General features: G+C 42.9%; 1 pseudogene; it reads left to right on the top strand.

Moving 5' to 3' along the window:
* The first annotated feature begins 46,865 nt into the window (after positions 1-46,865).
* LOC142832843 (cofilin-1 pseudogene) lies at positions 46,866-47,408 on the top strand (annotated as a pseudogene).
* The last annotated feature ends 24,681 nt before the right edge of the window (positions 47,409-72,089 follow it).

Genomic DNA, 72,089 nt, shown 5'->3' with positions numbered 1-72,089 from the left:
TGGGAGTCTGGGCAGCCGGGACAGAAACAAGTGACCTTCCTACAACAGTTAACCATAGAGGCCAGGCAGTGGCACACACATTTAATCCCATCACTTGGGAGGAGGAACAGGAAGAACAGGAGTTCAAGGCTACACTGGGCTACCTGAGATTGAATCAATATAAAAGAGAAACAGAGCCAGGTGGTGGTAGCCCAAACCTTTAGTCCCAGGACTAGGAAGATGGAGACAGGAATATAATGCAGGTGGAAACAGGATCTTGGCTGCCCATTCAATCTGACGACAGGATCTGCTCTATTCAGTCTGAGATTTCATAGAGGTAAGAAGTCTCTGATAACTGGCTGCTCTGCTTCTCTGCTCTTTCAGCTTTCACCCTGAATATACGACTCTGGATTTCATTAAGACTAATAAGGATTCATACTTCATACTGTTGAAGGGAAATTTGTGGAGCAATTGTCTACCGTTTTTGAGGTACTGAGTTCAGTTCCCAGCAGTGGGAAAAAAGTTCTCTTTTACTAGTAAAGCTTTTACTTTGATGAAATAATATTTTCTTTGTTTATTGTGTAGTTATTGCATTTTCTAACACTGATACTATAACTGGTTTTACTCCCTTATGAGTGATTTTAAGAAAATAATAGTCCTTATGTAAAATGTTGATTTTATAAAGTGTTACTGTGATCTGCTGGCATCTCTTTTGAAAGAATTATGAGGGAATGAAAATATTCAACTTTATTAATGAAAAGCTCTTTCACAGGCAGTCTGGGCCCTTGGCAGCATTGCTGGAGATAATACCATGTGCAGAGATTATGTCTTAGACTACAATATCTTCTCCCCTCTTCTGCTGTAGGTTTCTTTTCTTTTTTGAGTAATGTATACATAAGAAGTATTACACCTTGGGAAGCCATGTTGTGTTTTCCTTGTGTTCTTTTGATTCCATGTATTTTCTTGTTACTTTGTTAGGGTGATGTCTCTTATTGAAATTATGAAATATTGCATTAGAATTAATGTTTCTCTTCAAGAATGAATAATTTAAGAAAAGAATGAATATTTATTTTGGAGAATAAAGACATCTCTTATCAAGAGTATTATTTTCTTTATAGAGTATTAGGATCTTTTATAATTTACTGTGGGTTCATTATACTGGTAGGTTATTTTGTTTTATTTTTTTAAATATTTATTTATTTATTATGTATACAATGTTCTGTCTGTATGCCTACAGGCCAGAAGAGGGCGCCAGACCTCATTACAGGTGGTTGTAAGCCACCATGTGGTTGCTGGGAATTGAACTCAGGACCTTTGGAAGAGCAGGCAATGCTCTTAACCACTGAGCCATCTCTCCAGCCCTGATAGGTTATTTTAAAGGCAAACTGCTTGAACATGACTCAGAATGCAGTATGACCTTTATCTAATCTCTGTAAATGGAAGAGTCTCCCTCCAAAATTTGCTAAGGTAAACAATTGTTTGCTTATTGGAAATCATTAGGAAACAAAATGCTCTTAAAGTAATATAGTAACCAATATTAATGTTTATAGAAAGACAATTTTTGTTTAAAATTTTTAGAGTGTTAGAAAATGTGTTTGGGGGCTGAAGAGATGGCTTAGTATTTAAGAGCACTGCCTGCTCTTGCAGAGGTCCTGAGTTCAATTACCGACAACCACATGGTAGTTTATACCATCTGTAATGAGATGTGGCACCCTCTTCTGGTCTGCAGGCATACATGCAGACAGAACACTGTATATATAACAAATAAATAAATAAAATCTTTTTAAAAAAAGAAATTGTATTTTTCTGTAGAGACAATGCTTTTGGTAGTTTTTGTTTTAATATAGGGTAATTTCTAACTGCCGGTATGAAGCTCTAGATCACTCTTAGAACCATAGCAGTTTTTGTTGATAACAGAGTTCTGTAACAGAATTTCTCGCTGTAGTATCTTTGAAAGTTCCTTTACTTCCTTTACTTTCTGTGTGTACTGTAACAAAGAATTCTAATTTAAGGATTAATACATAGCATTTTTCTTCCTGAAATCATTTTCATTGGGTTCTGACTACCTCAGCTCAGAAAACTGATTAAGTACTGGCCACATTGCCAGAGATCAAAATGTCCTTCAAACGCTTGAAGTGTAAACCACTCTGTAACTCACCGAGTGTCTGCCTGATAGGCTTCTTTAGAGTCTTAATCTTATTTCAGTTTGTTTCTGTTTAGTTTCTAATCATCTCTTCTTTTCTAGGTTTCCTCCCTGTCTGAATGTCCTTCCGCGCCTGCTGTTTGTCAGTGACACTGACGTGTTGGCCAATGCCTGCTGGGCCCTCTCATACTTGTCAGACAGTCAACGATGCAGGAGTATGTGGAGACTTGTGGAGCTTCTGATATAAGATGATCTTCAAGAAAGTATGTCTGTGATAAACCACGCCAAAAACAGCTTAGAGGAGAAAGAGGTTTATTTGACTCTCACTTCCAGGTCAAAGTCTATCACTGAGGGAATCGAGGGAAGGAGCAGAAGTAGAAACATCATCTACTAATGGACAACTAGGTTTATTCAAGTTTTTTGATATAATGAATAAAACAATGATAGACTTGGGACTACAAAAATCTCTATGATAGGGTATGGAGTTCTTTGGGTATATGTGCAGGAGCACAATAGAGGTATCATATGGTTGTGTACCTGGCTATTTTCATTACTACAAATAGCGTAATTTGAGGTCTGATGCTGTAATACTGCCAGGAAGGTTCTTGCTCCTTAGGATTGCTTTGGTTACTTGTGGTCTTTTTTTCTTTTTGGTTTCATATGAATTCTTGTGTGTGTGTTTTTCTGAAGCTGTGAAACATAAAATGGAAAATTTGTTAGGTATTACATTAATTCTATAAGTTAATTTTAGTAGTATAGCCATTTCCACCACATTCTGTAAATCTAGTAGCATGGCATATGTTTCTATTGTCTAGTATCTTCTGGATTTTCCTTTTTTATTACCTTAAAGTTTTCCTTGTAGAGGTCTTTCACTTCTTTGCCTAAATCAATTCTCAGACACTTAATTTTGAGAGGTTATTTTGAATGGAATATTTTTCATGATTCCTCTAAGAATAGAATGTTGGTATAAATGAATGCCTGTTAGAGTTACACAGTAAGACCCTGTCTCAAAACAACAAAATTAAGACAAAAGAACAAAACCAAATCATAATCATATCTACAAATGGGATAATTTGATTTTTTTTCCTTTCTCATAATTACCCCTTTTAAGTCTTTCTCTTGTTTTAACTAAAACTAAATGCCTACATAAAGAAGCTGGAAATATCCCACACTAGTGAATTAACCGAACATTTGAAAACTTTTCAACAAAAAGAAGCAAATTCACCCAAGAGAACTATATGGCAGGAAATAATCTAATTGAGAGCTGAAATCAACCAAATAGAAACAAAGAAAACAATATGAAGACTCAATGAGACAAAGAGTTGGTTCTTTGAGAAAATCAACAAAATAGACAAACTTTTATCCAAAATAACCAAAAGGCAGAGAGCGAATATCCAAATTAACAAAATCAGAAATGAAAGGGGGGACATAACAACAGACATGGAGAAAATACAGAGAATCATCAGGTCATATTTTGAAAACCTGTACTCCAATAAATTGGAAAAATTAAAGGAAATGGACAACTTTCTGGATAAATATTACTTACCAAAATTAAATCAAGACCAGATAAGCAAATTAAACTGACATATAACTGCTGAAGAAATAGAAATAGTCATCAAAAGTCTCTCAACCAAAAAAAAAAAAGCACAGGACCAGATGGTTTTAGCTCAGAATTCAACAAGATTTTCCAAGAAGAACTAATACCAATACTCCTCAAATTATTCCACAAAATAGAAACAGAACGAACATTGCCAAATACTTTTTATGAGGCTACAATTATCCTGATATCCACCACAGAAAGAAATTACTAAGAAAGAGAATTACAGACAAATCTCACTCATGAACATTGATGCAAAAATACTCAATAAAATACTGGCAAATCAAAACCAAGAATACATCAGAACCATCATCCATCACGATCAAGACAGCTTCTTCCCAGAGATCTGTCAATATAATCCACCATATAAACAAGCTGACAAATAAAAACCATATTATCATCTCATTAGATACCAAAAAAGCTTTCAACAAAAAACAACATCCCTTCATAATAAATGTCTTGGAGAGAACAGAGATACAAGGAGCATACCTAACCATAATATAAGCAATATACAGCAAGCCAACAGGCAAACTCAAACTAAATGAAGTGAAACTCACAGCTAACCCACTGAAACTAAGAACAAGACAAGGTTGTCCATAACCTTCTCCATATCTATGATATATAGTTCTTGAGGTCTTAGCTAGAGCAATAAGACACCAAAAGGAGATCAAGGGGATACAAATCAGAAAAGAAGTCAAACTCTCATTATTGGCTGATGATATGACAGTTTACATAAGCAACCCAAAAAATTCTACCATGGAACTTCTACAAATCATAAACATTTTCAGTAATGTAGCAGGATACAAGATAAACTCAAAAACATTAGTAGCCCTCTGATGGAGAAAGGTCATTGGTTAAATAAACTGCCTTGGCCCTGATAGGTTAAAATTTAGATAGGCAGAGTAAACAGAACAGAATGCTGGGAGGAAGAGGAAGTGAGCTCAGACACCATGCTCCCCTCTCCAGGGCAGATGTGATGAAACTCCAACCTAGGATGGACATAGGCTAGAATCTTCCCGGTAAGCGCATCTTGGGGTGCTACACACATTATTAGAAATGGACTGGTCCAGGTGTGAGAATTGGCCGGTGGGGGCTAGAGATAATGGGCCAGGCAGTGTTTAAAAGAATATGATTTGTGTGTTGTTGTTTCGGGGCATAAGCTAGCCAGGCAGCCAGGAGTCAGGCTATGAAAAGAGGCCCGCAGCTCTTACTACAGCCTTCCTGTACAGAGATGATAAATGGGGTTAAAAAAAAAAGGAGAGAAAAATTACCCTTCACAAGAGCCACAAATAGCATAAAATAGCTCAGAATAACTCTAACCAAACAAGTGGAAGACTTGTATGGCAAGAACTTTAAATCTTTGAAGAAAGAAATTGAATAAGACATCAGAAGATACAACAATCTCCCTTGCTCTTTGGTCAGTAGAATTAACATAGTAAAATGGCAATCTTACCAAAAGCAATCTACAGATTCAATGCAATGCCTATCAAAATTTCAGCAAATTCTTCACAGACCTTGAAAGAATAGTACTTATCTTCACTAGGAAAAGCAAAAAACCCGGGATAGCCAAAACAGTCTTGTATGATAAAAGAGCTTCTGGAGGCATCATAATCCCTGACTTCAAACTCTACTACAGAGCTACAGTACTGAAAACAGTCTGGTACTGATACAAAAATAGACAGGAGGACCAATGGAACCAAATCAAAGACCCGGATATTAATCCACACACCTTTGAACACCTGATTTTTGACAAAGAAGCAAAAGATATCAAATGGGGAAATAGAAAGCATATTTAACAAAGGATGCTGGCATAACTGGATATCAACATGTAGAAGAATGAAAATAGACCTTTATCTATCACCGTGCACAACACTCTGGTCCAAATGGATGAAAGATCTCAACATAAATCCAGCCACACTGAACCTTATAGAAAAGAAAGTGGGAAGTGAACTTGAACGCATTGGCACAAGAGGCCACTTTCTAAATAGAACCCCTGCAGCACAGACACTGAGAGAAACAATTAATAAATGGGACCTCCTAAAACTGAAAAGTTTCTATAAAGCAAAGGACATGGTCAACAAGACAAAACAACAGGTTACAGAATGGGAAAAGATCTTCACTAACCCCACATCAGACAGAGGTCTTATCTCCAAAATATACAAAGCACTCAAGAAATTGCTCATCAAATAATCCAATAAAAAATGGAGTAGATACCTAAATAGAGAACTCTCAACAGAGGAATCTAAAATGGCTGAAAGACACTTAAGGAAATGTTCAACACCCTTAGTCATCAGAGAAATGCAAATCAAAACAACTCTGAGATTCCATTTTCACCTGTAAGAATGGCCAAGGTCAAAAACATGGATGACAACTAATGCTGGAGAGGTTTTGGGGTAAAGAGAGCACTCCTGCATTGACTGTGGGAATGCAAGCTGGCACAGCCCCTTTGGATGTCAGTGTGGTGATTTCTCAGAAAATTAGGAAACACCATTCCTCAAGACCCAGTAATACCACTTTGGGGTATATATCCAAAGGATGCTCAATCATGCCACAAAGACTTGTGCTCAACTGTGTTCAGAGCAGCATTGTTTGTCATAGCCAGAACCTGGAAACAACCTAAATGCCCCTCGACCGAAGAATGGATAAGGAAGATGTGGTACATTTACACAATGGAGTACTACACAGAAGAAAAAGATAATGACATCTTGATCTTGCAGGCAAATGGTTGGAGCTAGAAAACATTATTTTGAGTGAGGTAACTCAGATACAGAAAGACAATTATCACATGTACTCACTCATAAGTAGTTTTTAGACATAAAGCAAAGAAAGCCAGCACACAAATCACAGTGCCATAGAAGCCAGACAATAATGAGGACCCTAAGAGAGACATACATAGATCTAATTTACATGGGAAGTAGAAAAAGACAAGACCTCCTGAGTAAATTGGGAGCATGGGGACAATGTGGGATGGTTGAAGGGGAGCAGAGAGACAGGGTGGGGAGCAGAGAAAAATGTAGGACTCAATAAAAATTAAAAAAGGAAAACATTAATGATCCAGCAGAAGCTGTGATCTCTGTAGGCTTCATTGGTGACGAAAACCTTGTTCTGTGGCATGTGCTATATTGGCTTTTATAAGACAGGATCTCACCTTTTAGTGCTGGTTCTTCTAGAACTCAGAGAAATCTGCCTAGCTCTGTCTCCCAAGTGCCACCACATCCAACAGTGACTTTTGACTGGATTAAAGCCAACCTCTGGGAGGACGCCCACAGCACAGTTCTCTACAGCTGCCATATTGACCTGATGTAATGTCTAACTGCAGCTGCCAGTGCTCAGGGAAAGGAGAGAAAGGAGCTGTTTCTTGGATCTAGAGCAGTGATTCTCAATCTTCCTAATGCAGAGACTCTTCAATACAGTTTCTCATGTTGTGGTGATTCCTCCCACCATAAAATTATTTTCATTGCTGTTTCATAACTGTAATTTTGCTATGTTATGAATTGTACTGTAAATATCTGACTGCATGTTATCTTATAATCTACCCCCGTGGGGGTAGCAAACCCCAGGTTGAAACCTGTTGGTCTAGTGTCTCCAAATAGGTAAATGTCGAAAGTGACCTTGGTGATGTTTGAAGACCAGATGAATGTGTGTTGCCCTGTACTGGGCTGGACACTTATGATCAAAGTTATATATTTTCTGTTATGTATTTTGTGTGTGTGTGGTCACGAGGGTCTGTTAATTCAGGTGTGTGTATATGTGTCTCTCTGTGTATATGTATGTGTGCAAATGCTGACATTTCTTCATATGCATGCAGAGGCTAGAGTGCAAATTGAGGAGCCATTCCCTTATTTTTTGAGACAGGTTTGCTAAGTAAACTGGGCTGGCTAACCACTCTGAGCCGCAGGGACATAACTGTCTCAGCCTCCTTTTACTGGGACACAATTCACTCAGCTCTGTTTGATCTGGCTGCATCTGCCTCTAAGGCTAATATTAAAGGCCATGCCCAGTTCACCAGGCTCTCCATATGGATACTAGGGATCAAGCTCAGAATACAAGTACCCAATAGCAAACACAATATGGACTGAGACATGCTTGTTCCATACACTTATGACTAAAACAACTCTATTTCAATGGTTTAATTATCTGTGAACAATGTAAATCTAAGGACACTCAGCCAGGACAGGTGGAAAGCATACATTGAGCTTTCTCTCCTAGGGTCTCAGCCTTCAGCATTTGTTCCCTTCTCTGTGTAAACTTCGTTCCCCATTCCTCCTCCTCCAGAGAGGATATGCTCACTCCTCATCTCTTTCCAGCAGTCAGCCACCATGCATAGCCCCTCCATTGTCACCTCCGCAGTCACCACAGCTGGACTAGAGGACCAGAGGAATCCTTCACATGTGAACCCGAGAACCACAGTGGCCGCAGCTGTGTTCATAACACCAGTCTCTGTGCTGATAATCTTCCTCTGGTGGAAACAAAGGTAAATGGCCCAGGAGAGGGCCTCACCTAAGCTATCCCTCTGAGTTTTCAGTTGTGGGACATGGAGATGGGTAAATGTATTAGTCAGGGTTCTCTAGAGTCACATACATATACATGCTGCATGAAAATAAATTTTTGAAAAGTAGAAAAATACTGAAATATGTAAGGATATTTGTATAATGGTAAATGTTATACAATGACTCCTTACAATGCAAAACAGTCTCAAAGTTCAATGCAATCCTATACAAATCCCGAATGCTTTTTTTGTAAAGATAAATAGTTTGACTTCTAAAATCAAAAGGATTATAAGAAACAAATATGGGGACACAGTAGGTGACACCCTAATACCAACATTGGGAAGTGCTCAGGGGGAACTAAGAGTACAAGGTCAACTGAAGTTACATGGAAAATTGAAGATCACCCTGGCTTCCACAAGACCTTGGACACACATAAAACAAAAGCAAAGTGTGGACTGGATTAGGAACAGACTTAAATCCATGGTAAGCAGAAGAGTACAGCATAGGAGCAGAGATGAGCAGATAGTGGAGTGCAGTGGAAAGCACAGAAACACAGACTTGATCCTGCAGGCCCTGGTTTTCAGAAGGGCTCAGCCCTTCAATAGGTAAGAACAGCTGAGGCCTGGAGAGCAACAGACTGGGAGGCAGCAGAAGTCTGACTGGAATTCTAAACCTTAGATTGAATCTGCAGGGTTCAACAGCTTGTACTCACAGGGAAAGTCAGAGAGGCCGTTTCCAGGGGGACAATAGAGGCATTGTGAGTGCAAAGCAGGGAGAGCAGGGGAGGGACATGAGTTCAATGCAGCAGAAGGAAGTAAAGGAAGAAGGGCATGGATGAGGGACCATGGAGCTGGGGAGTGTTCCTCTGATGGGTTGTGTTTTGGAGAAGGACAGCTGAGAACTAGCCTCAGATCCTGGTGACTGTCAGACCTGTGCCTGAATGTCTGCTGCAGAGCTGCCCTGGGCCCCTAATGTTTCTGAACACAGAGAACAGCTGAGAGGCAGATAGAGGATCAGCATGACTGCTGCACTGACAATGTTTCTTCTCCTACAGGCCAACAGAATGAAGCCCAAACCCCAGCTAGGTCAGCGACTGTCATCCCATGGAGCAGGCAAGGAGAAGTTTGTTATAAGAGGCATGCAAAGGAGCTAAAGAGACAGTTGAGTTAGAAAGCCCTTGTACATGGGCAGGAGGACTTGAGTTTAATTGGGAGCATACACATTATAAATTTGTAGTCCCAGTTCTGGACAAACAAATGACATTCAGAGTCGTGGTGATGTCTGTCCAGCTAGAATAGCATTATTGCTGAGTTCCAGGCCAATAAGAGACCATGTCTTAAAAAATAATGTAGATTCTTCAAGGGCATAAATCATGGATATGGTATTTTCCAAGTTCATTTTGAATAAAGCATTTGAAAATAACACATTAAGGGATAAAAGAAGAGTGGGGAGCAGAGGGATAGCTCCGTGGGAAAAGGTGTCTGCAGCCAAGCCCAATGATGTGAGTTCATTTTGGGGACCCAAATTGTGGAAGTAGAAAACAGACTATGGAAAACAGTCCTCTCCTTCTTAAGCACAGCACTGTCTGTGAGTCCCCAGCTAACAGAACTCCAGGAGCCAGGATCTCTCACCAGGGTAGTGAGTTTCCATCAAAATGGGGCTTGCTTACACATCCTGCATCTCACCAGCTTCCTTGTTTCCTGCCTCAGGATCAGAGAGCTGGGCTGCAGGCCTGTGCTGTGAGACACACATCCCTGGACAGGTACAAGGAGAGAACCCCCACATCTGCCGTGTGGACTCTGATTTCCTCTCCTCAGAACCCAGGTCAGTCTGTCTGTGTCTGGTCCCGAGATCCCAACTCTGCTATTTCCTATCTGTCCATGGAGTTAATAACACTTTTTAACAAATGTCTTCCTCCCAACAATGCATCTCATGTCTCTCTTAGTACCCCACATGAAATCTTAGAGAATATCAGACTGTGTCCAGAAGCAGGGACACTGAGAGTGGCAGGGACCATGGACCACAGTGAGAACCACTGCCTGAAAATTCTGGTTCCCCCTTACTCCACAGACAGCGTCATCTCAGCTACAGGCCCCAAGTCCTCCATGCTCCTCATCAGGTGACAGACCATGGCTTGCTTGAGTTCATATTCAGCTTTCTTTCCTCACAGGCCCATCTACAAACACTTTCTTTCCTTATTTCCTGCCATGATGATATTCTGACATCTGGGGTCTCCTCTAGGACAAGACTTCCTTCCCAAGTCCAGTCTGTCTTAACATTTAATAGTCAGTTTCTACCAAAGGGCCCACTGGGACATAAGGACAGCATCCATACTGACCAATAAGGACAGCCAGAGGTGGTGCATGGGCATGTGGCAGTGTGGCTGTAGTTGGCCCCCATGTGCCCGTAGGGAGTGGCACTCTTAGGAGGCATAGCTTTGTTGGAATAGGTGAGGCCTTGTTGGAGGAAGTGAGTCATCATGGGGGTTGTTTTTAGGTCTCTTATGCTCAGGCTACACTTATGGTAGATGAAGTTCACTTCCTGATGCCTGTGGATCCAGATGGATGACACTCAGCTCCTGCTCTGGCTCCATGTCTGCCTCAATGCAACCATGTCCCACCATGGACTAAATCTATGAAACTGTAAGCAACCCCAAATTAATTATTTCCTTTTTAAGAGTTGCCATGCTCATGGTCTCTCTTGGCAGCAATAGAAACCCTAAGACAGACATGCAGGATTCAGATTCAACAATCACAGCCCTGCATAGTTGGAGCTTTTATTCCCTCAATGACAAGCCTCTAATTTATATCAATTTGGGTTCTTTACTGAGTCAGTGGAAAATTGTCCCCTCCTGATCAGACTAGCTGAAGATAGGAGAGATGGAGAAGTCACCAACGCTTCTCCTGACTAAAGTAGAGTCTTCTGGGGCAGCTGCAAGATGTCTGCCTTGGTGTAACTAGATCCAACCCTCTGAGGCTGAACTTAGCATCAGCTGTGGTCACAGTAACCTTAGTAGCTGGGGTAGTGACTCCTCTGAGCACCCATGAAGTGTTCATACAAGCAGACTGCCATGATGACTGTCTGTCCAGTCATCTGAAGAAAGGTCCATTCACCATCTCCTCCATCTAGGTAGCTGGGAACAGAGAAGAGGCCTCATGGATGGTACTCCAACAGTCATGTGACTTGTCATACAAGTTTCCATTATTCAAAAGGGAGGAACAACAAAGGGGCCTATAACAAAGCATTGAACAAAACCAACATTCTCAACAACATTTAGGTCAAATTCCCTCAGGATGAAGGGAACATGGCTGTTTGAATGGGAGCAGACATGGGGTCTAGCCGGGCTGCCACTCTCTAGGATTTGTGTTCCCCAGCCAGGATTCTGGACATGGTGCCACAAGCCTGTAATCCCAAGGACTGACAGGTAGAGATAGCAAGATTATGAATTGGAAGCTATCATTGGTACCTGTAGAGGACGAAGCCAACCTGGGCTCCATGAGACTCTGTCTTGAGACCAACAAACCAAAGCTAACCAAAACTCCAAACAGTAGAGAGGTCATGGAGGCAGGTCATCCACTAGTTCACTTAGAGAACTTGAAGATGTAACCAGTTTTTCTTTAGATCACTGAAACAAATTTTGTGACTACTAATAGTTTCATTTAAGCAGTATATAAAGTTGAAGAGGAGATTGAGAGTTTCTCAGTTTCTGTGACCTCAAACTCAATGACATATGATTTCCTTCCTCTGCCTTGGCTACCTGCAGAATCTGGGGGATTTCATATCACAGGAGTAGGTGACAGCCCTCGTTACCCTGCCACTCACTGGACTTTAGGACATAGTAGAGAGTCTCTTCTGGTGGCTTTCCTCTACAGGGATGGAGAAAGGTGCTCCTGCTGAGATTGAGCAGCAGATGACAGAGATGAAGATGATTGTGTCATCCTAAGGGAGAGAGAAGGGTTCAGATGGGTCCAGGGCAACTATACTATTGTGAAGTTCTAATTGCAGCCTAAGTATCCAGTCTACACCACCAGCCTCCATCCTTTCTCCCACCCTAGCATCTCCTCACCTCTCTTCAGGACCCACTCTGGACAGCTACTCTGGATTCCTTCTGGGCTGTCTTAGTTGTCACTGGGGAAAAGAATTGAAGGAGTGGGAGAGTAGGTGGTGGGACAGATTAGTGGAGAGATGGGCAGTTTGCATCTATGAGTTATCTGCTGGGTTAGGGCCCATCTGCCCTTCACTGTGTGTTATTTGAGGGAAGTTTTTGGAGTTGGATGGGTTAGAGAGAAATAGGAAGGGTTGTGCCTGTTCTCTGCCACCACTGTCATGGGAAAACACAGCTGGGTATAAAATCAGAGTCTGGATGTTGGGGATACCATCAGGAACTTAAGTCTGAAGAGTCACAGAGACTGGCCTCGGGAGGCCATGCTTACTCAGGATGAGGACTGGGTAAACATGTGGTGGCACATCAGCTATGGATGTCTCCTTGCATATGTCTGTGTCTGTATTCAGGAGCATATGTGTGCAAGCGTGTGCGCACCAATGTGGAGGTCAGTGGACAACCTTAGGTGTTACTACTCAGGACACATTCCACTTGGATTTGTTTGTTTGGTTGGTTTATTTTTTTGAGACAAGATCTGTATAGCCATTGCTGGCCTGGAGCTGGATATATAGACTAGGCTAGCCTTTAACTCACTAAGATCTACTCATGTTTGCCTCTGACTCTGCCTCTGCCTCTGCCTCCCCAAAGGAATGAAAGGCATGCACAACCATGCCTAGCTCACTTTGTTTTAACTTTTAAAATTATGCTTATTTATTCTGTGGGTTCAGGGCACACTTGTGGTATAGCCTGAGCAACAGCCAGGTTCTAACACTGCAGTCTGATACTTCCCATTTTTACATGTATGTAAAAGCCCCATCTGTGCACACTACAGCCCCAGGATGCTCTTCCAAAAAAAGTACCCCTCCCCTGTGAAAGCATCATGGCTGCATGGCCTGTTCATTGCTACTAGAGGAAACTGGGTTCTAACTGCAAGAGTCTGATTATAGCATCCTGGACAGAAATCACATCCCATAGCAGTGTCCCTATGGGGATCCAGTTGAGTCCAGGTCTTGAAACTGAACAGAGCCCATGACTTGGGACTGAGGGGCCAGCAGGTGGCAGCAGTGAGGCTGAATACAAGGCAAAGCTGGGTTCCTGAAGAACCAACCAGAGCCTGTTGTATAAAAATGCTGGAGACCAACAACTGACATAATACAGGGTCATGGAGCGGGGGGGGGGGGGGCAGCCCCTTCTTGAGAAACTTAGCCAACAAGTAACCTTTCCTAAAGATCCTAGACTGTAAAGCAAGGCCAGGTGAAACCCAGAGGTGAATACTCATGACCAAGAGGGCCCCCTCTCAGTCCTACTAAGACTAAAGACAAGGCTCATCTGGTGGCATGCTTACCAGCCTGAAACGCAAAGAACCCTAGGTTCTATTTCCAGCAGGGGACAAAGGGGCATGATGCGGTGCACCTGTCACCTAGCACATGGGAGGGCAAGAGGAGGATCTGTAGGAATTCAAAGTCATCCTTTGCTACATAACAAGTTCAAGGCCCAGCCTGGGCTACATGAGACCACATCCAATAAAGTGGGACTTTCTGAAAGGTACAATAGGCCCCGTCCCCTCTCCTGACTGATGGACTATTTGGGCCTAAATCATCCCAAAGTTTCTATGCTCTGCATCCAGGACAGGGTGGATGGATATAGAAGTGTGTCCATGTGCAGTTGGCAGTGAGGCCATGAGAATGAGTCCATGACCAAGAGAGCTCAGGTCATGGGATACGAGGACCATGGAAATTGTGAGAAAGCAGATATGACAGAGGGCAGTCTGAATAGCCACTTGCAGAGAAGCATGGAGAAGACAATCAATGCCAGGAAATCTAAGGGAATGGGAAGCCACCTCTGCCCTTGTCACTCAGAGAGAATGATGCCACTTCCTCCGGTACAATCACATTTTCCTGCCTTTCAGGGAACTGATGGCACCTTGTCAAGGAAAAGGGTAGGGATGACCCTCCTACAGAACTAGCCCTTAGGCCACCACAGCCACCGCTCCATCTCTCATGAACCTACTCAGTTGTGTCCACTCTCAGAGATGTCCCAGGCAATATGTCATGAGAGACACATTGCTGTTGTGAGCCTTTTTTGCCCACTTCATCCCAAGAAGGCTCTAAAACAGGCACAGCTAGAAGAAACCACTCAAGTGTTTTGTGGGAACAGCTTCCCAGGGGGCCAGCAGCAGATCCATAGCCTTTGAGGAGAGTTCAGAGGCTGCACCAAGCAGGCAGCCAGAAGTCAGTGTGGAGTGGAGGAATAAAAAAACTCGATATTACTGAAATGCAGTTACCTGCCATGTGCCAGTAATGTGACATGTGCCAGGGCATCTCTGATACTTGGTTTCCTCTTCAGAGTGTCTGTTAAGGTTGGTGGGAGGCAGAAAGGTTCCTTCAGAAACTGGAGTAGCTATGAAGTCACTGTTGAGGTGAGGGAAACGATCACCCAAGAAGCCCAGAGAGGTTACAGACTCAGCAGCAGCAAGCATTCAGGGCTAAAGTGTCCACAGGGCAGTGGTTTTCTGAGGGGTGTAGGGCCCGGGTCTACCCTTGTTCTTGGGGTTCATCTTGAGGACAGTCTCTGGTCACCCAGCTAAAACATTCTATTTGTTTCTGTGCTCCCTCTGCCCTGCCTGGTGATTAGCTGTAGGGCATTGCTGACTCCATCTTTGGTGTGGTAATTTCCCACCTGCCTGGGTGGAAATCCTTGTGCAGCAGTGAGGTATATAAGGATTTCCCCAAGGTTAAATGAATGGCATTTGGCTAATCTCCTTTCAAATGACCCAGGTCTCCATGTGTGTTCTTTCAATCTCCAGGCCCTTGCCCAACTCACATACGGTACAGTGGTGCGAGAACTGTACAGAGGGGGTAACACAGAATTGGGTGTTACAATTGGAGGTCCCTCTGGGATCATCAGCAACTGCAGTCGGACACCCATCTGTGAGATCGGGAAGTAGGGATCCCTGAGAGGTCGCCCTCAGAAGGCTGGCCAGCAGGTAAGAAATTGAGTGGTGAGGGTGTATTAGTAATGGGTGCAAGTAATTCTGTTTTGGTATTGATGGCTGACTAAAGGGCCAATTGATACTGCTCTTAGAGAAGGAAGGCAAGGAAGGCACCGGTATTAAAATAAGATAGCACAAGAGTTCCTTAAGACAATTTTCTTTTGTGTAAGGTAGTTTGTTGCCAATTTTTTGAGAGAGTTTAGTCCCTGGTTTCTACACGCAGGGGGCTTTAATATTACTAACTGGGAGCAGGTAACGGTAAAAGTATTAAAAGTGTGAGTGCCAGAAGGATTTTCCATAGTGATATTTTCACTGTGGCATTTAGTCAGAGATGCTCTTCTCAGTGATGACATAAAGTAAAAGAGCAATTAGAGAATTTGAACAAAACCTTTCAGGAGATTCAGGATGCAGAATCTGTGAGTTCTATTAAGGGTTTTGAGGAGCAGGAAGTTTAAGAGTACTGAAAAATATAAAAGAGAAAGAAAAACCTTTTTAAAAAAAAGATTGCGCTGTTAAAAAAGTTAGTAAAAGAAGAAAGGCAGCTTTACAGAGCCTGTCTTTTGGGAGGAGATTGTTGTGGAAGGTAAAATGCAGGAGGATTGTAATGCCTTGACATGTTAACTGGTGCAGGACAGTATGCTGGTTTAGCAGCACAGATCACTTATGATCCTGCTGTTTACACTCAGCTGCAGTAAACCCTGGAAAGCTTTATGTAACCAAGGGGCAGGAGAACAGCTTTCTAAGATCCTTCAAGGTCCTTCAAGAACCTTATTCTGAGTTTGTTGACCCGATGGGAAGTCACGTTTTTGGGGATGTGGACTCAGCTATACCAATCATAAAGCAATTGGCCTATTAAAAATACTAACAGATTTTGGCAAGAGGTTTTACGCCCCCAGAGAAGTGGAAATTTAAATGACTTTATCCAGTTACAGATGTGATGTGTCAGGTAATTGTTTCTGCCCTTGGGGGGGTCAAGGTGGAGCTAGATCAAGAAATTGTTTTCAATGCAAAAGGTCGGGACGCATAAAAAAACTGCCCTGCAGGTTAATCAGCCCAGATAAAAAGCCAGATGTGATGGTGCACACCTTTATCCCAGCTCTGGAGACAGAGACTGGCAAAACTGAGTTCAAGGCCAGCCTGGTCTACAGAGTGAGCTCCTAGAACAGCTAAAAACAGGATGCATAGTGGCATCCACTTCTCCTTGGAATACTCCTATCTTTGTTATTTAAAAAAAAGTCTCGTAAATGGAAGCTGCTGTGAGATCTTAGAGCAGTAAATGGTTGTGTGGACATTCTGCAGGGGAATCCAGACCCAACCTCCTTCTAAGAGTTGATGCCTCAGGCAATCCAATGCATTACTTTAATTGAAGAAAAGCTTGCCTCTGCTCATATTCATTATATTGACTTTAGTCAGCCGCTGCTGTTGATAATTTTTCCCTCTCAGCATAGTCCTACTGGAGTTTTTTGGTAGAAAGGACACATCCTGTGGGTGCATGAACATGTGTCACCTGTAAAAATTGTTATCTCATATCCACGAGCTGTGCTACGTGTTATTCAGAAAGGGTATAAACTTAGTTTACCAACTTTAAAATGTTACCTGATAAGGTTATTATACCATATACCCAGGCAGAAATAACTTGGCTACAGAATTTTGCTAAAGATTGGACCTTGTGTTTATAAGTTGGTCACCTTTTTCAAAAATCATCCCCTCCTGATTTTGATATTCAGCCTGTTAATGCTAAATCGGCTCAGGTGGCTGAATTGTTTGCTGTCCAGATGGCCCTAGAGAAATATCCTGATATTCCATTTAACCTTTTTACTAACAGTCAGTATATAAGCAAAATTCTTACACCTTTGGAAACTGCAGCTTACGTTGCCTCTGTATCTTGAGTCCAAATGCAGTTATTGACTATTCAAACTTTGCTTTGGGCCCAATCTGTTCCCATTTACATAGGACATTTGCAGGCTCATACTGACCTCCCTGGTCCCTTGAGCAAGGGGAATGCATTGTCTAATCAGTTTACTCACCAAATTTGTGCAGTTAGTCAAGAATCTTATGAAGCTGCAGAAAAAACTCATTATCATTTTCATCTCAATGCTGGGTGTTTAAGACTTCATTTTGAGATATCTTGAGAGAAGGCCATTGATATTGTTTAAAAAATGCTCTCTGTGTACAGAACTTTTAACTGTTCCCCATTTGGGAGTTAATCCGCATGGTCTTGCTCCTAATCATTTATGACAAATGGATGTTACCCATGTTCCTTCTTTTGGGCACATACAATATGTTCACGTAACTGTGGATACATATTCTCATCTTATTTTTGCCTCGGCTCATACAGAAAACAATTACGGGATGTTAGAAGTCACTGTCTCCAGGCTTTTGCATACACGGGAGTTCCAAAAACTGTAAAAACTAATAATGGGCCAGCCTACACCAAAACAGGCTTTGCTAAATTTTGCTCTGAGTTCTCCATTTCTCATAAGGCAAAAATACCCTATAATCTTCAAGGACAAGCTATAGTGGAGCGAGTACATTGTACGCTCAAGCCTATTTGCATAAAACAAAAAGGAGGAATATGGTTCCAACCCCAGAGACCATTTGTCTTTTATTTTATACATTTTAAATTTTTGGACTGTTGATGCTCAATCTCATACAGCTGCTGACTGGCATTGGTGGCCAGACTCTTCCAGGATGCCTCATGTCAAATGGAAGAATCTAGCAGACAGCACCTGGTATGGTCCAGATCCTGTACTGGTGTGGGGAAGAGGGGCTGTTTGTGTTTTCCCACAGGATGCTGACAATCCAATATAGGTACCTGAGCGTCTGGTGCATGCTGTCTTACAAGTGAGGTGTATGATATCTGAGGAAGGAACAACTAAGGTTAATCTGTGACACACACAGATACACATGCACGTACCACTATGTGTTTGCAAAAATTTAATAAAAATAAACATTTAGAAAATAAAATATAAAATTAAGAACCAAATAATAATCAATTATCATTAATTGCATTGTCAATTCTCAGGGTGCCAGCGATAAACGGGTTTATGCCCTCCAAGTTGGACCCACCTGCCTCTCCCTGGCCAACCACTCCTCATCTTAACCCCTGTGCTGGTTCAGGATAAAGTCCACAGCCAGAACTGGCCAGGCCACCTTACATCTGTGTTTCCTGTACCCCAACACATTTCCCTAAGTGAACTTTTCTGAGATTTCTGTTCTTCTCAGCCTCCTCCCTCTTCCTTCTTTCCTAATTTCTCCTGGACCTTGAGATAACCTGTTAGGTGCTTGACAGAACGACCAATTTAAAGCAGCTGTGCCTGTCTGTGCTTCAGTCAGACACACCATGTTGTTCTTCTTTAGAAGGACTTCAGATGGTCCCCAAGGCCACATGCATGTGAGACCAGGGCTCTGTCATTGAGTTATACCTCATGGTCACCATGGGTTCTTCCATCAGTATTTTTTAAATTAATTCATTAACTGAATATTCCTGCCCATTGTTTTTAAAGTGTTAAAATAAATGATAAAAAGACATTTTCTTTCCATTATATTTTTAAAATCAATTCATTAACTGAATATTCCCACCCATTGTTTTAAAAATGTTAAAATCAATGATAAAAAGACATTTTTTTCCATTTTTAAAGATGAGTCTCATATAGCCCAGGCTGGCCTCAAACTTGCTCTGTAGCTGAGGATGATCTTGAACTCCTAATTCTCCAGCCTCCACTTTGCAAGTGCTGAGACCACAAGGGTGTGTCTCCACTCCTGTGTGCAGTGCTTAAGATGGGACTCAGAGCCTCATGCATGATAGGCAAGCACTCTGCCAACTGAGCTACATCCAAAGACCCCCAAAAGAAATGTGTTTATCTGATCAAAATTCCCACATTTAGTGTAAAGAAATCACAACCAGAGAAATATTTGCAACAAGTATTGAGAAAGAATCCTGCAGTTGGTTTATTATTTTTCACATAATTTTATTTTTGTAGTCAAATTCAATAATACGTTCCTTTGCAAATTTTTCTCTTTTATGTCTAAGCAAAAAGACCCCTGGTGACACGCCCCTCTCTCTTTCTCTCAATGAAAATAGATTCTTCTCCCCCCCCCCGACATTGTCCATCTTTCCTTTCCACCAGATCCACCCCACTCCACTCCTGTTTGGTCTTCTGAAAAGAGCAGACCTCCAAGAACAAAGTGAGACGCAATAAGACAAGGCAAAAGCCCTTCTATTGTGATAGGCTAGACAAGACAACCCAATAGGAGGAAGAGTCCCATAAGCAAGTTAAAGAGCCAGAGACACACCACTCCCACTGTAGGAGTCCCCCATAAACACCAAACTAGCAGCCATAACGTATACTTAGGTGCAAATCCAGATCTGGTTTTTAGATACTCTTGTAGAACAGCATGCATTTCTGGCCTGTCTATCCCATCCTGCTCCACTGCCTTCATTTTTATTTGTACTTACTGTTTGTGTGTGCACAGGCATGTGGGCATGGGTGTCTCAATGGGATGTGTTGCGGGACGTCCTCCCACTCCTCCAGCCTATCGCCGCTGAGATACCAGCCCCTTGGGCCGTGGTCTCTCTCCCTTTAAAAAAGCAGCCACTTCCCTCTCCTCTCTCTTCACTTCCTGCTCCGCCGGTGACTTGACTTCCTTCCTGGTTACGCAGAGGGCTGAAAGTGATCTGTAAGTTTTTTCCCCTTTAAATAAATATCACCCTATTAATCATAATCCCAAATTGGCATTGTTTGTGACTTACGCCTTCATTTGGCGCCCAACGTTTGGTTTTAGAACCTCTCCCGGCTCGCAGCCGCGAGTTCGGCTTGGCGGCCGCAAGTTTGGCTTGGCGGGCGCTTGTTCAGCTTGGCGGGAGCAGTTGCTTCCTCAGCCACTGCCTGTGGATTTAAACTCCACAGGCCCGCGAAGTCTCTGCCCGCGTGATTTGCTCTTTTCTGAGTCGTTTTCAAATCTCCCTTGCAAGCACAGCTCTTAAGTGGCACGAACCAGAGCACGTGGTTGCTGAAAGCTGCAACCCCTCAGGGTGACTCTGTCACGTGGAGGCATAAGCGGCTTCCAGGTTGCTCTTCCCTACCCCTGGATTCTGGTTTCTGGTTCCATCTCTGGAATTGATTTAATTACATTTACTTTGTTGAGCAACTTACATTTTCCAGTTTTTAACAAATACTAGGAGGACTCTGAAACAGGACCGTGTTTTTGTCGAGACTTGGCAACAGCGCCACCTGCTGGATAATAGGTAATATGGCAGTTCTCGTTTCCAACGCGAATTTTACTGTTCTGGTTACCAATACAATGGGTTATATCATGCAAGGTTTATATGACTATGGGGATAACTTAATTTACTGGTTACTGGGTTTCAGTATTTTTTTGCATATTCTATCATTTAGGAAGATCATGGCACTCCTAAGAACCATACAATCTTTACTAGAAACACATGCAGGTCAGGAGATTAAGGATTCAAAAGAGACAATAATAAAAAGACTTGAAATGATTGAAGAAATGATTGGAGCTGGTGAACAGAGTAATAAGGCACAAGGACAGAATACAATGCCAACACCAGCTATTAGAACTGGCTTACCAAAGGTTTTAGCAGCATACCCTATACTTAATTCTGACAAAGCGTCAACTTCTAAAGGCTCAAAGGGAGTCAGAGAAGCTAGATGGACGCCAATAGCAATGAATGATCTAAAAGAAATTAAGCAAGCTATTGTTAATTTTGGCTTGCACTCTGCATACGTAAAGGAAATGATAAGGACTTGGGCTTCTAATGCTAGAGCTACCCCCCATGATTTCCATCAGTTAGTGTCTGCAGTTTTAGATAATGGACCTTCCTTGATGTTTGGAATTTATTTCAGAGAAGAATCCAAACATATGGAACAGCAAGGAAGAGCAAAAGGTATTGAGGTTTCCCAAGATCAAATTCTTGGTGCAGGAGAATATGCTGATCCACAGGTCCAAGCTCTTTATGATGATGAAGTACTGTGTCTATGTCACCAAGCAGCTTTAAATGCTTGGAATAGGATACAAGATCCAGCAAAAAGGGTTGAATCATATACCAGAATTAGGCAGGGACAGAGAGAACCCTTTATTGACTTTTTGCAAAGATTAATTAAGGCTCTGGACATAGGGGTAACAGACCCAGAATCTAGACGAATACTTCTTGAATCTCTAGCTTTTGAGAATGCAAACATAGAATGCAAAAAGATAATTGGGCCTTTAAAGTCTAGATCAGCACCTATGGATGAATGGATTCAGCATACGATGAATGTTGAGACGTTTAGCTATAACGATGAATCTTGGGTAGGAGAAGCGATTTCCACAGCAATGAGGAGACATCAAACTGCCAGGTGTTTTAATTGTGGTAAATTAGGACATCTGAAAAGGGATTGCAGGCACAGAATTTCTAGGAATATTATCTCCTCTGGGAATGACAAAGATAGGAGACCTAGGCCTTCAGGTATATGTAGGAGATGCGGTAAAGGCCGACATTGGTCCAATGAATGCAGGTCAACAAGAGACAAACAAGGCAACCCGATACCGTCGGGAAACTCCTTGAGGGGCCTCTCGCAGGCCCCCAAGCCAACAGTGGCCCAGTCATTCCCAGTCACAGTGGAGAACGTGCCTCACCAAGAAAATTAAAAGCTCCAATTTCTGCTGTAAAAAGTAATACTGGTCTAAATGATGAAATCCATGTGGAGGATGAGTCAAAAAACCCAGTAGGACAGAGTAAACGTATATTTTGGCAGACTTCTATTAATGATCAAAGACCAAAGCTAAGAGTCTGTATAAATGGCACTTTTATTGAAGGCTTATTAGACACAGGTGCGGATGTAAGTATCATTACCCCAGAATCTTGGCATCCGAATTGGCCTCTTCAAGAGGTAGATGTTCAGTTCCTAGGAATTGGAACCCTATCTCGTGTAAAACAAAGCACAAGATGGGTTGAATGCATAGGGCCCGAAGGGCAAATAGGAAGACTAAGGCCATATATAGCCAATATTGCCATAAATTTATGGGGCCGTGACCTGCTACAGCAATGGAATACCCAGATTAACATTCCTGTAGTTCCAGGAACTCATAATTCTGGGAAGTATATGATGAGGTATTATGGAAAAAGGTCACTAGCCATTCAGGCTGTACAAGAACATACAGCAAATACCAAACCTTTAGAGGTACCAACAGCCCTACCTTTAAAATGGCTAACTGAGAAGCCAATATGGATCAAACAGTGGCCTCTAGCTGAAGATAAACTACAGGCATTGGAACAGCTGGTGCAGGAGCAACTAGATGCTCACCACATTGAAGAATCAACCAGCCCTTGGAATTCTCCTGTGTTTGTTGTAAAAAAGAAATCTGGTAAATGGAGAATGGTGACAGATCTAAGAGCTGTCAACAAAGTAATTCAACCTATGGGCTCACTACAATCTGGAATTCCTTTGCCTTCTCTGTTACCAAAACGATGGCCTCTTATAGTTATTGATTTGAAAGATTGTTTTTTCACTATACCGTTACAAGAAAAGGATAGAGAAAAATTTGCCTTTACAGTGCCTACTTATAATAATTCTCAGCCCAATAGGAGATATCAATGGACTGTCCTCCCACAGGGTATGCTCAATAGTCCTACACTGTGCCAATATTTTGTAAGTAAGCCATTGGAAATAATTCGTAAACAATTCCCCAAGTCCATTATTTATCATTACATGGATGACATCTTGTTATCTGATTCAAATAAAGATACTTTAGAAAGGATGTTTGAAGAAGTAAAAAAAGTCTTGCCTAGGTGGGGATTACAAATTGCCCCTGAAAAGATTCAAAGAGGAAACTCTATTAATTACCTAGGTTACAGAATAGGGTTAGAGAAAATTAAAACGCAAAAGGCACAAATTAGGAGAGACCGCTTAAAGACTCTTAATGACTTCCAAAGATTGTTAGGAGACATTTCCAGTCTACGACCAGCTGTTGGGATAACACCTGATCTAATAGTTCATTTAAACAAAACCTTAGATGGTGATAAAGATTTGAATAGTCCAAGAGAACTGACAGCTGAAGCAGAAAAGGAACTGACAATGATTGAGGAAAAATTACAGGAGGCACATGTGGATAGGGTGAACCCAAATCTTAGCTGCATCCTAGTCATATTGCCTTCCAGAATTTCTCCTACAGGGATTCTAATGCAGAGGGAAGATATTATTTTAGAGTGGATATTTATACCTAATAAACCAAGTAAAAAATTAAAAACTTATGTGGAAAAAGTCTCTGAATTAATTATAAAAGGTAAGCTGAGACTTCGTCAACTAGCAGGTATAGACCCAGCAGAAATTATAGTGCCTTTTACTACTGAAGAAATAAAAAAGTTATGGGAAGACAATGAACCATGGCAAAGAGCTTGTGCTAATTTTTTGGGAGAAATTAATAGCAACTATCCCAAAAGTGGTAGACTTAACCTCATAAAAAGAACTTCTTGGATTCTTCCTAGAATTGTACGTGATGCTCCAATAACTGGAGCCCGTACGTTCTATACTGATGCAAATAAATCAGGGAAAGCAGGTTACAAGTCAGATGAATTGAGTAAGGTGGAACAAAGCCCTTATAATTCTGTCCAGAAGGCAGAATTATATGCTATTCTTATGGTGCTAAGGGATTTTAAAGAACCTCTTAATATAGTTACAGATTCACAATATGCAGAAAGAGTTATCTTGCATATTGAAACCGCTGAATTTATACCAGATGACACAGAGTTGACTTCATTGTTTATCCAGGTACAAGACATAATCAGGAACAGGCTTTGTTCGATGTACATAACACACATCCGGTCCCATACAGGTCTGCCTGGTCCTCTAGCCCAAGGCAATGCTGAGATTGATCAATTATTGATTGGAAGTGTGTTGCAGGCCTCAGAATTTCATAAGAAGCATCATGTCAATAGTAAAGGCCTAAAGAAAGAATTTTCCATTACTTGGCAACAAGCTAAGGACATTATAAAGAGATGTCCTACTTGTTCTTTCTATAATCAAACACCGTTGCCTGCAGGGAGTAACCCAAAGGGCACTAAGAGAAATGAAATCTGGCAGATGGATGTGTTCCACTTTATGGAATTTGGTAAATTAAAATATGTACACCACACCATAGACACGTATTCAGGTTTTCAATGGGCTACTGCCCTGAGCTCAGAAAAGGCTGATTCAGTAATCACACATTTATTGGAAGTTATGGCCATCATGGGTATACCTGCACAAATAAAGACAGACAATGGTCCAGCATATGTATCTAAGAAAATGAAACGCTTTTTTGATTATTATAATATAAAACACATTACAGGTATACCAAATAATCCTACAGGTCAGGCAGTTATAGAAAGATCAAATCGTACTATAAAGGATATGCTGAACAAACAAAAAGGGACCGAAAATACCCCCAGAAATAGATTACATAATGCTTTATTAACCTTGAATTTTCTTAACGCTAATGAGAAAGGAACGACAGCAGCAGAAAGACATTGGATAATGGAAAAGTCTGCTGAACTAAATCAACCGATTTATTTCAAAGATGTGCTGACCTCTCAGTGGAAGCCAGGAGATGTGCTACGTTGGGGAAGGGGTTTTGCTCTTGTTTCCACAGGAGAAGAAAAATTGCGGATACCATCAAAATTAATAAAGTTTCGATTTGAAGAGGAGAAACCTCTTGGAAAGGAGAAATGACAACTTATCCACAATGATGATATTCATACAGGTGGTAAGAAAAACATATAGAATGGGGGCAGGGTTCTGTTCTTATCTCCACAGGAAAACACTCATCTTTGAGAAATTCAAGGGACCCTGGATGTTTGGATACTGACAGATGGAAAAATACCTGCCCGATAGGAAATATCAAGAAAACTGAATGGGTTGTGTAAGTAATATTAAACCATATTTCTAAATTTATAAAGCTGGTTTTGAAGTTGGACTCTGGCTCAGTCCCTCTCCAATTCCAAGCCTGTTAGTAAGAGAAAAACCCAGAGTTTCTGGAGTTTCTGTCTCATGTCAAGAGCCATGATGTGGGACAGAAAGAAATATGAGTTTAGAAAACATCTTTGCTTTTCTTCATATCTATCATACTTTTCATTGAATATATCTATCATGTCTTTCATTGAATATATATATATATATATATATATATATATATATATATATATATATATGATTAATGCTTAAGTTTTTCATAATGAACAATGAGTTTTTCCTGAAGTGACATTTGAAGTTTCCAGGAAGAAGATGGGGCCCCATAACAACAACTCCACCTGGTTGATATGACGTCATGATACTGATAGCGCTACAATAAGACCTGCTTTGGGTACCAGCTGCACAAGACAGTTCCAACTTGGTTAGCTGAAATGGTGCACATCTTGTACAACATTCTGGCCAGACCTCCACAAAATACTCAGAAACTATTTGCAATTTTAAAAGACATTGATCTTGAAATTTAACCATCATTTTACTTTCACAGGATCCCCCAGAAAGAACGTCGCCCCTATGACAGCTGGAAGTAATTTTAGAGGACGACGTCCCCTCTCCCAGTAAAGTTTGCCCTTGGGTTTAGGGACATCATTTAGGGGTTGATTATAATTAGTATACGATTGAGGGTTGGGGGAGGAATTTTATAAGCTCAGGGATCATTTTGAAAAAAAAAAAAAAGAGGGATGATGGGATAATAGATTTGTAATTGTGAGTTACTGTTGTTAGACAAATATATTGATATAGATTCTTGTATATTGATACAAAGTTAAATTGTATTGACTATTGTATGCATTCATGTTTCTACCTCTGTTTAAAACATTTTTTATGTATTGACATATATATATTGTATATATTTACCATATTGCAGTGTACATTTCTACCTCTGATTAAGATACTTATATAATGTTCGTGTATTGGTATATATTTACCCACTGCAATGTATATTTGTACATTGTTTATATTTGGAGGTCATTGTCCTCATTTGTTTCACAGTCGTTTATTGTCTTAGTCTTTAAGTTAGATAGATATTGAGAATTATATAGACTAATAGTCATCTAAGTTTGTCATTTATAATTAGACTAATCAGGTTCTTTAGATATATAGAGATTATACTCAGTATAGATAGATAATCTTCAACTTCTTCAAAGAGCTGTAGAAAATGGCCTTTAATCTAACTCAGAGTTTTGTGGTAGTGAGACACAATTGCTCCTGGCAACACCACTCTATTCCCGAGAGAATGTTGAGCACCAAAGACACTCCACCTGGAGCATTTCTTTTTGGCAGAACTGGCCTTGGGGCAAAGAAATGCCCATACCTCAACCACTGACAAAGATACAGAGCATGCATCAATGGATAAAACAGGGCTGTCTTATCCTGCCAAGACAGGGTAAGATAGTTTTGAAAGTTGCTTGCCTTTGAAAATGGTGTGTCAGTTATGTTAGGCCTTAGCCAAAGTTGGTTGCTTCAACGCTGCTAATGTGACTTTGGGTGATTGCCTAGGTAGCTAGTTGTCTCTGTGATTTGTTGCATGTTTTGGAAGTTGTTTTACTGAACTTCCTAATTACCCAGGTAACATTATTTCCCTTCTCAGATCTTTGATGGGGTTGAAGACTATATAAATGTAGTTACTTTCTCTCATGACTTGGCCAAGTTATTTATTATACAAGACCTAAGCTAGTTAGAATAGCATATTTGTACTTATTGTATATAATTTCATAGTAGGTTTAGAACTCTCTTATTTAAACAGAAGGGGGAGGTGTTGCGGGAGGTCCTCCCACTCCTCCAGCCTATCGCCGCTGAGATACCAGCCCCTTGGGGCGTGGTCTCTCTCCCTTTAAAAAAGCGGCCACTTCCCTCTCCTCTCTCTTCACTTCCTGCTCCGCCGGTGACTTGACTTCCTTCCTGGTTACGCAGAGGGCTGAAAGTGATCTGTAAGTTTTTTCCCCTTTAAATAAATATCACCCTATTAATCATAATCCCAAATTGGCATTGTTTGTGACTTACGCCTTCAGGATGCTCAGAGGACTTTTGGAGTTGAATTCTTTCCTTCCAACTTGCTTTGAAGCAGGGTCTCCCCCTGTTGTGTCTCCTCACCACAGAGTGCAAGATGGCTGCTGAGACAGCCTCCCTGTGATTCTCCCACCTCTGCCTCCTGTCTCCCCAAAGCAGTGCTGCAGTTGCAGATGCTCATGACATCTGGCTTTTTATGTTGGTTCTGAGGGATCAAACCTCACAGAAGATGTTTTATCTAGTAACTCTGGTTGATTTTTTATTAATTTTTAATTTATGTGTATGTTATTGTCAGTGTGGTTACATATTTAGAAGCAAGTGTCTGTGTGGACATACATGCGGAGGCCAGGTAACAACCTTGGAAACCTTTCCCTGGACCCTTTATGCCTTTTCTTTCTTTCTTTCTTTCTTTCTTTCTTTCTTTCTTTCTTTCTTTCTTTTTTTCTGTGGTCTTTCTCTGTCCTGGAACTCACCAAGTAGGCCAAACCAGCTGGCAGTGAGCCCAGGGATTTGCCCGTGTTCCCTCTGCAGTGCTGGGATTACAAGTGCATGGCGACAGGCACCAGTCCCTCCAGATGTGACTCAGACCTTTGTGCTTAAAAGGTGTCCTAGATGGAGTTCCTATTGCTATGATAAACACTATAACCAAAGCACTCAGGGAGGAAAAGGCTTATTTCATTACACATCCCAATCACAATCCATCATCAATGGAACTCAGGGCAGCAATTCTAGGCAGGAACCTGGAAGAGGAACTGCAGCAGAAGCCATAGAGAAGGGCTACTTACTGGCTTGCTTTTTGTGGCTTTCTCAGCCTGCTTTGATCATAGCATCCAGGACCACCAGCCCAGACATGGTACCACCCACAGTGAGCTGGGTTCTCCCACATCAATCAAATTAAGAAAATGTTCTACAGACTTGCCTATGAGCAATCTGATGGATGTATTTTCTCAGTTGAGGTTCCCCTTCTCAGATACCTACAGCTTTGTCAAATTGACAAAATAACTAACAAGGCAAGTGCTTTCTGGACTGAGCCATCCCCTCAGTAGCTGACCTGCCTTTTCTCCTCTCAGGACTACACTTTCTTAGTGACTCTAACCTTATCCATGACAGTGGCTGAAGTGACTCTTTCCTTCTCAGTAATTACTCAACCACTATGCTTCCAACAACTTTATTTTTTGTTTTGTTCTTTTGAGACATTCTGGGAAAGAAGGTGAAATATACGTATAGATATATGCACCTACATTCGCACACACACATACATATATATGTTTGGCTACACTCCCTGTTAAGATTGGGACAACAAAGAAATTCGTTATATAAGAAATGTCTGGAAATGAATAGTAATGGTGCCTGCTCGGCAAAATGAATGTGCTGTAAGCCACTGGACCACATATTGCAGAGTTCAAATGATATATCGTATGTTACATCCATTTATACCTGAGACAGGGTCTTACTATGTAGCCCTAGCTGGCTCAGAACCTGCTATGTAGACTAGATGAACCTTGAACTCACAGAGATCCGTCTGTCTCTGCCTCTCGAATGCTGGAGTTACAGGTGTGCTCCACCACAGTCAATTTTAAAGTGATTTTTAGGTTGGGTGGTGCAAACCTGTGATCCCAGTGGAAGGTGGAGGCAAAGAGATCAGGAGTCTATGGTCATTAGCTACACAGCAAGTTCAACACCAGTCTGGGCTGCATGGACTTCAACTTTAAATAAATGTTAAGAGCACTGGCTTTGTGATTGTGAGGACCAAAGTTCAAATCCCATCACCCATGGAGGAAGCTAGGTGTCCCTGCATATGCTGTGACACTAAGGAGGTGGAGGCAGGAAGATGGCAGAGTTTGTTGGCTTTCAGTCTAGCTGATACTTGAGCCCCCATATCACAGAGAGATGCTGTTCCTGAGGAAAAGATAGAGAATGTACAAGAGGACTCACAAGCCTCTTCTGTCCCCAAAATCATATTCAGGTGCTCAACTCTATCCTGTGTGTGTGTGTGTGTGTGTGTGTGTGTGTGTGTGTGTGTGTGTGTGTGTATGCTCATTGCTTGTTTGTGTGTATGTACACTCAGCAGACACATACTACAGACATACATAAAAGAAATGGCTAAAAGATTTTTAGTAGTATTTGATTAACTATTTCACACATTTTACAATGTATTTTCATTGTATCTACACCAAAAATGAGCAGCATCTTCAGCAATAGGTTCTTATCATCTAGTTATGTAGGGAACCAAGAGCAATGGCAATAGTCTGTGTGGTATTGGGGGCTCTGAGCCACGCTCACCAATAAGGCATAGGGAGGCAAGCCATTTCTGGCACTGAGATTTTGATTCAATAACTCACATCCAAGGAGCATCTTTGTCCACCCTGGCAGGCTACTTCTGTTCTAACAAGGACTGTTACTAGAAAATGACTGTTTAGATCTGTGTGACTTAGAGATTGCTCTTTGTAAGGGATGACATGAGCGTCTGAGGACATTCCTACCAGGAAGTAAAGTTGTCATTGTTCACCCAGTTCTCAGCATCAGCATCTGTTCCCTTCTTTCTGTGTGAGGTTCAAAGAGCTATTCCTCATCCTGCATCCCCCAAAAGAGAAAAGATACCCATGCCCTTCTGTCCATTCCCCCAATCTGACAAGAACCCACTTGTTACTTGAGTGTAGGATCCCAGCCTGAGCCATGGCAGCTCTAACAATCCAGTCTTGGCCACTTGTCCTCAACAGGACAATTAGAGAGGCAGATCACAGTGAAAAACAGAGGAAAGAGGCTTTCTCAGCTTACAGGAGCCTTAAAGTTCTTGCCTTTAAGATTTCTCCATTCAGGCTTCAATTAAAGATGCCTGGATGAGCTAAAGGGGGCCTAAAAATCCGAGGGTAAAGATCTAGGGGAAAGAAGTCTACTCCCAACAGGTTCCGTTTATCCATAATTTTTTTTCTTCAATCCATTATTTCTCATGGTTCCTCTTGTTCTCCCTTGTTCCTTGTTCTATGTTGTTCTCAGTTCTACCTGTTACAAATGTTCCCAGACATATATATCCTTAAAACCAGCAATTCCTCAGCCCTGGCAGGTTCCAGGGCCAGATTCTTTTGCCCCATAGAAAGTCAGATAAAGGTTTTCACACACACACACACACACACACACACACACACACACACACAGAGAGAGAGAGAGAGAGAGAGAGAGAGAGAGAGAGAGAGAGAGAGAGAGAGAGTCTGTATATGAACTCCTTAATGGGGAAAGTTGGTTAAGAGAATTAAATCAGAGAATTCTATTGGGAAGGTTAGTGTACTACACTACATTTTTAGGTGGTAGAAAGAGCTAAAAGGTTTATTTTCAGTAAAATTATGAACAGGGCACAGATTGTTTAAATCAGACTACCACTTCCCAGCATGCATAGAGGCTACCAGGTAACCTACATAAACAGTCAGGGAGAAGCTGATGACCCTTGATCAGATAGCACACACACCAGACATTGCAGTCTTTATAGTCTAGGTCAGGAGTTAGACTTAGTGCTCTAAACCAAGAAGACAGCCAGGCCTCTAAATTAATGCTTCTGGGCTATGCTGTTATCAGTTGTTGTGATTGTGGGTGTTGTGGGTCTTTCTCTGGATTGCAGAAAATTATTTCTTCTGCTGTCCTTGAGGGTCCTGAACTAAAGTCATCAGTGAACTGAGGTGGAGGTGAGCAAAAGGAGTTAAGAATCTTTGAAGTGGGATAAAAGCAGAGCAGCAGCGTGGGCAGGTAATGCTCTATGCCTGGACCCTAAGCACTGACCAAATGCCTGCTGATAAAGATAATTGCAGGAAAGTAAAGATCTGTGCTTACCTTGGAGAGAGGAAAAAATCCTGGCCGTGGGAAACTGTTCTGAACTAGGGAATTAACTCCCAAATATGTAACAGAAGGGAAGCCAGCTATAGCGAAAAATCTACAGCAAAGGACAGCCACTTTATTCACAAAACAAGAACACCAAAAGCCTTGCCTTTGGGCTTAGCCTTTAATGGATCCCTTGGTTCTGATAAGTCGCTCATGAAAAGATGACTGGGCAGTTCTATGTAATGTAGCAGCTTGCAGCACTCAGCTTGGCCAGATTGGGAAGAGGAACAAGGAGGTCCAGTGACAACCCCCCAAAACCATATTTGGGATTTGACACATCTGACACAAGGTTTAGGGTTAAATAGAAGGCAAGACATATGCATAGCTAAGCAATCTCAGTTCTGGTGTAGCTCCACCCACTGTGAGGCATCATCCTCTGTCTCCAGTCTCTCCTGCAAGTTGATCTGAGGGGTTATCAGAACTGTGTGAACTCTCTGGGAGATCAGTTCTTTCACTGACTGGATCCAAGCTTTGCCTTTTCCTTCTCCCAGCTTCTTCAGAATTCTTTGGTGATGCCAGTTCCTTGGAATCCATTGCTTCAGTATCTGATGGCAAAGATTCTGAGAAGCATCTTTAGAATATCTTCATTCCTACTGGGAAAGTTCTATGCTGACTTCCTTTATCTCTTCCTAGACCCCAGGTCCACCTCTCCAAGCCCCATCCTACAACTTCTGTATGCAGCAAAAATGCTCTCATGGCCACAGAAGGTCAGATGAGTGAAGACAATTACATCCTGAATCTGGGAACCAGAGTTGGGTTGGCAGTGGCTGCTGCTGTACTCCTGGATGGGGTTTTGGGATTGCTGGTGTTCCTCAGGTGGAAGAGGAGGAACAGTAAGTGGTCCAAGACTGCACCCCAGCACAATTCCTCATGTGTTTTCACAGGAAAATCTACATCAGAGTCATCGAAGGGGATTGCTGACAGCACAGATCCTAGGACTCAGGTAATGGCTCAGTCAGTAAAGTGCTTGCCATGCAAGCTTGCTTATCTATCACCACAATCCTTGTAATCCCAGTGCTGAGCAGGAGGAGACAAGATCACCCCCCGAGGCTGAGGGCTACTCATACTAGCCTAATTGTTGACCCCCAGGTCCTAGTAAGAGAGTCTGCCTTTAAAAACAACAAGGTGGACAGCTTTTGAGTAGTAATAGCTAAGGGTGGCATTCAGCCTCCCCAAGGCAGATCCCTGGTGGCCTCCTCTAGAGTTCAGAGTCAGGTTCTGAGGCTTCTGCTTAGAGTAGCTGGGGTCTTTTGTTGCTGATGTTTCAGTTTAGTTTTGCTGGAGTCGTGCACTGCTAACCCCACTGGAAATTTGCTCTAAGCCGGTTCCCCAAGTGAGACCTCTGAGGGTTCAGTCTGTGAAGCGCACAGTCCAGTCACAGCTCAGTTCTTCTCTGTTGACTCAGTCATTTCATCATCAGTCCACCCCTTTTACAGAGGAGAAAGGGCCTGCCTAGGAGAAAGCCGGGGGAGGGAAAAGCAGAAGGGACCGGAAGTACCCTCAGCTCAGAAGTATTGCTCTACTTCCCAAAGTTTGACTTGAAACTGGAGAATTCCAAGTAGATGAATTTCCAGCTTCACAGTAACTGTGGGTGATGGGGGAGGCATCCCAAAGATTGACTGTTCATTTCAGAGAGAGCTGTGGTGTCGACAGACACAGTCAGAGCAGAGACAAGTGGGTAGGGGAGCTCTCAGAGGAAGAAAAATTGCATACAATGTCAAAGAATAAATAATGACAGCGGGATGCAGTGAGATGGCTCAGGAGGTCAAGACACTGGAAATGCTAGAACACACAGGACCAAAGGAAAGAACTGACTCTTGTATGTTGTTCTCTGACACACACACACCATGGCCTGTGCACACTCACACACATGGTGAATAAATAAATATAATACAATTAAAAATTAAAACAATGACAGCCACTGTGATCCACACCTCAGTCTGTGCACCTGGGAAGGGGAGGCAGGAGAATCTTGACTACATGAGAATTTATCTCAAACTCTCTCCCTTCCACAGAATAGCCAAGAAAGTGCTGGAAGTCATGTAGGACTCTCTCTGGCCTTCCAGGAAAGGGAATCCATGTCAGGAACTCTTGAGTAGTGTGGTGCTGGCGAAGGTGACAGGAGATGACAAGAGGGAACCTTGTAAGTCAAGTCCCCAAGCCTCTGATACCACTGGCAAAATGAAGTGGCCACCTCAGCACCCTGCTGTGATGACATCAGCATGTGTGAAAGTTCTCAGGGTTTAAGAGTGTCACTGAGACTGGTTACTGGGGAGAAAGGTGTTTACTAAGAGTTACCAATGCCACAGACAGTCAGAAAGGTAGTGGCATGTCAGCATGGCACTGGGGCTATAAGATTTCAGGCCCCGCCAACATGGCATCCTTCTGAGAATAGTGGTGGTTTTACTGCACAAGCCTAAACCAGGAAGGAGGGAGGAAAGGGAGCAGGATGTGTGGCCACTAATGCCCTCTGACATAAGTCACTCCCCAGCTGAGAAACCCTGGGCCTGGATGGAAGTATGTCAGCTGGAGAGTCACAGTGTCTCAGTAGTGTATCTGTGAGACCTGAAGGGTAGTGCTGCAGCCTGAGCAGCTGCTGGACTCTAACCTTGCAGTCGTAGGGTGTAGAGGACAGACTGGACGTGGGCCTGGCTGCATCAGTTTACCACTGGGGCTGCACATGGAGACAAATGGCCAGGACCAGGAACATTTTGAGGCAAAAGCTTTCAGACTCTGTGATTAGCCCCGTGTGGTAGTGCATGTCTGTAAGTCAGTGTGTGGAAGGTGCAGGCAGGAAGACCAACATTCAAAGTCATCCTTGGGTGCAGAAGATCTCAAACAAACAAAGATGAGTGATTAGACTGGTACTGGTGCCAGAGAACAGGAACAAGTCTCATTTGTTGGAAAACACTTTGATGAAACCACCATGCCATATGGGGACTGAAGGAGGAAGTCTGTCTGAGCGTGTGCAATGGCAGTTACTTTTCCACTGTTGGGATAAAACATCATGATCAAAAGTACCTTGTGGAAGGAAGAGTTCATTCTGGCTTGCGTCTCCAAAGGAAGGTTAATAATGGTGGGGCAGCTGAAACACAACACTGAGCAGTTGCATCTCAACCACATGCAGAAAACACAGAGAGAAAACAGAAGTGAGGTGGGAAACACATTGTCAAAACACACCCCCAGTGACACGCACCTCTTCCAGAAGACTGCCCCTCCTAAATCCTCCATAACCTCCCCAATATGAGCAAGGGTACAAACAGGTGAGCCTGTGGCAAAGATTCTTCATTCAAACTTGCACAGGGGTAGACTGAGCCTCTCAGGCAGAAATATATTTGAAGTGCCTGTGTGGATCTGACAGAGCTGTCAAAAAGACAAGACAAAACAAAACATGTATTTATAAGTCAAAAGAGAAAAGATAGACAGATGGTTCAGGAGTTAGGAACAGGTGCTGCTCTTGCAGAGATCCAAGTTCAGTTTCTCCCATAGCTCCTTCTTTCAGTCTAAGATCCCTGCTCCCAAAGACATCCTCGCACACCAGGTCCCCAATGCTACGGAGCTCAGGCAAAAGAAACTGGCAAAGCAGGGTGAGCTGCCCAGGGACATGCGCAAGGCACAGGCCCGGCTCCTCAGCCCTCCTGCACCAAAGGCCAAACTCAGGCTACAAGACATTGTTTAGCAGCTCAGCATCAAGCCTCTCTACCCAGCAAGCCAGGGATTTTAGCCTTGTGCATCATGGCCCCTGAGAAGAGAAACGTTTCCACAGGGGTCAGCCAAGACCTTCAGAGCAGTCAGGTGTTTATGATTCATAACAGTAGCAAAATTACAGCTATGAGGTAACAATAAGAATAATTGTATGGTTGGGGTCCCCACAACATGACAAACTGTATTAAAGGGTCACAGCATCAGGAAGGTTGAGAACCACTGTATAAGCCCTCTCATCAGCAGTCCCCAGGCCTCTTAAGTAGCATTAATCACATTTAAATATGCACACATGCATTTGATTTTGTCATACCAATATGTAATAAATATTAAAAATATTTTATTGTACTAAAAATGAATGAAAATTTTAAGTGGGCATAGGTTTTGTAAGAAAATGAAAAAACAATTAACAGTCTAGATTCCTGGGTCATGCACCATGTATCTAAGGGATCGGCTATTATGATGATGCCCCTTGAAAAATTCATTTTTGTTCCATCTGATCCCCAAATGCAACGTGGACGAGAGTGTAGTCTATTTTATTATTCAAGGAAAATTTTGTTCCAACTTAACGGAAAAGCACCTCATGGAAGGAAATGGAGACTGGGGGTGGGGAGCACATTCCTATTCTCCATGGAGGTCAGACACAGGACAGACAGACATCTGCATGGCAGGAAGGAGAACTTAAAGGAGTAAGCAGGTGATGGGGAAGTGTTTAGATCAGAAAGAGAAAGAAAAGAAAAGTGACAAGTTCTGAGTATTTCAGGAAAGTCGGCAGGCATATGAACAAGCATGGCTGCACATGGTAAGATGCTGTGCTAGACAGTGGGGTTCTGAGATGGGACAGTGCAGCATTTATTAAAGGTAAAATCATTTGACCTCTAGCATGGCTTAAGGGAACACTTCTTTCTAGGGTGACCCCTTGGCCATGCTGACACTGTCCACCTGGGATATTTGGACACTACACAGACATTCTATTCTCTTGTCAGGCAGTTAATCTTCCTTCCTTTCTTTGTTTTTTGTTTTGTTTTGTTTTTCAAGAGAGGGTTTCTCTGTAGAATAGTCCTGGCTGTCCTGGAACTTGTTCTGTAGCCCACACTCACATGATATATCATATCAGTCCATGACAGTCAAGGCAACTCAGCACCAACGGTTCGAGATGGATCTTGGCATAAGCCCCCAGAAAGGTCAGCCATTGAGGTGACAAGACCTAGTTTTTTACATACATTTTTATTGATATTTACTGAGCTTTACATTTTTCTCTGCTCCCCTCCCTGCCTCTCCCTTCCCCCTTCAACTCTCCCCAAGGTCTCCTCTTTCCCAATTTACTCAGGAGATCTTGTCTTTTTATACTTTCTACTTCCCATGTAGATTATATCTATGTAAGTCTCTCTTAGTGTCCGCATTGTTATCTAAGTTCTCTTAGATTGTGGTTTGTAAGCTGGCTTTCTTTGCTTTATATTTATAAACCACTTATGAGTGAGTAAATGTGATAATTGTCTTTCTGTGTCTGGGTTACCTCACTCAAAATAATGTTTCTTAGCTCCATGCATTTTCCTGCAAAATTCAAGCTGTCCTTATTTTTTTCTGCTATGTAGTACTCCATTGTGTAAATGTACCACATTTTCCTCATTCATTCTTCAGTCGAGGGGCATTTAGGTTGTTTCCAGGTTCTGGCTATGACAAACAGAGCTGCTATGAACATAGTTGAGCACATGTCCTTGTGGCACGATTGAGCATCCTTTGTATATATACCCCAAAGTGGTATTACTGTGTCTTGAAGAAGGTTGTTTCCTAATTTTCTGAGAAATTGCCACACTGACATCCAAAGGGGCTGTACCAGCTTGTATTCCCACCAGCAATGCAGGAGGATTTCCTTTTCCCCACAACCTCTCCAGCATAAGTTGTCATCGGTGATTTTGATCTTGTCCATTCTTAAAGGTGTAAGATGGAATCTCAGAGTTGTTTTGGTTTTCATTTCTCTGATGACAAAGGGTGTTGAACATTTCCTTAAGCGTCTTTCAGCCATTTTAGATTCCTCTGTTGGACAAGACCTAGTTTTACACTGTTACCCTCAGCAGTCTAAGGAGTACCATAAGCTTTTAGGAATTTTGACCCAGGACAAATTGTGATTTTTGGTTTTGAAACTGAAAAGAATTTCAGGAGTGGCCATGATAGCAAGGATTTTTAAATAGGCTTGAGTGTGAGGAGATACCTATCAGTGAGAGCAGTTGCCTGAGGCCTTGCTGCTAGTGCCACCAGCTGAGCCACCACCATGCTGTTCTGATCCTCTGAAAGCCTGAGCCAAAATTAACCTCTACCTCTCTTACACTGAGTCTTGGCATCAATGTGGGAGGAGCCATGGGAGAAGAACTCCAAAGAGATGGCTTCTGGTCAACTGTGATTGGTCCATGGCTCTGTGACCTCACAAGGAACCATTGTGATAAATGAGAGAGGTCCACCCATATTAGTCACCAGCTAGGCCTAGATCTTGTCCTTAGAATGCAGTGAATCTGTTGGTTGGCTGCAGAGGACTTGACTAAAGACTTAGGTCTTGAGAGACTTTGATATTTATTGTCTGTTTTTGGAACTAAATATCTGTGATCACCGCTGACCTGGACATTGTGAGTGTGCTTCCCAGTGGGGTCTGGTTTGTACCTGAATTTTGACTGATGTGGTTTAGATTTAGTTAGTGCCTGTCCTGCAGTTTATTTTATTATCAATCATTTTCTATTATTCTCTACAATTCATCTTTAACATTTTGTACATTGGTTTATTTCTTTATGTTAAGTTTTCTTAACTTAGCTGTAAAAGATAACGGATTTGGTTTGGTCATGTGTTTGGAGCATACACACCTACCTTGTTACTTCCCTCAGCATTTCCCTGTGGTTGTAAATTCTCTTATCATGTTAAGAGTCTTCTCCTGCCCACCTTGCCACTCGTTAAACAAAACATGCTCTGAAAAGTCTTGAGAGATGACAATTTCCTCATGGCCTTGCAGTGTCACAGACAGGTCGTCATCCTTTCGATGTCCACAAATATGAGTTTAAGGGAACGGAACTAAGTGCCATGAGGGTAGAGATGAAGAGGGCTGCAGTAGTTGGAGTCATCAGAGAATTTGAGGGTCTGCGTGAAAAGGGCCTTGAGGAAGCTTGTGTGTTCACTGTCTAGTCCATAGCCCTGTCTCTAACCCAGGGTAGTCCAAAGCCAACTGAGTCCACTCTTGGTACTGCAGCTGTTATTAAAGTCCAGATGTCCTCAAGATTTGTGTGGGGGAGGTTTCACATCATCTCATCTCTGGATTTCCAGTCTCTAACAGGGTTGCTGTTCAGGAGGTTGTAAAGCCCTATGGTGGTGGAACCCAGCAGGAAAAATGGAGTCATTAGAGGCAACAGGACATGAAAAAGCCATGTAAGCAGCTGCTTCAGACCCATCTTCCCAAGTCCCCAACATGGTTTCCCTGTCCCCTGATTGTCTGAGCCATAGCACAACCTATGGAACAAATGTTGCTCTTTCTCAGGGAATTGGTCATGGCAGTGAGAAAACCAATGCAGTCCTTGGAGACAGAAGGTGAAGATTTTTGTTGCTTTAGTTTTGGTTGTGAATAGCTGTGATTGGTTCATTTCCTCCTATGGCCTCACTGGAGCCACTGTAAGAAGTTGCAGGCTCCGCCCACATGAGGCCCTAGCTGGGGTTTCTCACATTGCAGTGTTTGCTATTGCTGGGTTGGCTGCATAGTTGTTGAGCTCAGACATTGATTCCCATAAACCTTGATGTTACTGATCTACGAAAACAGATGCTGCTCATTTGCTTTGACATCCAAACAGTGAGTTTGCTTCCTGTTTTGCTGGTTTTGATTTATGTCTATGAATCGGTTCTAAATTTAATTTGTGCTATTCATTCAGTTTCTTTTTTCTAGTCCCACATTTCAATTTTTTTTTTTTTTTTTGGATTTTTCGAGACAGGGTTTCTCCCTAGTTTTTGATTCCTGTCCTGGAACTAGCTCTGGTAGACCAGGCTGGCCTCGAACTCACAGAGATCCACCTGCCTCTGCCTCCCGAGTGCTGGGATTAAAGGTGTGCGCCACCACCGCCCGGCCCATATTTCAATTCTTAAGCGTGATTTATTGTCATTTTTTAATTAATTTATTTTTTTGGTTTTCAAAGTTTTATTAGTATGTACAAGCTGTAAAAAGCCAGCTGTTTCGTCAATATGTGAATGTTTATCACATCTACCTGTGCTATCTATTATCGCATAAACCCTTTGAAGCACTTAAATGCTCATCTATCCTGGTAACTATCTTCCATACTTGCTAAGTTGCACCCTAGAGCACTGCAAAAAGACCAAAGACATGTAATGTGTATCATGAGGTAAGTCCATTTCATTACAGCATCCCTGTGTCAGGGAAGGCTAGCATCCTTTAGATGACCATCTATAGGAGTTTTAGATAAAGGAATTGAATATGTGAAGTGTAGTCAGAATACTTAAAGAACACAGCATCCTAGTGCAAAGGGCATTGGGGAAGACCATAGGTTCATTCTCTGACTAGTCCATACCTGTGTCTCTAGCAAAGGTCAGCACAGAGTTGCTGAGTCTGTCCACCTTGTTACTATGGCACTTGTTACCTTGTTACTATGTTACCTGCTTACTATGTTCTTAAAGTCAAAGTGTCCTGCTCAGGTTTTACAGGAATGGTCTCACACCTTATCATGTGTCTGAATATCTGGGCTCTAGCAGGGAGGTGTAGTTTGGGGAGGTCATGAAAGCCCAAGGTATCAGGAGTAATTGTGTGACTGGATGCTCCAGGGACCTGCCAAAGTCATGTACCCAAATGCTTTAGACCTATCTTCCCAAGTCCCCTGTTCCTCGTCTTCCATCCCTCCATGTCCTGTGAGAGCCTAAGAGAAAGGTTATCCTTTGTCATTTAAGTTGTTTCTTGTTGGGAATTTGCTCTGGAACTTGGTAGAGAATCATCTTTTGGGCCATTTGCTGTTACGGCCCATTCCTTACTGTGACATCATAAAAAGCCTTTGTGAGAAGTTACCAAAATCTCTTCATATAAGGCCCTGCAGCAGACTGCAGTTTGTCTTGATGCTGCAGAGAAACTCTTGTTGAATAGAGAGCACCTGGACTTCTACACTTGACCTGATAAACTGGAATCTCCTAATCTCTTGGACCTTGACATTGGGAGATTTCCTCTTTGTTGGTTGAATTTTGTGTTCAGTTCTTCTTAATACATACACTCAATACTTTTTGTTGAGCCACGGATTTCTGCTTATGTGTTCGTTTTGCTTAATTGTTCTGTTTAAATTTTTTTGTCATGTTTTACTTTGGTTTAATTTTTCTTATTTTAAACCTTATCTGTGTGAAATAAGAAATCCTCTATAATACTTCTATAGACGTATACAGTGAACTCGGATTATTTTCATCTGCTCTGTGACATTACAGCTTCGCCTTGTGTCTGCCCCAATGTCCCCCAGTTCAATTAAGGTTCCAGCTATTGATCCACAGCTCTAGTCACCGTTTCTCTGGAACCAGGGGCTTACAGTATGAACCTCATGTCAATTTCTTCTTTAGAGAATGACAAAAGTTGATCTCCTTACATGCTTGATAAATAGTTTTCCCATAGAATTGTCCTAGGATTCCCTGTTAAACTCTCTGTCACAGTGGGGTCATGGAGGAAGAATTTTGGTGCAAAAAAATCTCTGTGATGGAGAAGTATCAATACCATACAGAGGGAAAGAATAAATAAATAACAAGAGGGCCTGTACACCATCCAGCTGTCCAGATTTAAACAAGCACTGGATATAAGCCGTCCATGTTTTTCTGACCCATGGTTTTATTCTGAGGAGACAGAGAGTAAGAGCTCATCTGATAGTGATCATGACAGTGAGACAGATGAGGACTACCTCTCCTGCCTGGAGGATTCTGACTCAGACGTACAGGATAATGGTGGGGATGCTGAGATCCAGAAGACTGGTAGCGAAACATCAGAGAATCACCTCTCCTGCCTGGAGGATTCTGACTCAGACCCGTGGGATGATGGTAGGGATGCTGAGATCCAGAAGACTGGTAGTGAAACATCAGAGAATCACCTCTCCTGCATGGAGGATTCTGACTCAAACCTACAGGATGATGGTAGGGATGCTGAGATCCAGAAGACTGGTAGTGAAACATCAGAGAATTACCTCTCCTACATGGAGGATTCTGACTCAGACCTACAGGATGATGGTAGGGATGCTGAGATACAGAAGACTGGTAGTGAAACATCAGAGAATCACCTCTCCTGCATGGAGGATTCTGCCTCAGACCCATGTGATGATGGTGGGGATGCTGAGATCCAGAAGACTGGTAGTGAAACATCAGAGAATCACCTCTCCTGCCTGGAGGATTCTGACTCAGACCTACAGGATGATGGTGGGGATGCTGAGATCCAGGAGACTGGTAGTGAAACATCAGAGAATTAGCTCTCCTGCCTGGAGGATTCTGACTCAGACCCGTGGGATGATGGTGGGGATGCTGAGATCCAGAAGACTGGTAGTGAAACATCAGAGAATCACCTCTCCTGCATGGAGGATTCTGCCTCAGACCCATGTGATGATGGTGGGGATGCTGAGATCCAGAAGACTGGTAGTGAAACATCAGAGAATTACCTCTCCTACATGGAGGATTCTGACTCAGACCTACAGGATGATGGTAGGGATGCTGAGATCCAGGAGACTGGTAGTGAAACATCAGAGAATCACCTCTCCTGCCTGGAGGATTCTGACTCAGACCTACAGGATGATGGTAGGGATGCTGAGATCCAGGAGACTGGTAGTGAAACCTCAGAGAATCACCTCTCCTGCATGGAGGATTCTGACTCAGAGTTACTGGATGACAGTGGGGATGCTGAGATCCAGGAGACTGGTAGTGAAACCTCAGAGAATCACCTCTCCTGCATGGAGGACTCTGACTCAGAGTTACTGGATGACAGTGGGGAGGATGAGATCCAGGAGGCCGGCAGCACCATCATGCTCATCCATCACCCCTCACTGTGCTGTTCGTCCTGGAAGACAAGTGTCACCCCATCCTAGGACCCCAGGATGATGTTGAGGTTACCAAGATGATCAGCACATCTGGAGACCTGAATGAATTTCCTCTGGAGTCCAGGAAGCTCTCATATGACACTATCAACACCATGGATGTTCCCCAAGTAGCTAGAGCACGGACCATAAAGACACTGTGGGAACTTGCCCCAGCCAGAGCGCAGACCTTGAAGACACCATTGGCGCTGGCCAGAGCCAGAGGGCAGACTGTAAAGACACTGGGCACTCATCCTAGCCTGAGCATGGACCATGTAGACACCGTGGGTGCTCTCCCAAGCCAGAGCGCAAACCACAGAGACACCGTGTTCACTACCCCTGGAGTGTGGACCATGAAGACAACATGCATGTCCCTAAGTGGCAGAACACTGACTATCAAAACATTGAGATAACAACCTTTGAAAAGTGGCCATCTACCACTAGTGAGGAAAAGCCCCAGGAGGCAGCCATATCTTCCAAGAAGAAGCAGAGAAGACATCTTAAAGAGGTAAGGAGGCAAATCCATCATCTGTGCTGCTGTTTCTTCTGCTGCATCCTAACCCCAAAGGAAGGAGACTCAACCCCAGGTGAGGGATAGGGAAACATGGGAAATGGAGTCCCAGTGAGGCTGGGTAGGCACACCCAGTGACTTCTCCTTGTGTACTTGATCTGTGCTTTTGCCACTAATATGCTGCACCATTTATAGGACACAAACCCTAGTCTGTTACCCTAGAAAGAGCTTTTCCACTCTACCCCTTTATGTGGATTCTGAGAAAGTTGAGCCTGAAGCAGACAAGCAAAGGATGCAACAAAAGGCCATGGAGGAAAGAAGAGGGGTTTGGGTTTGGGGGAAGGGTGATCAGGATAGTCAAGAGAAATCATATAGAGTGCTATGGGAGAGCAGACTAGCTTAGTGGTGAGTCCTGATGATGTCAGAGTCACTAACAGAGTCCTTTGCTTGTGTCTCCTTTCAAGGTTGGAACCATGGGTCCATTATGTCCTGGTGTGACCCACCAGCCACAAGAGGGAGCCAGGCCAGAACTTCATAGTGCTGTGTACCCCAAAATATGATGTTCCCTGTGAGACACCTCCAGCAACATGGGCACAAGTGCTCTAGCTTTCTTCTCCCTGCAGTGGAAGCTGTTAGCTCCCTCAACGTAAGCTCATTCTTGGCCCAGCACTATGGCTGGACAGAGAAATCAGACACATGGCTACCCCATATTAAAGAGCCAGGCATCCAACTTCTGCAATCCACATTATACAACTTCATGTTCCACACAACATGGGGTCTTCACCAAGTCATTCCCTAGTTTTAAAGATCCTTATCAATGACCAGCTATAAAGAAGTTCATGTACTGTGCAGGCCCAGGAGTTAAGGGGGCACAGGGTAAAGAGGAAGAGAGGGGTTTGTGGGACAAGGCAAGAGAGAAGAAAATCAATAAGAGATTGAGGAGTACAGGGCATGGCACTGGGGAAGGGGAAGAGAGTCTGCCCATAGGAAATTCCAGTTCCAGCCAGGCAGCTGAGAAGAAAGAGATGAGCATGTAGGGCAGGGACAGGGATCTTGGGTGGGCTGATTGGGGGAAACTCCCTGAAGAAGAGATATATGAGGGACAGGACAGGGGTTCCCAGGAGCAGAAAAGCATGCCTTCCTGGGGGGTTGAAGCCAAACCCTTCCCATAAGCCTCCTCTCCTTCTGCTCTAACCATCCTCAGGCTGATCTGGGAGCATCTGTGTCCTTTTCTTCACAGCCTCCTGCCACCAGGGTCCATGCTGCCCTTCCCATGTTCCAGAAATTTAGAAACTGTGATAGTATTTTTATCCCAGTAAATGAATCTTTCTCTTTGATTGGCTAAAATTACAGAACTTTTCTGGCTACTGTGAAAAGGTAACTAGGACTTCAGAGGGCTGTGGAGCATCACTGCCAGATAAGGTTAGCATCTTTGGACTGCTTTGTGTTCAGTGATGACATATGGGGTCTAGATTGGGGAAACATTCACTGCTGTGGGGCTAATGAGGTGTCAGCCAGTGTTATTGTGTACGTTCTTGCTGAGTGAGGTGACTGCAGAATCCTCATAGTCTCCATGCAGGTTGTGAACAGCACTCTGTGTCGGTGAGGGCTTCTTGTCTGAGGTGGTTATTTGGATCAGTGGTTCTCAATATTCCTAATGCTGCAACCTTTTAATACAGTTCCTTATGTTGTGAAGATCCCCTTTGCTCCTGCTTCACAAGTATGTTTGTGTCTGTTATGAGTTATAATGTAAATATCTGTGTTTTCTGATGATCTTAGGTGGGCCTGTAAAAGGCTCATGTAACCCCCAAAGAGGCTGAGACCCACAGGTTGAGAAGCGCTGATTTAGATGAATTAGTTTGATTCTCTGAGTGTCTCTGTGTGGAAGATGAGTTTCTGAAGCCTGGTCTTGATGGAATCCATCAATGAATTGGGCTTTCTTATGTCTGCTGAGAATGCTGGCATTGGTCTTTCTGAATGTGGGTGTTGTGTCTGCTTAACAATTTGCAATATACTTCCTTGGCCACCGCTGAGGACACCTTGCAAACACAAGTCTCTATGGCAGCCTACAATGCCAAACTCTACTGGTGTTGATGGTGCAGTGGAGGGCTTAACAGTTGTCTACCTGTGTCATGAATCATTTGTCAGATACCCTAGGGCCTTTGAGATAGGAACTTGATGCAGACAGATATCTCTTCCAGCATTCACTTACTGAATTTGTCCATTCCTGCTGTTTCTACTCTCTTGCCTTGACAAAGCACTGTGGCCAAGGCCATCATGGGTAAAAGCATGTTATTTAGGGGTCCCAGTTACAGATGGGGGACAGCACATGACCATCCTGATTGGAATCTAGCAACAAGTCATGGCATTGAAGCTGGAGGTGATAGCTGACACTGATTCTCAAGCAAGAGAGAGAGAGAGAGAGAGAGAGAGAGAGAGAGAGAGAGAGAGAGATTAGTTGGAACGGGTTTGGCTTTAGAAACCTTAAAGCTCTGTGGCCCCCTGATGGGGGAGAGTCTTCTGTTTTGTGTTAATTTCATTGACTAAATAAAGAGACTGCCTTGGCCCTTTAATAGGACAGAAAATTAGGTAGGCGGAGTAGACTGAACAGAATTCTGGGAGAAAGAAAGCCGAATCAGGCAGTCGCCATCATTCTCCCACCCGACACAGACGCAGTTTAAAATCTTTCCTGTTTCATATGCAAATATGTTCATCTATGGGGGCCATTCTCATTCAAACTAAGCCACATATTAATCAGGATAAGGGTGGAGGAAACTCTTGGGTAGCATCTCCTGAGCTCTGACTGTTGATGTCCCTATCCTTCTGCTCTCCTTGCATTTTCAGAGAGCAGATGGCACCACTATTTCTCTTGAAAGTTGCAAACCTGAACTTCCATAAAGATGTCTGGAAGACAAAAGAGACCCTTGTACTCCAATTTTATCTACAAAGAAGTTTCTTTTGTGGAGCCCTTCACCTAGAAGAGCACTGTTTGGCTCTCTGCACACAGTTGGATATTTGATATCACCTCACAAGATCAGAATGAGCTAGATAGTCTCAGAAAAAGAACAAATAACAGGCACACCTCTCAATTGTCATTGGGAGGCAGAACACACAAAACCATCAGTGGTCTGCCTTATGTGACAATGTAAGTTTGACCACAGTTTCAACCTGTCAACCAAGCCATGGCACAGCCTCTGTGCCAACTTGCTGAAAGACTTGGGACATTCAACATTAGTGTCTTCCAACCCCTGACTATCATAGACACAGCAGTCAATGTGAACACAAGTCCTGGACCAGCGCAGGACACCATGTAATTTAGGGAGTGCCCCGTCAATCAACTCCTTGTGTTGAGAAAGCCATCTAAACAAGCAAAGGGTGATTTTCATAGCTTTCTCATGAGGCCTTGGAAAGCAGGGGGAATAGCAAACTGTGTGACTCTAACATCATGATCTGTTTCCTGTCATGGTGAAGCTGAATGGGAGGCAAGTGGGTAGGTAGCCAGAGAATTCAGGCTGAGTACCATGGAAGGTTAGACTGTGACACATATGTCTGGTTAGCTCTCCTCAAGCAAAGGTTGTCTAGCCAGGGACAATGTGAAAGAAATCTGTTTCTAATAGACAAGGTCATAGAATCCTTGAGGGACACCCTCCAATAAAGCCAGGCCACTTCCTTTCAAAGACTTGAAGGCACCAGCCTCATATGCCCTTCTGTCTTACCTCAGAAAAGCATGTGGTTACTTCTCTGCCCCTTTCAGACAGCAAATCCACACTGCTCATCTTCACACAAGTCAAGAAACAATGATTTTTGTTTTTGGGCCAACTTCCTGATTCCCCAGGCTGCTTACCATGTCAGGAAATGGATAATAACCTTTGCAAGCACTCATGAACACATTCAACCATGAACTTTTCTTGCTTCCCATAGAGAGCTACAACAGCGGATCAACCACCACACAGGGTCAATTATTCATTTGTTCTGTTGACAATAGCTCCTGAGAGATATCATAAGATGAGAATGTAACCATCAAATTGCCCTCCTAGTGACAGGAATGATTCACTCAACCAAGTGGGTGATCTTCAAACATGAAAGCATGAACTCAGAACCAGCTGCCACATAAAATCCTTGCATGCCAGTGTGAGGATATCATCCTACCTCTATAGAGATGGAAGGGAGAAGTTCCCTTTTCATCCTTGTACAGATGGTCTAGAGTTCTTGACAATTTACCAGTTCAAGGAGAATGTCTCAGGAAGCAAAGTCAGTGTGACGCTTGAGAACCCCTCCTACTCACACAGGAGTGAACACTGGCAGTGCTCCAGAAGACACATATGAGCCCAGACACACACAACAGCTGGGAGTCATGAAGAAAAGGAAGAGAGTCGGATCCCGGTAGCAGCTGCAATGGCTCAGTTCTTCTCTAGCTCTCCCTGTCTCCCTTTAACTTCTGGAAACATGGCTTCTGGAGTGGTTGTCTCTGATGGTGTCATCAAGGTGTTCAATGACATGAAAGTGCGCAAGTCTTCAATGCCAGAAGAAGTGAAGAAACGCAAGAAGGCAGTGCTCTTCTGCCTGAGTGAGGACAAGAAGAACATCATCCTGGAGGAGGGCAAGGAGATCCTGGTAGGAGATGTGGGGCAGACTCTGGACGATCCCTACACCACCTTTGTCAAGATGCTGCCAGACAAGGACTGCTCCTACGCTCTCTACCATGCCACCTAGGAGACCAAGGAGAGCAAGAAAGAAGACCTGGTGTTCCTCTTCTGGGCCGCTGAGAGTGCGTCTCTTAAGAGCAAAACGATCTACGCCAGCTCCAAGGATGCCATCAAGAAGAAGCTGACAGGAATCAAGCATGAATTACAAGCAAACTGTTACGAGGAGGTCAAGGACCACTGCACCCTGGCAGAGAAACTAGGTGGCAGTGCCGTCATCTCCCTGGAGTGCAAGCCTTTGTGAGCCGCCTCCAGCCCCTGCCTGGAACATCTAGCAGCCCCAGACCTGCTCATGCATGTTGCAGGCTGCCCCTTTCCTGCCAGACATGAGGGGCTGGGGGGATCCCAGCAGGGTGAGGGTAATCCCTTCACCCCAGTTGCCAAATGACCCCCCTACCCCATGGGCTGTCCTTCTCCCTCCACCCTGATGGTTCTGGCCTTCCCAAGCTGCTTTTGATCTTCTGATTCCTCTTGGGTTGAAGCAGACCAAGTCACTCAGGCACCCAGTTTTGGTGGAGCCTGACCTATTTTTTTAATGACACCCCTATTCCTCATCCCCCACATCCCATGCTGCCAACTTATAACCGCAATAGTGACTCTGTGCTTGTCTGTTTAGTTCTGTGTGTAAATGAAATGTGGAAACGATCCTCCCTTGCCAGCTGGTTGCCCTCCCCTTCCCCTTGTTCTCAGCCACTCATGAAAACAGGACCAGTAAGGGACCTTCAATTTAAAAAAAAAATAAAAAAAAACAATAAAAAGGCTAATTAACAAAAAAAAAAAGAAAAGGGAAGAGAAAAAACATGGGTGAAGGTTTCATCTTTCATAAATGATTGTTCTTATGTGCAGGATATATTTCTCAACCTGCGATAACTGTGATTTTGTTCACATCATTCTGGCTAAAAGCTCCTGTGTTTTCAACTTCCTTTTTGTCTCTTCAGATGAGTCTGCCAAAAATCACGTGTCCCTTGAATCTCTGAAGAGCAGCAGGGTAACCTGTTGTAAGCTGCCTCTTTGGGACCACAACAGAATGTTGGCTCAAGTACTATGGATGCTATGGCTACTTTTCACTGGATGTTGCCACTATGTTCCACTCTCCAGAGTTTAAACAAAGTTTTCCAAGCCTGACACAGAAATTTCTCTGTTTGTTATTTTATTATTATGTATTTTATTAAATGTTCACTTGATTTTTATCCTGATCCATCTCTTAACATTGATATAAACCTATGATATCCAGTCCCAAGTAAATTGAAATATTGCAGCATAACTTCTGAGTCAGGATTTTCTAATCCTGTTTGATTTCACCGTGGCAAGTATTTTTCAGAACTATTTCACACAAAAGCTTTGGCATTGACTCTTATAGCAGCCTATGATTCAGGGCACCCATGTCTTATTGGTAGCTGTGTCTGAAGCACACAGACATGTCATGTCTGCAGCTTGGCCACAGGGACACCTGATGCTTCTTGACTGCATTGGCATGAGTAGTCTAGGAAGTAGCTAGTAAGGTCCTCTGTGCTCAGGGTCATATGGTCCTAGGGCTCTCATTGGTGGGAAGAAAACAGACAGTGTCTGGGATGGCCAAATGAAAAGGAGACCTTAAGAGATATAAAGCTACAACCGTATTTGAAAAAATTTATAGGTCAAGAAAAAAGAAGCCTAAGAAGGTGCCTTCAGTTCAGATATCCCTGCTTTATCTGTCCAGCCATCAGCACAGATCTGCCTCGGGAAATTCAGAGACACAAAAAGACATCAGAGAAACTAGGGAAAACATGAAAACCAAAGCAAAGGAAGCACACTTAGGAGGCAGAGACAGGAGTATCTTTGTGAGATCAAGATTGGCCTTGTTCACAAAGGGAGTTCCATGGTAGCAAAAGCTGTTATACAGAGAAACCCTCTCCTAAAAAAGTAAAGGAAGCTTGAAAAAGTGATGTCCATTCACTGCTTGGTAGGCAATCATGAGTTCTGACTTCCTGTCTTCCCCCTCTCCATTGACAAACAGGAATGGTGACATATGCTTGGAATCCCACCACTGGCAAGGCAGCCATCTGCTGATTACTCACTGTCAATGCCACCAACCTAGCAGAATCACTGAGACCTGATGTGAATGAGTGACCTGTGTCACATAAACAAGGTGAATATGAGGTTTTGCTGTGGCTTCCACATGCATATACATTAAAGAAATGTATGTGTACACAGACACAATTGTACCCATATACATATACAAAGAATCACAGATACACACACACACATACACATGGGGGGGGGAGAGAAGAAAGACAGGAGAGAGATAGAATGGAGAAAGAATTATAAAGAATCAATTGGACTTTTGTGGACTGATTGGTGTGTCTAAAGTATTTTGAATTTTGACTCTTTGAGGCAGGGCTAGTGGCCATTCTGAAGTTCAATGAAGGCCTTATGTGTCTCAGAGTGACCTCAAACATCTGCTCATTCTGCCTCTACTACCAACTGCTGACATTACAGATATTGGATTCCCTCTTCCATCTGTCCAGTGCTACAAATCTATATCAGATACTGTAGCATGCTGGAGCAACACTCTCTGACTAAGGTATTTCCTGAAACCATTTTACAAATTTCATAGAGAGGGGTTGGAAATGAAGGTTTCTCTGAACTGTACCATCCAGCATCAGCTTTTAAATAATCCCTAGGCTGGGAGGTGGTGGCCCATGCCTTTAATCCCAGCACTCAGGAGGCAGAGGAAGGTGGATATCCATAAGTTCAAGGCCAGCCTGGTCTACAAGAGTTACTTCCAGCATAATGGTGAGAGTTCTGGCCAACAGGCAGAAAACTTCTCTGTTCTTCTTCTTGGGTCATCATCTTTTTCAGGGCACAGACCAAAGTCACATCAACACAAGTGGACAGACACCACTTAACCTCTAGTCTGGGGAACGAGATATGGACTTCCACATTCTGGAGAACATCCAGTTCATGAGATACACAGAGAATGACATTCATGGCGAACACTGGGACTAAGAAACTGGAACTAGGGATTGTGTTAGGGGGATTCCTCAGTTGGCAGAGTACTTGTCAGACAATAGTGGGACGTAGATTTGTGTCCCAGTACCAGCATATAATATCAGCAGCGTTAGCACACAGTGGTAATCCCTACTCTTGAGATTCCCAGGAAGGAGTCTAGGAGAGCTGATGAGCTCCAGAATCGGGGAGAGACTGTTTCTCAAAAATCACACTGGAAGGCCAATGAGAAGAGAATCATGAAGTTGAATTCTGGATTCAAGAAGTATACCCAGAAATGAAGACATAGGCAACACACGTGCTCGCACACACACATGTGCACACACATACACACAAAACCCAAATTATAATTGGAAAGGTTTCAGGAACGGGTCAGGATGTAACTGTAGGTACAAAACATGTCCCAGCCGCCACTTGAGCACAGAATCCATGTTCATACTTGTCACACATAAATTCGTCCGCTTAAGTCAGAATCTTCTTTTCATCTGACTAGAGTTTAGGATTCTTGCACTATGAAACAGCTAACTAATAACTATAAACACAGATCTGTACACAGTAAACCAGTTCCAAAAGTAACCAGAAATAATCAATGCATTTGCTCATTGAGGGTTTCTTGCCCTATATTAATCAGGAAATCTTCAGCAAATACAAAACAACAGGAATCATCTCAGTGGCAACTGAGTGACTGTGGTCCCCTTTCTAGAAGGCCTATCCTGTCCCAATCGGGGTGTCCTGCCAAGCCTGGGGCAGGTGAGGCACATGCATTACTGGCTGTCATGAAGAATTCTGCTGTCATCACCTAACAATGACAAGGTATCCTCGTGTAGTCATGTTTATCCAGTAACTCCCCTAGCCTCAACTTGGAAAAGAGCAATTCTGCATGTGGAATATACAAAGTCCTGTGCTTATTTTATGTGAGCCAGATTCAGGAAGGGAACACCACTCATCCTTAGTCCTGTGTTCCCACAACCTTGAGAGCACTGAGAGGAGAGAGCAAGAGTTGTATGACCCATGCGTTTAAAGCACAACCTACATACTCTGAACAGATTGTTTCCAGATTAAACAGAGCCTTATTAAACTATGGCCCTGTATGAACATATCTGTGCATACAGGGGCCATAATCACATAACATGATTTATACTAAACATACATCCCAGGCTCCCTGAGGATGTCCCCGGAGTCCTTAAGTTGGCTGGCTCAGTCCTGCAAAGGACAGCATCTGAGCTGTGGATCCTTACAGCAAGCTCCTCATGTAGAAATCACAGCATGTCAGAGGGTCATGATGTCATCTGCACAGGCTTTGTGCTGTTCTTCACCCTTGTCCTCTGTGTCTCTCTAAACCTTCACCACAGACTAAGGACCAACTGCAGTTTCCATCAGCATCTTCAGAGGAAGGCTCAGGACACTCCGACTCCCTCATGAGGAAATGCTGATGCTAAGACTGGTATTAGTGATTCTGCAGTGCTTGTGTGAGTGTGTATGTGTGTGTGTACGAGTGTGTGTTTCAGAGAAACAGTCAGGCAATTTAGCAGGTCATCCAAGCATGCAAAGAATTGCTCCAACATTTGAAGATGAAAAAGGAGTGAGAGCCCATTGTGGTGGCACGTCTTTAATCCCAGCACTGTGGAGGCAGAGGCAGGCTGATCTCCGTGCATTTGAGACCAGCTTGGTGTGCAAAGTGAGTTTTAGGGCAATGAGTATTGTTACACAGAGAAACCCTGTCATGAATAACCAAAAAGAAAAAAAAAGAATAAGAGAATGGGAATGGCAAAAGTAAAAGCTATGCCTTATTTTTCTTGTTTGAGTTGGAAATCAGGAAGCAAGCAGGCTTGACTATGATGTAGAAACTGCCACATGTAGAGAGGACTCCCTAAGAAGTGTAAGTCCAGTGTCTCATTAATGGGACAATTATTTTTCCCATGAGTTATTGTGTTTTCAAATGAATCCACTTTTCTGAGTAGAGGCATTCTGGGGAGGGCATTGATGGGCTCAATTACATTAATGTGTAAGGGAGGAGACAAAATAATATGTAAGGATCTAATATTTAAGGCAGATCACACTTCATAATTCCAGCATAAATTAGAACTCAGCTTCCATTCTTTGGACAGGAGGAAGTAGCTTTGGATTCACAGATCTCACCAAAGCCAAAATACTTCTACCTTGTCACATGGTACTTTATATCTCAAGAAGGCAATTGTGATGCTGCTTTTGCTAGTGGACCCAGTGAAGCCAGAGCTGACCTGCAATGCCAGGAAAGGGGTTCTCATCAAAACCTTCAAGCTGGCCAGTCAAACACAGGGGAGCAGGACATACTAGAGAACAGGGGAGTTGCTCCAAATACTATTACTATTGGGGTTTAGAAATTATATTTGAGCCCTGCGAGTTCCATGGAACCTGGTCACACATCCTGTGCCAATACTTGGGGGCACAAAAGGTAAGTAAGCAGCAGCCCTGTGACCCTGGACCCCACACTCCCTAAGAACTCCAGGTGGGAGAAAAGCCAGGAGCCCCTCTCCAGGTCCTTTGATATTCCTAGTCCCCAGCAAGGGTGCTTGCCGGTTAGCCCTCAATCCACCCCAACCCCAACCCATCATTCCCTGCAAGCAATACATCCTGACCCAATACTCGGTGGACATAAGAGCTGCTAGCAGGGAGCTTTCCTGCTAGCCCTCAATCCACCTGGCCCCCAACCCACCCCCAACCCTGCAAGCTCCGTAGAACCCTGTGACACAACTGGCACCAATCCTGAGTGGACCTAAGAGCCAGCTTCAATACTGACTGGACCTAAGAGAGAGCCACAGCAAAGATTGGACCAAGAAGCCTCTAGTAATATGGAGCGGCGGCGGGGCTATGTCCCCAAAACCCCAGCCGCCTGCCTGGCTCGGCTAGCTTATGCCCCGAAATAATTACACAGACACTGTATTCTTTTAAACACTGCTTGACCCATCTCTATCTAGCCTCTTCTAGGCTAACTCTCGCACCTGGACTAGCCCATTTCTTATCATCTGTGTAGCACCGGTCTTACCGGGAAGATTCTAGCCTAAGTCCATCTTGGGTCGGAGCTTCAGAGCTTCATCGCGTGTGTCTGCCCAGGAGCCGGGAGCATGGCGGACGTCTGCTCCCGAGAAGAGCACTGTGGAGTCTGAGCTCACTTCCTCTTCCTCCCAGCGTTCTGTTCTGTCTACTCCTCCCACCTATCTTCTAACCAATGAGATGGGCCAAGGCAGTTCCTTTATTGCTTAGCCAATGAAATCAACAGATTGACATATGACACTCCCACATCACTTCCCCTTTTTCTGTTTAAACAAAAAAGGCTTTAACTTTAACATAGTAAAATTACATATAACAAAACAGTTATCAAGTAAAAGTTACATCAGAAACATTTATACATATAACAAAATTGACCGTAAATCTCTCTCAATAAAGCAAAATCTATACTAATGCAAATTATTCATGTCTATATCATATCCCCCTTTAAATGTAAAAGAACATTTATAAACTATATTTGGGAACATGGGCGCAGTTTTTTCTCTCCAAACTGCTTCCTGCTGAATGGGGGCGTCGTTAATGATTTTAGGGTGTAACCTGTGTGCCAGGTTTATCTCAGTTGGCAGTTGAGCAAGGCAATTTTCTGAAGATGTTCACAGCAACCCTTCAGGAGGACGTGGTCCATCATACCAAATCGGAATAGAAGAAATCCATAGAGTCTCATCCTCTGTGAAAACAAAAGAAGACTCTCTCCAAAGCATCATATCCTTAGACCCAAATTCTGAAATCGTAATACCCTTATATCCATTCTGGTTTAGCTTGGCAGCCCATGTAATGAAATGTCTGTCTGTACTTAGCTCCTTTACAGTCAAAAATTTTAAAGAAAACACAATGTACATAATCCAGACTCTCTGTGAATTTTCCATTTTTTACGTAGCTTATTTTTCTTTATTTCTTTTAATCTCTTAACTATCTGTACTCTGTCTCTTTAAAGACTTTACCTTTTTTTTTAACCATTAACTTTATTCTCTATATTCCTTTTCTTCTCTCTCTCAAGCCTACGTACATTCATCTAACAGTGTGACTCGTTTAGTGGTCTGAATCTGTCCTATTGTGAATCTGCAATTTTTTACTATCCAGGAGCACTTTTGATTTACACCTTTAAATCACTAGGCGCTAAGCTGCGACATTTCTAGGTTAACTTTTTGCTTTTTGAGCGCATATCTTTGACCTGGAATAACCCTGTAGACCAGGCTGTCTTTGAACTCTCAGAGATTCGCCTGTCTCTGCCTTCCAGGCATTGGGATTAAAGGCGTACACTACTACACCTTGAACTCACAGAGATCTGTTTGTCTCTGCCTTCTAGGCACTGGGATTAAAGGCGTGTGCTACCACACCTTGAAGTCACAGAGGTTTACTTTAAGAATTTTAACTTTTAGTCTGCATATATTTTTAACACACAGTAAACCATTTAGAAATTTTCATTGTCTTTGAATCTCTCTTTACTGTATATCTCTCTTTTTCTGACCACATGAGTCCTTAATTTAGCAAGCAATCTCAGTAGGACTAAAGGCGTGGCTTTGACGGCTGGATCCAACCCATTCCTTAGCTTTTCAGCCTCATGGCTGAGGTACTGGCTGTAGGGTCCCTGCCAGCCAGCGAGCTACAACAGACAACACTCCAGTCCTCTCTTGGTAGCTGGCCCTCCTGCCTCAAACAGTCAGAGTTTGCCCTGGCAGGATGGCCCAGAAAGCCGGCATTTTTAAACGCGCAGCTTTTTTCCTGCTACGGCTGAAAACCGAAAAGCTTGCGTTCAGCTTTTTGTCACCACCGTTTAAGTGTTTCGTGGCAGGACCTCTTAATGAGCTGCAGGGTTTGCAGCTAAAGCTGAGTCAGGAAAATTTCAAAATGGAGGACGTACCATTTTGTGCTAGCTCCATCACCAGGTAGGAGCAGCACTCAGCACTTTAATTCTGAGACTGAGCGTGCAGCACAGAAATTCTTTTCATCCAAGTAACATCCAAATCTGACACGCAGAGCACTGCGCAGTCTGAAAACACGTCTCTGTATGGCGGCAGGAATCTGCCATGCTCTTCCGCCTGCCTAAGCCTGATTCTGCCTTCTGCCCAGGAGCAGGCGGGGAGCTCTGAGTCATCGTCACGGTCTCAGAGCACTCTCCTTCTGATCCCAAGCGGGAACACAAACATAAAGCCAGAGTTTGCACTGGCGGCACAGCCCCAGGAAGCAGCGCTTTAAGATAACGCAGCTTTTTTTTCTGCTGCTGTTGCCGAATCAGGAAATCTCTCTACAGCACGCCACCAACAAACAGCAAAAATCTGTGTTAAACTCTCTCTCCCTTATTTTTAAGCCTTCTCAAGTTTTTTGTGGACTCAGTTAGCCACACGTCTGGGCGTCATTTGTAGTAATATGAAGCGGCGGCGGGGCTGCGTCCCCAAACACCCCAGCCGCCTGCCCGGCTCGGCTAGCTTATGCCCCGAAATAATTACACAGACACTGTATTCTTTTAAACACTGCTTGACCCATCTCTATCTAGCCTCTTCTAGGCTAACTCTCGCACCTGGACTAGCCCATTTCTTATCATCTGTGTAGCACCGGTCTTACCGGGAAGATTCTAGCCTAAGTCCATCTTGGGTCGGAGCTTCAGAGCTTCATCGCGTGTGTCTGCCCAGGAGCCGGGAGCATGGCGGACGTCTGCTCCCGAGAAGAGCACTGTGGAGTCTGAGCTCACTTCCTCTTCCTCCCAGCGTTCTGTTCTGTCTACTCCTCCCACCTATCTTCTAACCAATGAGATGGGCCAAGGCAGTTCCTTTATTGCTTAGCCAATGAAATCAACAGATTGACATATGACACTCCCACATCACTTCCCCTTTTTCTGTTTAAACAAAAAAGAAAGGCTTTAACTTCAACCTAGCAAAATTACATATAACAAAACAGTTATCAAGTAAAAGTTACATCAGAAACATTTATACATATAACAAAATTGACCGTAAATCTCTCTCAATAAAGCAAAATCTATACTAATGCAAATTATTCATGTCTATATCAGAAGCCAAGACACTATTGCCCTCATTTGAAAAAAGAGATGGGTAGGCGCCAATGTAAGAATTTCTCCAACATCCTAAAATGCAACATAGTAACACCAGAACCCTGTGGAAACAAAACAGGAAGGCTGGATCATCCTAACCCAGAAGATGTAGAAGAAAATGACTTTAAACATAACTTTATGAAAATGATAGAGACCTTTAAAGAAGAAGTGAAAAACTCCCTTAAAGAAATAAAGAAGAAGACAAACAGAAAGCTGGAAGAAATGGATAAATCCCTCAAAGAAAACCAAGAAAAAGCAATCAACCAGGTGAAGGAAGCAGTTCAAAACTTGAAGATTGAAATAGATGTTGTGGGAACTGCAGCCCCGAGTTGATATCCCTGCCCCCATTTGAGGTGCTTATCTGCAAGGAAAACATAATAAATTCCCTCTGCTTCTGGAGCAGAGAAGGAAGGAATTTTAAGTGCATGATGACCAGTCTTTGATCCCTGCTAGGGTCAGGTTACAGTCCCTTCGCAGCCCCCTCCTCACTTGGTGCCATGGTATAAAACCAGCCCAGCAGACAATAAAGAAAGAAGCTGTTCCACCTCAAGCTCGTGCTCTGTGTATTCATTCAACCTGGACACCCTCCGCCGAGACTCTTGGTTCCAGCCCGCGCTGGCGCGGCATCTGGAGGTCCCACCGAGATCGGAAAGTGAGGTAAGTGGACTGGGTCGTCCTGTAAGCCGGCCAGGACGCATTGGGGGAATTATATAGAATTAATTAATTAATTAAGAAATATGGGAAATATTACGAGTAAATCAGAGTTAAAGTTTCAGTTAAAGAGATTATTGAAAGAGCAGGGAACAGCTGTAAAAACTAAGACTTTAGAAGATTTTCTTAAAACTATAGAGACGTGGAGTCCCTGGTTCGTCACCAGTGGAGCCCTCAATATTTCTGAGTGGGAACAGGTGCGCGGGGATCTTCAGAAAACGTTGAGAGAGGAGGGGCCTGAGGTCCTGCCAATGGCGACGTTCTCCCTTTGGAGACTGATCAGGGATGCTTTGCTTACAGAGAAAGTCCGGGTTAAGCAGGCTTTGGAAGCAACAAAAGAGGTGTCATCTGAGATTCAAGATAGTGAGACTAAGGCTTCCCTTTGTTCTGATATTGCCTCTGAAGCGGAGGCCGAACCACTTTCTCAGCCTGCTAAGGGGAAGCCCGGTAAGGTAGAGGAAAGAAAGGTTAAAAGAAAGCGAAAACCTCCAGACAAGGGGGAGGGAAATGAATCCCGGGACGGAGTTTCCTCTGATAGCTTAGGGGCTCGTCCCAAGCAGAATTCTTCGGCACAAACACGCCTCTACCCTTCTTTGTCTGATTTGGAAGAGAGCTTGGGAGAATCAACAGGTTCAGAAGAAGAAGTTTTGGAGGGAGAAATCGCAGCGCTACAGCGAGAATTACGCAGGGCCCGTTTAAAAGAAAAGACAAAGGGGACCTCTGGAGAGCAGGACAAGCCCCCTCCCTATCCTCTTTCTGACCAGTTCGGGACCTCTCCGGCCCCTCCCACCTGGTTGGGCTCGGAGGAGGCTCCCCGGGGAGGCGTTAAGTGCTATCCAGTGGTTGCCCCTGTTATGGAAATTCCAGATCCCTACAATCCAGGGCAGGTTTTTCCGTCGTCACGAACCTCTGGCCTTTAAGAATTTAAAACAATTAAAGGAAGCTGCCAGCCTCTATGGCACGCAGGCCCCTTTTACGTTATCTCTGATGGAGTCCTTTCGGGCTCTTAATCTCACCCCAAGTGATTGGCAGCAGCTCTGCCGGGCTGCGCTTAGTGGGGGAGACTTCCTTATATGGAGAGGAGAGTTTCAGGATAGATGTATCCAGACTGCCGCTCAGAATGCGCTGCATGGGGAACTCCAGAGAAACGCTGATATGCTGGCAGGAACAGGTGCTTTGGGGACCATCCAGCAACAAATTCAGTACGATTTGGCAGTATATTCCCAGGTGGCAACTGCGGCCATTGGGGCCTGGAAGGCTCTCCCTCTAACTGAAGGAGGAGATCACCTGTCTAAAATCCTTCAGGGACCTTCCGAACCATTCTCAGATTTTGTAGATAGACTCATACAAGTGGCAGAGCGACTTTTTGGAACAGCAGGGAATACCATGCCTATGGTAAAGCAGATGGCCTATGAGAATGCAAACAGATATTGTAAGGAAGCCCTCCGTCCCCACCGGAAGAAGAGTCTTAATGACTATATCCGGATATGTCGAGACATCGATGGGAATTTTATTCAGGGGCAGGTCTTGGCCGCTGCACTAAGGCCCCAAGGAGGGGGGGACAATAATAGTGCCACCAAGGGACCAAGGACTTGCTTTGGTTGTGGCCAAATTGGACATTTTCGCAAAGAGTGCCCCCAAAATTTAAATAACAATTTTCGCCGCCCTGGACTGTGCCCCCCGCTGCAAGCGAGGATACCACTGGGCTAATGATTGTCGCTCTAAGAGAGATGTAGAGAGACAGCCTCTTCCTCCTCCTGCCAATCCGGGAAACTGGAAGAGGGCCCAGCCCCAGGGCCCCAAAGCCAGTGCGTATGGGGCTATAACCTCCCTTCCAGGGAGTGGCAGGATTCGTTTCCTCCCCCAGAACAACCCCTTCACATCTCAGACCTCATCCGGGGAACCCCAGGGAGTGCAGGACTGGACCTCAGTCCCGCCAGCCGAACAGTTTTGACACCTGAAATGGGAATACAGGCCCTGTCAACGGAGGTGAGGGGACCCCCACCTCCAGGTACTATGGGCCTATTGCTGGGACGTGCTAATGCGCTCCTTAGGGGCATCCGTATACATCCCGGACTGGTGAATCCTGACTCTGAAGGGGAAATTAGGATTATGGCCTCTGTGGAGAGGGGAGTGACAGTGGTGCCAGCTGGGGACCGAATTGCCCAATTAATCCTCATACCAGTGGTCCCCTATGACACTCCGGTGTTAAAAGAGAAACGGGAAAGACAATGCTTAAGGGAAACTGGGGTATCCGCATTTTGGGTAGCCACCTTGAATAAACGCCCTCAACTCACCTTAAAGGTAGAGGATAGACCTTTTATAGGAATTCTGGATACAGGGGCGGACGTCTCCGTTCTGGCTGAAAAACACTGGCCTAAAGCATGGCCTAAGCAGGCAGGGACTGCCACCCTTCAGGGGATTGGCCAGGCGATACCCCAAAAAAGTGCAAAACTTCTAAAATGGCAGGATCCAGAGGGACATACAGGCTATTTCCAACCGTATGTTCTCCCAGGACTCCCAGTTAATTTGTGGGGTCGGGACATCTTGGAAGACATGGGGGTCATTCTCACCACGCAGGGCCCCTCATCATCCCAGAAAGCCACCAGAATAATGCAAAAGATGGGATGGACTCAGGGCAAAGGCCTAGGAAAGTCAGAGCAAGGTTCAAGGTGCCCTGTAGCGGACCTCCCAACTGATACCCGTGCCCCCAATGATAGAAGAGGCTTGGGGCATTTTTAATGAGGGTCACTGTTGCGCCGCCAATGCCCATACCAATTAAATGGCTTGATAACACTCCAGTGTGGGTAGAACAGTGGCCTTTGTCTAGAGAGAAGCTTCAGGCGGCTCATGAGTTAGTTGAAGAGCAATTGCAGGCTGGACACCTCATCCCCTCTACTTCTCCATGGAATACTCCCATCTTTGTTATAAAAAAGTCCTCTGGCAAGTGGCGACTCTTACAGGACCTGCGTGCCATTAATGCCACCATGCAACCTATGGGACCCCTTCAACAGGGCCTGCCCTGCCCAGTCGCAATTCCTCAAAAATGGCACTTGGTCGTTATAGACCTTAAGGATTGTTTTTTCTCTATACCCCTGCATATTCAGGATAGCCCTCGCTTTGCTTTTAGCCTTCCCTCCATTAATTTTCAAGAGCCTGCCCTGCGCTATCAGTGGGTCGTCCTCCCACAGGGCATGGCTGCCAGTCCTTCAATTTGTCAAATGTATGTTGCAGCTTGTTTGGATCCACTTAGGCGTAAGTTTGCCTCCTTCCATATTGTCCATTATATGGACGATATACTTCTGGCAGCACCAACAAAAGAGGAAAGTTTATTAATGTTTGCAGAGTTACAGACCCTTCTGGAGGAACATGGGTTCATTTTGGCCCCAGAGAAGGTGCAGATACAGCCCCCCTATTCCTATCTGGGCTTTCAAATCCAATCCATTGGGCTTCAGCCTCAGAGGCTGCAGCTGGATTGCTCCCGTTTACAGACCCTCCATGACTGGCAGAAATTATTGGGAGATGTTCAGTGGATCCGTTCCTCCCTTTCCATTCCTACGGGAACTCTTAAGCCCCTGTATGGCATGCTACCCGGGGACCCTTCCCCTGCCTCCCCCAGGATCATGACTCCAGCGGCAAAAGAAGCCCTATATGCCTTGCTTAATGCTCTTGAGCGAGCACATCTCCGCCGCCTTGATTATGCCCACCCTTTTTATTTCATGGTCTTTTCTTCACAATTTTCTCCTACTGGAGTTTTTTGGCAAGGGGGACCCATTTATTGGCTGCATTTACCTGCTTCCCCTAAGAAGGTGGTGTCTCCATATTATGAAATGGTGCTACAGCTCCTATGGAAGGCATTTGATTTTAGTTTACAAGTTTTTGGTAGGATCCCAAATAAATTTCTAATCCCTTATCAAAAAGAGGAAATAACAAGGCTTCAGAGGGTTCAAGATGGATGGACCTTGTTCATCGCCACCACTGGAGCCATTTTTGATAACCATTATCCTGATTCCCATTTAATTTCCTTTTTTAAGAATCATCCTGTTATTTTTCCAAGAATTATTAAAACTTCCCCCCTTAAGGGAGTGCGCTCAGTGTTCACTGATGGTTCTTCCAAGGGCTATGCAGTGGTAGTCTCTGATTCAATTAAAGAAAAGCAGCCCCTAGGTCCAATTTCTGCCCAAGCTGCAGAACTCACGGCCTGCCTTATGGCCTTTTCTCTTTTCAAGGATCAACCCTTCAACTTGTATACTGATAGTATATATGTGGCAAGGATTATTGGGCCATTGGAAACCTCACCATACATATTACCTACCTCTCAGGTTTTCCACCTTTTGGTTCAGCTACAAAGTCTTATATGCCAAAGAGTGTTTCCTGCCTTTGTTGGCCACATTCGGGCCCATACTGATCTGCCAGGGCCCTTGGCAGAGGGAAATAAGCTTGCTGATTCCCTCACTCGCCCAATGGCATTGTTCCTTTCTGAGGAACAACGAGCCCGTCATCTTCATGAAAAGTATCATTTAAATGCCTCTTCTCTAAAGTTTCACTCTGGCTGTTCTCAAGCCACGGCTACTCAAATCACGTCCCAATGTCCAGCTTGTGCTCCATTTCATAATGCCCCCAACGAAGGTGTTAATCCTCGAGGCCTCCATCCTAACCACCTTTGGCAGATGGATGTTACCCATTTGTCCCAAGCTGGCAGACTTAAATTTTTACTTGTCTCTGTAGATACTTATTCCAAGGTAATTTATGCCTCCCTACATTCAGGGGAAAAGATTAAGGATGTTATTGCCCATTGCCTACAGGCTTTTGCCTATATGGGCATCCCAGACTTTCTCAAAACAGACAATGGACCCGCTTATATGAGCCAACGGTTTGCAAAATTTTGCCAAGAACAACAAATTACACATACCTTTGGAATTCCACATAATCCTACAGGACAGGCTATAGTGGAGCGCACACATGCTACCCTTAAACAGTTCTTTTGTAAAATAAAGAAGGGGGAATATATCACCTCCCCAAATACCCTATTATCTACAATTTTATACACTTTAAATTTCTTAACAGTAGATAAACAAGGTCTATCAGCAATGGAAAGACATTGGCAGAAACCCTCCCAATCTCTGGGCTGGGTTATATGGAAGGATAGTATCACGGGACAATGGCAATCACCCACACCTATGCTGGCTAGGGTGAGGGGAGCCATTTGTGTCTTCCCTCCAGGAACCAAAAAACCCATCTGGGTGCCGGAGCGGAATGTTCGGCCGGTGGAGTCGGGCCCTACTGGCCCTGATAATATGGGTTCAAGTGAAGAATCGAGGGAGGCCTGAGATGGGCACTGGTGAGGAATCCACCCATACTGATGCCGGTAAGTAAAATAAGCTCTGTTTTTCCATCCTTTTACTCTACCAATTATACCTTGGGAGTTCCTGCAGCAAATACAGCATTAGAAAGATCCTCATTGGGTAATTTAACGTTTGATATATCCCATGCCCTCTGCTTCCGGAGGATTAACAATATTTCAGCGATGCCTAGTGCCTCCCTTTCTGGACCATGTGTGGTCCTTAGTAATTATTCTCTGGGAGACTTCTCTTCTAATTCTTCTGGGCATCCCTGTTTTGGATTGAGAGATATCTTTTACCCAATAAATTTTAAAAGAAATGTTTCTGGACTCCCTACCCCTCCGAGACCAGCTCCTTTATGTTGGAAGACGCCACAGTCCTTCAAATTATATTTACCATTGCCTTGGGGAAATTGTGCTCCTAAGGAACCATGGAAATTGGAGGGAGATAAATATTTATGGTGGTTTGGTCACCGACCTACCTTTAAAAACTCCTTGGGAGGGGCCTTTGATTTTTCCTATAGAAATCCAAATATGGCAGGAGTTTCACCTACGTTCGCAGGCATGTTTCTCTGTGGCCCTCGTGCATGTACAGATATTAGACCTTTAGCCCTTCAAAGGGGCTTGGCCTTCAATGCCACAGCCCGATGGAATACATCGGACATCTTTGAAACCTCCCTCCAGATTAATTATGCAGCGGGAATGAATTTCTCTATTGTCAGCCTAGCTTGTGTTCTACCTCCTTTTATGTTTGTTTCCTTTAATGGGTCGGTCGGGGAGGATGGTGTCCTTAATTGTTCTTCCAGCTCCTGCTTTTTGAGCAACTGCTGGTCCCCAACGGATGAGTCCGTGCTGATGGTGAGAATTCCTGCCCTGGTTCCCCTGGTGGTAGAAGACCCACATGATGGACGAGAGCTTATCTTGTATAGAGAAAGGAGAGACTTTGGGATCACCGCCGCAGTCATCGCAGCTATTGCCATATCAGCCACAGTCGCCACCGTTGCAGGAATCACCGTGTCCCAGAGTGCAGCTACTGCAGAGACTGTTAATACTCTTGCTGCCCGTGTTACCCAGGCCTTAGAAACTCAAAATACCATTAACTCACATATTCAATTGGGGATGTTAAATTTAAACCAGCAAACGGCCTTATTGCAGGAACAGATTAATGTGTTGTGGATGGTGCAACAAGCCTCTTGTTCTCATTTTTATCATTCTGCCTGGGTGACCCTTATGGAAGTGAAAAATATGTCCTTTGAGGTGCAACGCCTTAATGCTTACCTTAGGGGGCCTTGGAATGATTCCTTTGTAAACTTTACCCACTCTTTGGTACATCAAATTATTGCAATTAATGAAACTCGTGTTGAACCTGTATCTGCTGAGGGATGGTGGAATACCATGGCCCAGATTGGGGGTTGGGCACAGCGATGGGGAGGTGCCTTATCCCTGGGGATCTTGGGACTAGTAGGGGTGGCAGTAGGCCTGCTCCTCTTAAAACGAGTCTTAAATATCTTCACCCTGACTGAGCTTGTCCACCGTCAGGTGTTACTCAGTCTGGCGCATGACTCTTCCGGAAGTCATGAAGTGTGGCTACAGATGCTGAAAAAATGAGGGTCTCCAAGGACGGGCAACCTGTGGGGAGACCCCCCACCTAAGACAGGGCATCGGGGGCCCTATGACGGGTAAGGGAAGGTACTTCTCTCACAGGACCTAAGACAGGACCCCTCATTATAAAATAAAATAGGGGGAATTGTGGGAACTGCAGCCCCGAGTTGATATCCCTGCCCCCATTTGAGGTGCTTATCTGCAAGGAAAACATAATAAATTCCCTCTGCTTCTGGAGCAGAGAAGGAAGGAATTTTAAGTGCATGATGACCAGTCTTTGATCCCTGCTAGGGTCAGGTTACAGTCCCTTCGCAGCCCCCTCCTCACTTGGTGCCATGGTATAAAACCAGCCCAGCAGACAATAAAGAAAGAAGCTGTTTCACCTCAAGCTCGTGCTCTGTGTATTCATTCAACCTGGACACCCTCCGCCGAGACTCTTGGTTCCAGCCCGCGCTGGCGCAGCAGATGTAATAGAGAAAACACAAACCAATAAAACTTGGGAAATGGAAAGTCTGGATAAACAAATACGAACCACAGAGACAAGTATAACCAGCCAGAGATAGAAGAAAGAATCTCAGGCACTGAAGATACTATTGAGGAAATAGATTCATTGGACAAAGAAAACACTAAATCCAACAAATTCTTAACACAAAACAGTCAGGAAATCTGGGACACTATAAAAGACCAAACCTAAAAATAATAGGTATAGAAGAAGAAGAAGAAGAAGAAGAAGAAGAAGAAGAAGAAGAAGAAGAAGAAGAAGAAGAAGAACTCCAGCTCAAAGGCACAGAAAATATATTCAACAAAATTATAGAAGAGAACTTTCCCAACCTACAGAAGGAGATCCCTATGAAGGTACAAGACGCTTACAGAATGCCAAATAGACTGGATCAAAAAAAAATCCCCTCACCATATAATAATCAAAACACAAAACACAGAACAAAGAATATTAAGAGCTACAAAGGAAAAAGTTCAAGTAACATATAAAGGTAAACCTATCAGAATTACACCTGACTTCTCGATGGAAACCATGAAAGCCAGAAGGTCCTGGATAGATGTGCAGCAGACTCTCAGAGACCATGGATGCAAGCCCAGACTACTATACCAGCAAAGTTTTCATTCATTGTTTTGAAGAAAACAAAATATTCAATGACAAAAACAGATTTAAACAATACGTATCCACAAACCCAGCCTTACAGAAAGTACTAGAAGGAAAACCTCAACCCAAGGAAGCTAACTACACCCACAATAACACAGACATCTGATAACCCCCCACCAGCATAACCCAAAGAAGGGAAACACACAAACACCACCACCGAAAGATAACCAGAGTTAACAACCACTGGTCATTAATTGCTCTTAATATTGATGGTCTCAACTCACCTATGAAAAAACACAGGCTAAGAGCATGGATAAGAAAACAGGATCCAACATTCTGCTGTTTACAAGAAACACACCTCAACCTTAAAGACAGACAGTACCTCAGAGTACAGGCTTGGGAAAAGGTTTTCCAATCAAATGGATCTAAGAAACAAGTGGGTGTGGCTATCCTAATATCTAAAAAAATAGATTTTAAACTAAAATTAACCAGAAGAGATGGAGAATGACACTTTAGACTCATAACAGGAATAATTCCAGATGAAGTCTTAATCCTGAATATCTATGCCCCAAATACAAGAATACCCACATATGTAAAAGAAACATTACTAAAACTTAAATCACACATCAAACCTCACACATTAATTGCAGGAGATTTCAACACTCCTTTTCTGACAATGGACAGGTCAAACAAACAGAAACTTAACAGAGAAATAAGAGAACTAACAGACGTAATGAATCAAATGGACTTAACTGACATCTTTCTTCTCAGCACCTCATGGAACCTTCTCTAAAATTGATTATATTCTCGGTAACAAAGCAAACATCCACAGATACAAAAAACAATGGAGTAATCCACTGTTTCTTATCACATCACCATGGAATAAAGTTAGAATTCAACAACACTACTCCCAGAAAGCCTACAAACTTATGGAAACTAAACAGTCAACTACTGAACTGCTCCTGGGTTGAGGAAGAAATAAAGAAAGAAATTAAAACCTTCCTTGAATTCAATGAAAATGAAGGAACTACATATGCAAACATATGGGACACTATAAAAGCAGTGCTAAGAGGAAAGTTCATAGCACTAAGTGCCCACATAAAGAAAATGGAGAAAGCTCACATCAGTGACCTAACAGCATGCCTGAAAGCTCTAGAAAAAAAAAGAAGCAGACTTACCCAGGGGGAGTAAAGGATTGAAAATAATCAAACTGAGGGCTGAAATCAACAACATAAAAACACAGAAAACCATACAAAAATCAATGAAACAAAGAGCTGGTTCTTTGAGAAAATCAACAAGATTGACAAATCCATATCCAAACTAATAAAACGGCAAAGAGAGAACACCCAAATTAATAAAATCAGAAATGAAAAGGGGGACATAACAATAGACACTGAAAAATTCAGAGAATCATTAGGTTCTACTGAAAAACCTGTACTCCACAAAATTGGAAAATGTAAAAGAAATGGACAGTTTTTTAGATAGATCATATATCCAAATTAAATCAAGACCAGGTGAGAAATTTAAATAGACCTATAAGTCACGAGGAGATAGAAGCTGTCATCAAAAACCTCCCAACCAAAAAAGCCCAGGGCCAGATGGTTTTAGTGAAGAGCTAATATCTATACTCCTCAAAGTGTTCCACATAATAGAATCAGAAGTGTCATTGCCAAACTCGTTTTATGAAGCTACAGTTACCCTGATAACAAAACTGCACAAAGACTCAACCAAGAAAGAGAATTACAAACCAATCTCACTCATGAACATTGATGCAAAAATTCTCAATAAAATACTGGCAAACCAAATCCAAGAACACATAAAAAAAAATCATCCATCATGATCAAATAGACTTCATCTCAGAGATGCAGGGCTGGTTCAACATATGAAAATCTATCAATGTAATCCATCATATAAATAAACTGAAAGAAAAAAATGATATGATCACTTCATTAGATGCTGAAAAAGCATTTGACAAAATTCAACACCCCTTCATGATAAAGGTCTTGGAGAGATTAGGGATACAAAGATCATATCTAAATATAATAAAAGCAATATACAGCAAGCTGACAGCCAACATTAAATTAAATGGAAAGAAATTCAAAGCCATCCCACTAAAATCAGGAACAAGACAAGGCTGTCCACTCTGTCCACATCTCTTTAACATAGTTCTTCAAGTTTTAGCAATAGCAATAAGATAACATAAAGAGATCAAAGGATTCAAATTGGAAATAAAGAGGTCAAACTTTTGTTATTTGCAGATGATATGACAGTGTATATAAGCTACCCCAAAAACTCTCCCAGAGAACTCCTACAGCTGATAAATAACTTCAGTGAAGTGGCAGGATACAAGATCAACTCAAAAAAATCAGTAGCCTTTCTATATACAAAGGATAGAGAAGCAGAGAGGGAAATCAGAGAAACATCACATTTCACAATAGCCACAAATCACATAAAATATCTTGGGTTAACATTAACAAAGGATGTGACAGACCTATTGAAAAAAAACTTTAAGTCTTTGAGGAAAGATATTGAAGAATAAGATACCAGAAAATGGAAAGATATCTCATGCTCTTGGATAGGAAAGATTAACATAGTAAAAATGGGAATTTTACCAAAGGCAACCTATAAATTCAATGCAATTCCTATCAAAATCCCAACACAATTCTTCACAGACCTTGAGAGAACAATAATCAACTTCATATGGAAAAACAAATAAACCAGGATAGCCAAAAATCTGTACAATAAATGAACTGCCAGAGGCATTACTATCCCTGACATCAAGCTCTATTACGGAGCTACAGTAATCAAAACAGGTAGGATTTGGCATAAAAACGGAAATGCTGACCAATGGAATAGAATTTAAGAAGTGGATATTAATCTACACACCTATGAACACCTGATTTTTGACAAAGAATCAAAAATTATACAATGGAAAAAAGCATCATTAACAAATGGTGCTGGCATAACTGGTTGTCAACCTGTAGAAGAATGAAAATAGATCCATATCTATCACCATGCACAAAACTCAAGTCCAAATGGATTAGAGGCCTCAATATAACTCCAAACACACTGAACCTGATAGAGTCTTTCAATGCATGGACACAGGAGACCACTTCCTAAATATAACCTCAGTAGCACAGACAATAAGAGCATCAGTAAATAAATGGGACCTCCTGAAACTGAGGAGCTTCTGTAAAGCAAAGGAAACAGTCAATAATACAAAAAGGAAGTCTGCTGAATGGGAAAAAATTTCACCAACCCCACATCAGACAAAGGACTGATCTCCAAAATTTATAAAATACTCAAGAATGTAGACATTAAAATTCTAAATAACCCAATTAAAAAGTGGTGTACTGAAGTAAACAGAATTCTCAACAGAAGATTTTCAAATGGCCAAAAGATACTTAAGGGCATGTTCAACTTCCTTAGCTATCCGGAAAATGCAAATCAAAACAACTCTGAGATATCATCTCACTCCTGTCTGAATGGCTAAGATAAAAAACACTAATGGTAGCTTATGCTAAAGAGGATGTGGAGCAGCAAGGGGAACACTCATCCATTGTTCGTGGGAATGCAAACTCGTGCAACCACTTTGGAAATCAGAGTGGTGGTTTCTCAGAAAATTAGGAGTCAACCTACCTCAGGATCCAGCAATACCACTCTTGGGAATATACCCAAAAGATGCTCAATCATACTACAAAAGCATTTGTTAAACTATGTTCACAGCAGCATTATTTGTAATAGCTAAAACCTGGAAACAACCTAGATGTCCCTCAACAGAAGAATGGATAAAGAAAGTGTGGCACATCTACACATTAGAGTACTACTCAGTGGTAAAAATAATGACATCTTCAATTTTGCATGCAAGTGGATGGAATTAGAAAGCACTATCCTGAGTGAGGTAACCCAGACCCCCAAAAGTGTATATGGTATGTACTTAGTCATAAATGGATATTATGCATAAATAAAAGGGGCACTGAGCCTATAGTTCATGATCCTAGAGAAACTAAGAAATAAGGTGAACACAAAGAAAAACATATATAGACCCTTCTGGAAATTGGAAACAGACAAAAATTTGGGAGCATTGGGGGCAGGGGATAGAAGAAAGGGGAGGAAACGGGGGGTTGAGGAGAACTTGAGGGACTAAGATAGTTGAGATGGAGGAAGGACAGATAAGAGAGCAAGGAAAGAGATATCTTGATTTGAGGAAGCCATTATGGTGTTAGCAAGAAACTTGGCTCTAGAATAATGCCAAAGAACCCACAGTGATGACCCCAGCTAAGACCCTAAGCAGTAGAGGAGAGGGCTGTACCGGCACAAAATAAAGGCAATGCAGATATCAAAGAATATTTACCAGTTTATTGTTAAACTTACTGAACCAAAGTTCCAGCGTAGCACAGGTAGCGAGGAACAAAAGGGCCGAGCCGCCTCTCCGCGCACTTTTTATTGGCCGGGATTCGCCTGAGGCAAACCCCGCCCTCTAAAGGGAGCTGATTTAACCCCTTTATCTCCCCCTTTTGTCTAAATAAGACACAACTAAACCAAATATAACTATAACAATAATAACAAATGATAAATATAACAAACAATATTGAGAGCAAAAGTTTTGCTAAAGAGTAACTACAATTAAATAATCTTCAACTCCATCAAAGATCTGAGAAGGGAGTAAATATTACTTAACAAAAAAGAGATATCCAAAATGTGCAACAAATGACAGAGACAACTGACTGCCTGGGCAATCACCCAAAATCTCGTTTGCAATGTTGAGTCAACCAACTTTGGCTAAGGCCTAACATAACTGACATACCATTCTCAAATGCAAGGAACTTTCTTAGGATTATCCTACCCTGTCTTGGCAAGATAAGACAATCCTGTTTATATCTTAGTCAGTAGTTGAGGTATGGGTTTTTCTTAACCCAAAGGCCAGTTCTGCCAGGAAGACAAGCTCCCAGTGGAGTGTCTTTGGTGCTCAACGTTCTCTCGGGAGTAGAGTGGTGTTTCCAGGAGTAAATTGTGTCTCAATGGCACATAATTTTAGGTTAGATTAAAGGCCATTTTCTACAGCTCTTCAAAGAGGCTGAAGATTATACTATCTATACTGAAAATAATCTCTATGTATCTAAAAAACCTGATTAACCTAAAAATAATATGACAAACATGTAATTCTCAATACCTATCTAATTTGAAAACTAAGGGAATAAACAATTGTGCAATGTATGAAGACAATGATCTTCACTTGTCATTACTTATCAAATGTAAACAATGTTATTACATAAATAGGACCAGAGGTAGAAATGTACATTGTGATATGATAGATGTATCCATACAATATAAGCATACTCTTATACCAAAATAGAGGTAGGAACACTCACATTCAATATTCAATATATCAATATACAAGAAACAGTACCAACATAATTTTCTAAAAACAGTAAGTCACAAATACCAATCATCCCATCAACCCAGTTAATCCCCTTTTTTTTTTTTTTTTTTTTAACATACAATATCTCCCCATCCCCTCACTCCTAAACCAACCACTAAAAGATGTCCCTAACCCTGTGGGCAAACTCTGTTGGGAGAGGGGACGTCGTCCTCTTAGATTGCTTCTAGCTGACATGGGGGCGACGTTCTTCTTAGGGGCCCCTGTGAAAGCAAACGATGGTAAAATTCCCAAATTAACCTTTGACTTAAGAAAACTATAACTAGTCTCTGTGTGTTTCGAGAAGGTCCGGCCAGAGCGTTGTCAAAAATGTGCATCATATGAAATTGTCTCTTGCAATTGGTACCAAAAAACAGATCCAAAATTAGTGCTTAAAAAAAAAAAAAATTCATGACGTCATAAAAACCAGATTGAGTTGATGTTGTGGGGCCCCATCTTCATCCTGGAAACTTCAAAATTACTGTAGGAAAATATGTTGCTTGTTATGGGAAATTTAAACATTAACAACAAGGACTTATACTGACATATAAAGAAAGACACAGATGTGAGGGAAGGCAAAGAAAGTTTATCAAGTATAAAATTATTCTTATTCTGTCCCATTTCATGGCTCCTGACCTGAGACAGAAACTTTGAAATATCTCTTATCAACAGGCTTGGAATTGAAGAAGGACTGAGCCATAGTCCAACTCCAAAACCAGCTCTACACATTTATAAAGAAGTGTTCAATAAAACATATAAATATACATAAATATATATAAAACCAATACTTACTATACGTATAGAATTTTATTGTTGATGTTTAATGGGTCGTATCTATTTTCCATCCATCAGTAATTAAATATTCAGGGTCCCTCAAATTCTTTGGAGATGAATATTTTCCTGTGGAGATAAGAAAAGAACCCTGCCCCCATCCTATTAGTAATCCTTACCATCTGTATGTCGGTCATCCTTGTGAATGAATTGTTATTTATCTTTTCCAAGTGACTTCTCTTCCTCAAACCGAACCTTTATTAATTTTGACGGTATCCATAATTTTTCCTCACCTGTGGAGATAAGAGCAAAACCCCTTCCCCAACGCAGCACATCTCCTGGCTTCCATTGTGAGGTTAGTACATCCTTGAAATAAACTGGTTGATTTAGTTCAGCAGACTTTTCCATTATCCAATGTCTTTCTGCAGCCGTCGTTCCCTTCTCATTAGCGTTGAGAAAATTCAAGGTTAACAAAGCATTATGTAACCTATTTCTAGGGGTGTTTTCCACCCCTTTCTGTTTGTTCAACATATCCTTTATAGTTCGATTTGATCTTTCTATGACTGCTTGACCTGTAGGATTGTATGGTATACCTGTAACATGCTTGATATTGTAATGATCAAAAAACCGTTTCATCTTCCTAGAGACATAAGCAGGACCATTATCTGTCTTTATTTGTGTAGGTATACCCATGATAGCCATGACTTCTAATAAATGAGTGATTACTGAATCAGCTTTTTCTGAACTTAAAGCAGTTGCCCACTGAAAGCCTGAATAAGTGTCGATGGTGTGATGAACATACTTCAATTTGCCAAATTCTGGAAAGTGGAACACATCCATCTGCCAGATTTCATTTCTATGAGTGCCCTTTGGATTAACTCCTGCTGGCAGTGGCGTTTG

Source organism: Microtus pennsylvanicus, chromosome 12 (assembly GCF_037038515.1).
Source record: "Microtus pennsylvanicus isolate mMicPen1 chromosome 12, mMicPen1.hap1, whole genome shotgun sequence".
Taxonomy (NCBI): Eukaryota; Metazoa; Chordata; class Mammalia; order Rodentia; family Cricetidae; genus Microtus; species Microtus pennsylvanicus.
This window is presented reverse-complemented; position numbering and strand designations above follow the sequence as displayed.